The sequence below is a fragment of the Myotis yumanensis genome, unplaced genomic scaffold (genome assembly GCF_028538775.1).
Source record: "Myotis yumanensis isolate MYYU_CA2020_CCGP unplaced genomic scaffold, mMyoYum1.0.hap1 SCAF_1, whole genome shotgun sequence".
In the NCBI taxonomy this organism is placed as follows: domain Eukaryota; kingdom Metazoa; phylum Chordata; class Mammalia; order Chiroptera; family Vespertilionidae; genus Myotis; species Myotis yumanensis.
The window spans coordinates 186,820,171-186,892,259 of record NW_027223752.1 but is presented as its reverse complement, the minus strand read 5'-3'; the positions used below and the strand labels follow the sequence as shown (position 1 = coordinate 186,892,259).

At 41.5% G+C, this 72,089-nt stretch overlaps 1 protein-coding gene and 1 pseudogene across 1 annotated transcript; one reads left to right on the top strand and one right to left on the bottom strand.

Moving 5' to 3' along the window:
• The first annotated feature begins 17,571 nt into the window (after positions 1–17,571).
• Positions 17,572–62,894, top strand: LOC139006742 (uncharacterized). The gene is made up of 6 exons (XM_070409343.1): positions 17,572–17,649; positions 23,862–23,932; positions 27,773–27,869; positions 30,264–30,365; positions 35,595–35,753; positions 62,750–62,894. Exons 1-6 carry the CDS (start codon positions 17,572–17,574, stop codon positions 62,885–62,887), a joined length of 645 nt encoding a protein of 214 aa, XP_070265444.1. The 3' UTR covers positions 62,888–62,894.
• On the bottom strand, positions 50,202–51,381 carry LOC138994277 (poly(rC)-binding protein 2 pseudogene; annotated as a pseudogene).
• Positions 62,895–72,089: the final 9,195 nt, after the last annotated feature.

Sequence of the window (72,089 nt, the reverse complement as noted above, 5' to 3'; positions counted from 1 at the left end):
ACTAAAACAATGTTATATGGCAATTGTATCTAAATAAAACTAAAGAATACAGTAGAGATCAGAGAAGGGAGGAGAGTTTTATTTTAATTTTTCCTCTTTATATTATTGGAATTTTCCTATAGATAGATGTTATTCTTTTTGGTGAAATTACAGATTGCCCTTTTTTCTTATTTTTTCAGTATTTTTTAAATCTAATTTAAAAAAAGAACAAGTATTTATTATCTCATTCAGTTTCTGAGGGTCAGAAATCCAAGAGCAGCTTATTAATGTGGTTCTAGCTCAGGGTCTCTCATGGAGATGTAGTAAAAATGTAGGCTGGGCTGTAGTCTCCTTTTAAGGTTTGGTTGGGCCTAGAAGATCTGTTGCAAGGACACTTGGTCAGAGGCCTCAGTTCTTCACTCTGTGGTCCTCTTCATAGGTCTGTGCACAGTATGGCAGCTGGCTTCCCCCAGAGCAAGTGACCCAAGACAGAGAGCAAGAGAACAGGAAGTCGCAGTCCCTTTTATGATATGGCAACTGAAATTACACATCATCACTTCTGCTTTTTTTTTTAATTAATTACAAACAAACCAGCCCACATTCATGGCGAGGGACATTCGTCTCCCCTTCTTGAAAGGAGGAGTATTTATGAATATTTAAACACTTTAAAACCACAATGGAAAGGGAAAATTTGGGAGGCAAATTTAGGTGGAGAGGGAAGCAGGAATCAACATGTTGAAGTAAATTATAGAAAGGCCTCATTTCAGGAGAGCTGGGGCTTATTTCCTGACCTACAGCCAGCATGTAATAAATGTTTGGTAAATGAATGAATGAGTAGCAACTCTTCTGAAATTGTTTTAAAGTCCTTGGTCATGGGCATAAGAGCAATCACCACATTGCAGGTCTCTTCGGAGGGCTGGGTGAGTAGAGGGTATCAGAGCTCTTTGCAAATTGAACACTTGTAGCCAATGATTCCTGGAGGTGAATGTAGCCTGGGACAAGAGGAATGGCCCTTGCCCATGATAGGTACTTCATCTACCTGTTTGGATCCTAGGACCTGGGGCAGTGCTCTGATTCCAGCTCTCCATCTTGTTAGCTCTCTATCTCAATCTCAGTCCAGACTCCATACAGTGTCCTACCTTTAGTAGTTGCTAACAACCTAATATATCTTATTTTACGAAACAACACCAAGTTCTTTAGTATTCCCCATGTCAGTAAATATCAACTCCGTTCCTCCTATCATTCAGGCCCAAAATTTGGAGCCATTCTCAACATCTCTGCCTCTCTCACTCCTAATATCCAATTCATCAGCAAATCCTTCTATCTATATCCAGAATCCAGTTGCTTTTTACTATCATCATTTCTATTACTACCACCCCCTGCCAAACAGATCACCTAATATGCCAAGTTGATTTCTTTATATGATTGCAAAAACTTGTTTCAACAAGCCATTTTCCTGGATCTAACATCCAACTCTGGTTCAATTTCTTATCCTGCCACCAGCATTATTTTGCAGTATTTTCCACAGGTTATATAATATGATATTATAGAATGACTAGACATGATGCATGTTTAGTGGCACTACACTGCAACCATGTCATAATGACCATTATGGCCATCATGTCTGTGAGCATGATGTGTCTCCTGCATCACAAGGACCAGGACTGACCAAGGTTTATCATGACATGTGACATCTAGAACTACCAAGCTATCCATGACAAGGCAGGGAAACACTGCGATTTACATAGGAGAAAAATAAAATGCACATGGTACTCTATGATATTAAATGTACAATTGACTTAACCAATCCTTAAACTGCCAGGCTTGTCATGTCAGATAATAAAGCCCTTGTTGCTTAAACCACTATTACTTGGCTTTTCTCTTGCAACCAAAAATAACAACAAAAAAACCTTATCAATACACCAGCTAGAACTAGAAAGGAGGGTAGCAACTTAAAATAAATACAAATACAATAGGTCAGTTAAGAATAAAATCATAAAATGATTTCAGAAACCCAGTAGAGGAATAGGATAGATGATGCTACCAAAAATCTAAGATCAAGTAGGTATTAGCATTAAATTTAGTAGGGAGGGAGGGAGGAAAAGAGAGAGGGAGGGAGGGAGGGACAGAAGGAGGGAGGGAGGCAGGAAGGAGCTCTTTAGAAGAGGAAAGCATTTTCTTGATACTAATTCTAAGAGAAAGTTACCATGAGAAGAAAAAGGACACAGAATAACATAATGGAAGCAATTTGTCTGTGGCAAAGATTACTGATTCTCCCCAAATATTCACGCACTCCTCTCCATTTCCTATCCCCTGTGAATCCTGGCAGAATCATGTCATTAATTCTAAACAATGGAATTCGAGCCAAAGTGATGTGTCACTTCTAATCCAAGAAGGATGTACCTTATCCATACCCTCTCTCTCTAGCTCTTGTCCATGCAGCTGGAAAAGAAGTATTCCAAGACCGCAGAGTTGCAAAATAAAAGCAGCTTGAATCCCTGAGTCACCACTTGGAGGAGAGCCAAGTAGAAGAGCTACCCAATCTACATCACACTGTGATATAAAAGAGAAATAAACCTTTGTTGTGTTAAGCCACGGAAATTTTCAGGTTTATCTGTTTCATAGAACAGTATCCATGAGTGATTTGATACTCAATTAAGATTTTGGAGTCAAGAATGTCATTTAGAATAGATGGGTGAGGTTTAATTGTTCTAAGTCAGCGGTTCTCAACCTGTGGGTCGCGACCCCTTTGGGGATCGAACGACCCTTTCAGAGGGGTCGCCTAAGACCATTCTGCATATCAGATATTTACATTACGATTCATAACAGTAGCAAAATTACAGTTATGAAGTAGCAACAAAAATAATTTTATGGTTGGGGGTCACAACATGAGGAACTGTATTTAAAGGGCCAGAAGGTTGAGAACCACTATTCTAAGTTGATCACATGCTTCCTTTACCATTCTCAGTCCATCTCCCAAACATACACAGAAATACACACTCCTCTCTGGTACCTTTTCTTTAGTTCACTAGGCATCCTATCTCTCTAGCAGATACGCTCCTTTGTCTGGGAAGTCTCGTTGACATCAATTGCACTTCATTCTTTCTCTGTAGCATTTAGGAAGTTGAAAACAAAGATGTTGAGGATAAGTTTAAAACAAACTAAATGCTGGTAAGAAAGAGAATACCACCAAAATGTTTTTATATATATCAGAGAGTCCTCTATTTCTCATCATTAAAACTCCTATCATAGCAAACATATCACTTCAAATGCTCTGTTAAGAATTCAGTAATCCCTTTTGCCTCATTGCTACAGAGCAAGCAAAATGGGTCACCAGCAGCTCTCCTGGAGCCATCCAAGGACATGCTGAGGACTCTCCGATATATATAAAAACATTTTGGTGGTATTCTCTTTCTTACCAGCATTTAGTTTGTTTTAAACTTATCCTCAACATCTTTGTTTTCAACTTCCTAAATTCACACAAGGAATTTTCTAAATTAAAAAAAAAAGATTGGATGATGTTTAAGATTACCCAAATTAAAACAATCTCTGCAATCGTGCCGAGTCTGCTCACACCACCAGGCCTGATCCGGAAGCACGGCCACCACATGTGCCGACAGTGTTTTCGTCAGTAGCGAAGGACACAGGCTTCATTAAGTTGGACTAGGTGAACTTCCATGAATGGATCGTTCAAGACATCTACCTACGACAGAATGCTATATCTTTGTACATAAAGTAATAATAATAATAAAACACTTTCAAATATAAAAAAAGAATTCAGTAATCTATTGTTATAAAAATTATGCCAAACCAAAACTATTTGAGATCTCCAAATGAACACTTTCTTGACAAAAAAAAAATCCTAGGTACATACATTATTTCAACTATATAAACTTTGAAAAAGTAACACTAACGGGGAAAAAGAGTAGACATGCAATGACTTTCATCATGTCAGGTGCCAATCTGTACATTTTTCCTCCTCTGTCTTCCTGGTTACAATACATGCACTGACCTGACTTTACTTGAGCTGCTGCAGCCCTCAACAAGATGTTAAATACTGAGTCATCCTTCCTGTTAGAGAGCTTAGGGAAGGAGTTGCTGGGATCTACGACTGTAACCTGAGCTTCCTTTACCACAGCTCATACTCAGGACACTATCTCCCAAAATGACCACCAGTTTCCAGTGTGACCCTGAATTTCTCCACTTAAAGTTCCTATCATTACGTTCCTGTTTTTGAATTTATACAAATTTTTCTTTGGTCCATACTTCAAACTATTATTCCTAAATTTAATCTTACTAGTCTTGCCCACCCTACCCCCGACAAAAAAAATCTACCCCCTAACATTTGGGCCTATAACTAAGGATGGCTAATAGTATATATTATGGTATGGTATAGGTTAAAAAAAAAAAAAAAGAGCATGTAAAACTAAACTGAAATACTCGGTTCAACATAGCATGACCACACTCACACTCATTAATTTAAGCAATATGTGAAGTTACAATCTAGATTTAACGTCAGGTTTCAAACCACACATTGAATAAGAGCACCCTCATCAGGCCACAACTAATTTATGAGTTATATTAACAGTGCTAAACTGTCACTTAGCTTCCAAGATGAAAAACTTGTAGAAAAATAAGCTAAAATTGCAGTAGCATGTGCTGCCAACCCATAATTGCCCTCAAAGTCATCCTACCCAAATCATCATTTAATAAAGCCAATTTCTAGGCATTGTTTTGTGTGAAGCTAAGGAAAAGAACACTAAAGTCAAAATGTTTTAGTTCAAGCTCTACCACTACCTGTGTAAATGTACTTCTCGATCTTGCCAAAATGAAGTGATTTCTCATGCTATATAACCCCAGTAAAGGTAATAATGATATTTATAATTGCTTTACATTTTACAAAGTACTTTGAGATGATTCTTACTTGATCCTAGTGAGTGGACTTAGTAAGGGTTATACCCGTCTTAGAGATGAGTAAATAGAGGCAAAGAAGTTCATTGGCTTACTCAAGGTCACACAGCCCTGGAGCGTGAGCATTCCGGGATGGTTTTGAATAAGCAATTAAAGGTTCTGAATAAATCTGTGAATATCTGTGAAATGATTCCAGTCCTGATACCTGCCCTACTTCTCTTCCCTTTGTACCTCATCATCCACCGCTTGCATTTTACCAATGGGGAAGAGTGCATCTCACGGTGCATGCAAAAAACCCAGGGACCTTGTTAAATTACAGTCTGATTCAGGTCTGGGGTGAGAGCCAGGATTCTGCATTTTTAACATGCTCCCAGTGATGCTGACCAGCAGACCACACTTTGAGTAGGAAGGATTTAGATAATGCTGTATGAGGAGTGTTAATTCACACAAGGAATTTTCTAAATTTAAAAAAAAAAAAAAAAGATTGGATGATGTTTAAGATTACCCAAATTAAGACAATCTCTGGGATCTTTATTTCTGAGCACTGAACTCTAACCAGTAAGCAAACAGCTTCATCTGATGTGTTGGGAAATGGAATTATCACACCTCCTTAGCAAAAAGACAACTATTATATGAACATATCTACCCTGGATTGCATTATCTTTTATACTTTAATAAAAGTAATGATGCTGCTCAGAGGAAGGTATGCTGCATTTTTTTCCTGGCTACAAATTCATGAGATTCTATTTTCATTTATTTGGCTAATTACTCTTCACATTGCTTTATAAAAACAACTCTGCCACCCAGTGGACAATGCAAAAATTCGTTTATATGATACAATATTCAGGCTTCTTCCAATTCCATTCTCCAACTTCACAGGTTAGTAAAGGGTTATTAATCCCCAGCTAATTAACTGAGCCCAGCAGGACTCACTACTTGAAGATGGACGACCTCAAAAGATAAGCCACATGAAAGAATCATTTTCCAGAACCATTTAAACAATGGCACCAGAATAGAACTGATACTGCAATCAGGAAATATATAACAACAGGTAAATATTTCCTCCATGGACACCAATGATTAGAACACTCAGTTAAAGCAGTTTTCTAACACATGAACTCATGCTAAGGATTAATTCACAACCTCAGATCTTGAACAATGAAAGCAATAAGGTTTTCACTGCTTTTATCCTGGGTTTTTATAATTCAATGCCTACTTCAAAAACAGGGGAACAGAAACAAGCAACTTCTTTTTTAAAAAATCCTTACTGTTGAAAGTATTACATATGTCCCCTTTTTCCCCCATTGACCTCTTCTAGACCCCCGCCCAAACAGGCCTTCACCACCCTATTGTCAGTGACCATGGGTTATGCATATAAGCAAGCATACAAGTTCTTTGGTTGATCTCTTCCCACCCACCCACCCTCCCCTGTCTTCCCTCTGAGCTTCAACAGTATGTTCCGTGCTTCTATGTCTCTGGATCTATTATGATTGAACAGAAATTTCCTTAACCACCCGGAGCCAATCAATCTCCCAGACTTTATTGTGTGGGTGTTGGGGCAAGCCTTTAAAAGTCAGTTTAGCCCTGACCGATTTGACTCAGTGAACAGAGCGTCGGCCTACGGACTGAAGGGTCCCAGGTTCGATTCCAGTCAAGGGCATGTACCTTGGTTGCAGGCACATCCCCAGTAGGGGGTGTGCAGGAGGCAGCTGATCAATGTTACTCTCTCATCGATGTTTCTAACTCTCTATCCCTCTCCCTTCCTCTCTGTAAAAAAATCAATAAAATATATTTTTTTAAAGTTCCACTTAAACACACACACACACACACACACACAACCTCAATTTATAACTCCATGTTAGTCTTCACTTCCTGCTTGCATAGAATCTCAAGATCAACCAGAAGTGAGAGCTTAGGGCCTTCTGAGGTCTTTCCTAAGCATGCTCAAAGCTCTTCCATGTACATGGCCTTCTAAATTACCAGGAACATGTCAGAGCTTTTCAAAGCACCATGGACAGTGCATAATGACAATTCTATGAGAATGAGGTTTTGAAAGAATTCCAAATACATTCTGCCCCCTCTGGCAGCTGCCAAGCTGTCCCAGGACTGTGTGCTATTATTTTTTTAAGACTATTGCATAGCTGGAAAGAGGAGAGGGAGGGGAAGTGCGGCAAATTAAAATGCCACAGAGCTCACTGTTCTTAGTAAGATTCAGCCATTTTTCTTGAATAAATGATTCCTGAGTTGTAAGCCTCTGGTTAACCCTTACCGTTCTGAAAAAGTTAATTCCAAAAAATTTTGCCAGTTTTTTCTTTTAAAAACAAATATTTTTATTGATTTCAGAGAGGAAGGGAGAGAGAGAGAGAGATAGAAACATCAGTGATCAGAGAGAATCATAAATCAGCTGCCTCCTGCCCACCCCACACTGGGGATCGAACCCATAACCCAGGCATGTGCCCTGACCGAGAATCGAACCATGACCTCCAGGTGCATAGGTCAGTGCTCAACCACTGAGACACGCTGGCTGCGCATGTTGCCAGTTTTTTCATTGCCCTTATGGAGGGGAAAATTTTTGGAGGTCTTTTTTTCTGCCAAAGGACATCCTCGCATAACCTTTCTTAAAACAAAAATAATCAAAACCATGGCTAAGTGCAAAAGCAGTAGTAGCCAGACAGCAGCATCACGGAAATGGAGAGTTAGGAGCTGTGGAACAATGAAGACATAACAAAGAGCCCGTGTCTTCTGTGAAATTGCCCCATAAGGCCCATTCAGAACATCCACTAAATTCCAGCACCTCTTCATCCTCCTTTAATTAAAACTGCTCTTCCTTAAACACCAGCACCAAGATAAATGAGAGTCAGCTAATTCAATCTTATCGATTCCCTGTTTTGTTTAATCACTACAGTTACTGTTTTGTTTAATTACTAGAGGTTGTTTTCTACTATTTCTATTTCAAGTATACCTTGACTCGGTTATAACATTTCTGCAGAGAAATGTACTCTACATTACAATCATCTTATAAAATTTTTAAATCCAACAATTTGTTAACAAAGAATTGGCTATAGGCAATCACGGCTAAAACCAATATTGTGAAAAATAAGTGGTGTAAGCTGGTGGACTTTTGGAGACTTAACACTTAAAGTAACACTTAAACTGGATTTTGAAGGATAAAAGAGGAATTAGGAGAATGTGAGAAAGATTATATCGCCAAAAGCTCATAATATGATCTCAGGTCAGTGAGCAGACTAATTGGCTATAGCGGTGATTAATATGAGGAGGATTAAGAGGTTAAAGTTAGGGAGATATCTAGGTTGGAGAAGACAATAGAAAATTTTAAACATAGAATTTTAAACATAGAATGCTTAAGCATAGAATTTTGGACCTGACTTGTAGAACAAAGGTTCACAACCATTTTCTCTCCTCAAATACACTTGAGAGATGCAATCACCCCTGTAATATCAATGTTTCACAATTCAAGAGATCCTCAAAACTGGAGATGAGGTGGTAAGAATGGTATTAGAATCTTGTGGGGGGGCGGGGCGTGCAGTAAGGGACATGAAAGATTTCAAAAAGCACCACTTGAGATTATAATATTCTCTTCAGCCCTCCACACCTCCCTCACTGGGAATGAAAAGCCACGGGAAACCTCTGAGGGAAACACTGCCTTTTTGAAAGTGCTTTAGAAGCTGTATTTCATGGAGCAATTGCCTAATTTCCATTAGAGAAGTGTATTTCTGTGTTTTTCAAAATGTAATTCATAGAATACTCATCTCCACAATACAATATGCAGATGATGCATTATAGAATTGTACATCTGAAACCTATATAATTTTATTAACTAATGTCACCTCAATAAATTCAATTTAAAAAAATTAAAAATAGCCAAAACCGGTTTGGCTCAGTGGATAGAGCGTCGACCTGAGTACTGAAAGGTCCCAGGTTCGATTCCGGTCAAGGGCATGTACCTGGGTTGCGGGCACATCCCCAGTGGGAGATGTGCAGGAGGCAGCTGATCGGTGTTTCTCTCTCATCGATGTTTCTAACTCTCTATCTCTCTCCCTTCCTCTCTGTAAAAAATCAATAAAATATATTTAAAATAATTAAAAATAATACACATTCCACAGATCTATTAAAAAGGTTCCGTCCACATAAGTTTGGGAAATCTCACACAGCAAAACCCTTCTATCAGAGGTTCACAAACTATATTAATTAGCTTCCTAAAGGATATAAGAATTCCCACATGGAGAAACCTGTTTAATTTTTTAAACCCAGAGCTTGCATACATTTATTTCATCACAGATCTTATTCTCACACAATACTTATTAATATCCTAGAATCCCTAGTTGGTAAACACTGGCCTATATTAACTCCTAAGGGGTTGGGGACACATCAGATGTGGTTCAGTACCCGCCATAGATCTTACACAAGACAATAAAGCAGGAAGTGGCATTGCCCCTGCACTCTAGAAAACCCACTCCCTACAGCCCATCCTATCTAGCTCTCATTTGCCTCTTAAGTTCCTCATGCAGAGAAGAACCCAGCCCCAGCCCTCTCTCCCACGATTCAAGCCCCCTCTCAAAAAAATGGCTTTATTCAGTGGGATAATGAATCAAGGCTCCTAGTTCCTCAATGTTTTTCTGAGACCCTCACCAATGTCCATCCCCTGATTGAGCTAAGTAACTGAGCTGGCTAAAAGAGAAACCAGCCTGGAAAAGGTGATGGCACTTGTGTGTCTTCCTGTGGAAAGAGTTGTGAAAAGCTGCTGAGCAAGGGACAAAAGAAAAGATGAGAATAGGCCTGTGTGGGCCTGAATGAATCAGAAAAGAACACAAGGCAGATGAGAATGAAAATGAGGAATGACCTTCCTCCTATCTCCAATTTCCTTCCTCTGTAAAAACTCTGAGTGGCCTTTTTAAATTGTTCCCCAGCACAGCTGTAGTCAGCTCTTTCTTTTCCATTTTTTTTTTTTTAATTGAAGGCTTTCTCTTTCAATGCTGTGCTCTGTGCTCCCTCTGCTGGCCCTGACATAGCAATTAGATCTAAAACCAACTAGAGCAGCGGTTCTCAACCTGTGGGTCGAGACCCTTTCACAGGGGTAGCCTAAGACCATTGGAAAACACATATATAATTACATATTGTTTTTGTGATTAATCACTGTGCTTTAATTATGTTCAATTTGTAACAATGAAAATACATCCTGCATATCAGATATTTACATTACGATTCATAACAGTAGCAAAATTACAGTTATGAAGTAGCAATGAAAATAATTTTATGGTTGGGGGTCACCACAACATGAGGAACTGTATTAAAGGCTCGCGGCATTAGGAAGGTTGAGAACCAATGAACTGGAGTATGTGTTACTGTGGCCTGCAGTGATGTTTGCCATCGACATATCCTCTCTTAAACTTGCCTATCCTTCCTAACAAAGATGAGAATTCAGCTTCTTTTCTATTAGCAACAACAAAAGAAAAGGAAGATAGGAAGGGAATGGTTAAATAAGTTGTTTACTTCATGCTATCAAACGCAGCCACCGAAGTTGTGTCTACCACGTGTGAGGTGCTGGGGATAAAAATACTGGTAATACTTGGCCTCTGCTCTCAGGAAACTTACAAGTTAGAGAGAGGAGACCAATATAAAACACACTTCTCAGAAAGAAAGGATTTTAGAAAGTTCCTCTAACATGTGACAATATGGATTCCTAATGATCTTAACAGCTATGCATTATGAAATACCTGCTGGGAGCCAGTCATAATAAGCTTTATGTATGCCAGTTCATTTTATGAATTAGGTTCAGATGTGAGCCTAAGGAAGAAACTGAGGTTCAGAGATGCCAAGATTACTCAACTAGAAAGTGGCAACGTGAGCATTCAAGCCAGGTCTGCTTGGCTTCCCATTACACTCCTCTCAATCATCATGGTTTCCACAAATATCATGGCCACCTGAGGCTGCCCTCCGCTTGGTTGCTGAGTATAATGGAAAAGCCTAATATGACAGTCAACAGCAGTATCCTGTGTGATGTTCTCGCTGAGCAAAGGACTATGTGCCCTATGTGAAGCTTCTGGCCTTAAGGAATTTACAATATAATGAGGGAGGAGCTATATACAAAATAAATTAAACATAGCTAATAGAGTTTACACATGCCCAAAACAGCCAGTTTGAAAACAATGAGGAACAAATTCCATATGACCAAGAGCAGCCAAAATAACCCAGGGGAAAAAAAATTTAAGAATTTGTCAAGCCTTTTTGAAGAAACCTAGAGAGCTTTTATGGGAAAACATAATAAAGAATGGCTAGAAAAACAACCTATGACCTGGATGGGAAGACTCAATATTCTAAAAATATTATCTCCAATTTGCTCAATTTAAAGCAATTTGAGGTATAGTTAGTGAATTATTGTGATATCAGCACAGAAACAGGCATATAAATCAACTCAAAAGTCTAATTTACAAAGTATAGGGGGTAATTAAATCTATGGTAAAAGTAATATTTCAAATTAGTGGGGGAAAAATAGTCAATAAATTGTATGAAACAACTCGCTGTCCACTTGGGGAAACACAAATTCCTACCTTACAAAAGACACAAAAACAAATTTCAGGTGGATTAAAGTTTTAAATATTGAAAAAATAAAATAGAGAAACCAAGATGGCAGCATAGGTAAACACCGGAGTTTGCTGCCTCGAACAACCACTTCAAAAATACAACTAAAAGACGGAACGGACATCATCTAGAACCACAGGAAGACTGGCTGAGTGGAAGTTTACAACTAGGAGGAAAAAGAAAAGCATACCGAGCTCAGAGGAGGCGCAATGCTGAAGTAAAATACTAAGGTTCGGAATGCATGCGGAGCGGGCTGGCTGCTGAGGGCGCCGTTGTCGTTTTCAATCGGGAGGGAGTCTCAGGCTCTGAGCTCCAGTTCCGAGCGAGTCTCTAGGGACCCAGACTCATACGGGAGAGGCGGGACTGTCTGGCATCGCTCAGAACCCTAGGGCAGCTGTCTCTCCGTGGGGCTTGCAGCGACTACTGGGACACTGAGAAGCAGTTCTGAGGGCAAAACTGAGGGCAAAACTAAGTTCTGAGGGCAAAACTGAGAGCAGCCATAATTGCTAACCCCGCCCTGTTGATCCCGTGGGACCCGCCCCGCCCAAGCCCTGCAGGGAGACTTTTGCTGGCTAGCCTCCGGCAAAGGCTAGATTAGCACCTCCCTAGAGATCCAGGAGCCAGGAAGCCCAGAGGTCAGAGGGGGACCATCCAGTTTGCAGCTCTGTGGAACCATAAAAGACACACTCAGGAGGCAGACTCAGTGAGCACCAAAGCCCCATTGAAGCAAGTCTAGCCCCAGAGGGGTGTCTCCAGCACAGAAGTTCTCCCACTGCAGACACAGCTCATTCTCACAGCCAATTGGCCTGGAGGTCAATTCCTCACAGTGATAACTACAACAATCAAGGCTTAACTACAACAAGACTGTGCACAAAGTCCACAAGGGGGTGCACCAAGAGTGTCTACCTGAGGTAATTGGGACACTTAGCACAGAAAGCCACTCTATCGACACAGTGAAGCATAAAAAATGCCGAGACAAAGAAACAGGACACAAACGACAGAATTGGAGGAAAGCACACTGTTGGATATAGAGTTCAAAATCACACTTTTAAGGTCTTTAAAGAACTGTCTAGAAGCCGCCGATAAATTTAATAAGGCCCTCGAAAAGACTGGTGAGACTGCCGATAAATGTAGTGAGATCTTCAAGAAATCTAATGAGACCCTCGATGTTGTGATAAAGAACCAACTAGAAATTAAGCATACACTGACTGAAATAAAGAACATTATACAGACTCCCAACAGCAAACCAGAGGATCGCAAGAATCAAGTCAAAGATTTGAAATACGAAGAAGCAAAAAACACCCAACTGGAAAAGCAAAATGAAAAAAGAATCCCAAAATACGAAGATAGTGTAAGGAGCCTCTAGGACAGCTTCAAGCGTACCAACATCAGAATTATAGGAGTGCCAGAAGATGAGAGAGAGCAAGATATTGAAAACCTATTTGAAGAAATAATGACAGAAAACTTCCCCTACCTGGTGAAAGGAATAGACTTCCAAGTCCAGGAAGCACAGAGAACCCCAAACAAAAGGAACCCAAAGAGGACCACACCAAGACACATCATAATTAAATTGCCAAGAGCAAAAGACAAAGAGAGAATCTTAAAAGCAGCAAGAGAAAGAAAACCAGTTACCTACAAGGGAGTACCCATACGACTGTCAGCTGATTTCTCAACAGAAACTTTGCAGGCCAGAAGGGAGTGGCAAGAAATATTCAAAGTGATGAATACCAAGAACCTACAACCAAGATTACTTTATCCAGCAAAGCTATCATTCAGAAGTGAAGGCCAGATAAAGAGCTTCACAGATAAGAACAAGCCAAAGGAGTTCATCACCACCAAACCAGTATTATATGAAATGCTGAAAGGTATTCTTTAAGAAGAGGAAGAAGAAGAAAAAGGTAAAGATACAAATTATGAAAAACAAATACACATCTATCAACAAGTGAATCTAAAAATCAAGTGAATAAATAATCTGATGAACAGTATGAACTGGTGATTGTAATAGAATCAGGGACATAGAATGGGAATGGACTGACTATTCTTGGCGCGGGGGAAAGGGGTATGGGGGTGAGTGAAGAGATTAGACAATAATAGTGCACCTATGGATGAGGACAGTGGGTGGGGAGTGAGGGCGGAGGGTGGGGTGGGAACTGGGTAGAGGGGAGTTATGGTGGGAAAAAAGAGTAACTAATGTAATAATCTGAACAATAAAGATTTAATTAAAAAAAAGAAAAAGAAAAGAAAATAACAGAATATTTACAGAAAATAAGGGAATATTTTTATCTGAGGCTAGGAAAGGAAGCCTTGCCAAAAATGACAATAAAGTCCAACATCATCATAAAAAAATCATGTTTGTCTAGGTAAGAAGCAAAAATGTCTGCAAAAGAATAGATACTAAAAAAAATGAAAGAAAATAAGCTTCAGAGGAAACATTTGAAAAATACACCACAGTCAGAGAAAACAACATTATAAAAGCCAACTTTTACTTATTTATAGGGGAATGTCAATACTTAATAAAGCACATCCTGAATTAGTGAGTACTTGAAAGTTTGCAGCTTGTGGAGTATTGACAAACTCTCTAGTGACCTCAGAAATAGGATGACTCAAAAATTAGTGACTTTTCTTTCTGAAAAGCTAATCTCTAAAAAGCAATGACAGTAAAATCAGTGAAAGTTGTCATGAGGTCTAAAATCTTGTTTTAGCCCTAACCGGTTTGGCTCAGTGGATAGAGCGCCGGCCTGCGGACTGAAGGGTCCCAGGTTCGATTCCGGTCAAGGGCATGTACCTTGGTTGCGGGCACATCCCCAGTAGGGGGTGTGCAGGAGGCAGCTGATCAATGTTTCTCTCTCATCGATGTTTCTAACTCTCTATCCCTCTCTCTTCCTCTCTGTAAAGGATCAATGAAATATATTTTAAAAATAAAATAAAATAAAATCTTGTTTTAAAATGGAAAATGGTGAAATGTCCGATTTCTCCTTCCCAGGGATCCACCTTCTCACCTGCTCCATCTTCCAGGTTTTGTCAAACTATCAAAGGAAAGATGGAAATACCTGTGATGTTTTGTATTACCTGCTGTGCTTTTTATTCTCGGTTATCCCTTTTGCATAAAAATTAAGAACAAAGAAAATGGAGGAAGAAGAGGAAGGACAGAGGAGAACGAAAGGGCAGGGAAAGAAGAAAAAGATTCTCAGCTCTTAATGTTTCAAAATAGATTTTGGAAACTCCCTGAAGAGAGAGTATATGGACAGCAAACGCCAACATAGACGCCATAAATTGGGAAGAACGCCGTGGGTGGTAGGAGGTTCCCAACTAGGCTTACTGGAGTTTCCACAGGCTGAAGGAGGGCAGAGAGTCCGAAGGAAGCAATCCAGTTCGCCAGAGTCCCACTGGAAGGTGAAGTGGATAGACTATAATGATGAGAAGATGCTCAGTAAATTGGGGATTCAAGGGCTGGCTTCCCAGGTGAGGTAAGGTCTAAGAGGCGCTCCCCATGTGACTACAGAGTGACAGGACACCAGGAGGGCTGGAGCATGGTGTGTGGGGCAGAGCCTCTCCAGGCTCCCAACACCTCAGAATGCAGCAGAAAGTTTCCTTGCCCCCACAACAGGGCCACAAAAGTGGCTGAGAGAGAACCAGAGCACCTGAAGAGGCCTTGTGGAGTATGTAACTGGTGATCGGAGACAGAGAGATAACAAACATTAGCAGCAGTTGCCTCCTTGGAGAGATGAAGGTCATGAATCAGAAGATCTCCCCCTCCTCTAGGTTCCCACACACACCCCATGTAGAAGGAAGGGAAGGGGAGGTCCTGAGTTAACTGAGGAAACCCAACACTAACTAGATTCAGCCTCAGAAATCAGGTAAAATGGGGCTCAAAGAGCCCTAACCGGTTTGGCTCAGTGGATAGAGCGTCGGCCTGCGGACTGAAGGGTCCCAGGTTCGATTCCGGTCAAGGGCATGTACCTTGGTTGCGGGCACATCCCTAGTAGGGAGTGTGCAGGAGGCAGCTGATTGATGTTTCTCTCTCATCGATGTTTCTAACTCTCTATCCCTCTCCCTTCCTCTCTGTAAAAAAATCAATAAAATATTTTTTAAAATGGGGCTCAAAGAAAGAAAGAGTTATATTATAAATTACAGCTTACATTGGTGTAGGCCTGAATTTGTGGATTGTGAAACGTGCACCCACCACTCAGGATTGATTTTTTTTGTTGTTTTGTTTTTGTTTATTTTTTTAAGAATTTTTATTTATTTTTATTTTTTTAATATATTTTTTATTGATTTTTTACAGAGAGGAAGGAAGAGGGATAGAGAGTTAGAAACATTGATGAGAGAGAAACGTTGATCAGCTGCCTCCTACACACCTCCTACTGGGGATGTGCCTGCAACCCAGGTACATGCCCTTGACCGGAATCGAACCTGGGACCCTTCAGTCTGCAGGCCGGCGCTCTATCCACTGAGCCAAACCGGTTAGGGCCACACACAGTATTGTTTTAATGATAAGGTGAAACTGAGACAAGGGAGGTGCCATATATATATACCTCTCCAACTATCAGGTGCTTGTTATCATGACCACAGCTCATGATTTCATTGCCCAGCCACTCTCTGCTCCACTATTTAATAAACAGAAGGTGCACTGCAATACGACCAAGTTTGTTCTGCTTATTTTTACTGTAAGCAAGAATATACCAACACATTACCTCCGAATTAACATATTTCATTTTCTCACATATTAGCAATGTAACCAGAGCTTTTAATTCAGCCACCCCACCTGTAGCACAAGGCATTCCCTCTAAGCTGATAAGATACATTGATTCAAGATTTTCTTTATATAGAAGGATAGATGATTCAAGAAGGCATCATTCTCAAGAGCTACAGTTCAGACCAGTTTTGTGGCTTGCTTGTTAAACCCAATTTGATCACCCTGGGTTAGATAAACTCAATTACTACCTGTCTTCACCTCCTGCCAGGCACCCCTGAAGGACATAGATTGCTTTTTTTTTTTTAAGTTATACCATTTGGGAGCAATAAAGTAATTTTCATTCATGTATTTATCACAAAAAGGATTGCAATTGCTTATCTCCTATATACTAAGAAATTGCATATTTGCTTAATTTAAACTTGACAACTCTCCTCATCTTATAGATTAGGATACGGAGTCTCAGAAAGGTTAAGTTACATTCCAGGCACAGAGTAAATAGCAATGTCTATATCTGAATCCAAGTTTTATCTGATTTCTTTCCACTCTTCCGCAATGCCATACTAATGAAAAAATTCTTGCCCAGGAATTCAAGGTCGAGGATAACAAAAGTCATTCCACCACTACTACCACTCTCATCTCCTGCCCACCCACCTATCATACGCCTTTCCTCTGCCACTCACTCACAGCCATTCCCCAGCCTTGCCTTCCTTCAGACCTTTAAGAGCTGTTCCCTCTGCTCAGCCTGCCTTAGCTTTCCTCCCCACTTAGAGAATTCCAACCCATCCTCTAAGTCCCAGAGTGATTTTGAAAGCTTTGTTCCCTCTCCCAAGGAGTAACTGCCTCCACTCCAGCTTCTGCAACTTAGTTTATCTTTCCATCATATATTTATCACTTGAGATTGGCACTTATCTGCATGTACCTCTGTAACCACTTCTAGAATACGACCTCCTCACCGAGGCCTACAGCAATGCATACTTGCTAACCTAAGGCACTTAGCACATCGTGCGAGTTCAACCAATGCTTGTTAATGAATTTTATTTTAAAACAAGGTCTATCTTTTACATGTGTTAGATTGTGAATGAATTCTCTGTATGTGGGCACTGTGAAGTAAACTGGCTCTACAGTGGTTTTAAGGATGGCCACAAAGAAGGGCTTCACTCACCCAAAGCTAGTTTTTCCACAAACCTCGGCCCCTGCCCCCGCCCCCCAGCTCATCACAGACTCAGCCCCGGAAAGAAATGGCCCCGCCTCCCTCGCTGCCAATCAACCGCTCCTCGCGCCTGCGCATACACCGCCCCCTCCAGAGCCCCGCCCCAGTCTCCGCCCCGAGGCTACCGCGGGCGGTTGGGTCTGGCTGGAACCTGCCCTTCACTGGCCCGCCCACAATGACGATCACCTACAGCTGCATTGCTAATGGCCGAGTGATCCTGGCGGATCTGGCCTGGACCGGCGGCTCCTATCAGGTACTCCTATCGTCACCTCCGCCTTGGCGCGTTCTGGTTTTGAAAGGTGATGCCTGCCGGGCCCGCCCCTCGGGAGGCGGCGCTGCCGGGAGGCCCGAATGGGCGGCGAGTGGGGAAGAGAGGCCCCGCCCCCGTGCGCGGCGGCCTGCGCGGCGGGGAGTCCCGGGCCGGAGCCTCTCGAGCTGCAGAACTGCGGAGCCGCACGGGCGCCGCCTAGGGGTTAGGGGTGGTGCTGCACGCGACCCCTTTGGCGGTGATAGCAGCAGCCCTGTCCAATGCCGGAGAACCCTTCCGGGTTTTCTCTCCCCTGAGGACAAATGACCGCAGATCCACACGCACTTATTGGACATGTATTAGCTGTGTAATCCCCGGTTAAAGGGGTGAGGGGCGCAGCAATGAAGAGAAAGATAGCACCTGAAATTGCGCCTTGATGAGCGCAGGTCCCTTTATGTCCCAGGGCGGCATACAGGAGTCCTGCAGTGTGAGAAGTATTCCAGTGGGGGCAGGTCCAGCCTGCTCCTGTGACACTCAGGATGGGTGGCTGCTTGCGACCACTGAAGAGGTGATGGTAGGGTGTTTGGCTTAGAAGCCTTGTAAGAGTTCTCTTAGCGGCACAGGAAAGCGAAATAGGGACTCCGTGCAGAGGAAACGGCCCACCTCAAGAACCTCAGTGGGGCCAGGTAGAGCCCAGGGCCCTAGTATGTAGGAAATAAAGATTCGATCAGAAAGGTGAGCAGAGAATAGTTAATGAAGGGGCCTATCTTCTTCTTCTTTTTTTTTTTTTTTCTTTTTTTTGTCCTAGAGAAACTGGGACATAATAATATATAATAAAATGATAATATGCAAACTGACCCTAACAGCAGAAAGACTGGGAATGACTGGTCACTATGACACACACTGACCACCAGGGGGCAGACGCTCAATGCAGGAGCTGCCCCCTGGTGGTTAGTGCACTCCCACAGGGGTGCTCTGCTCAGCCACAAGCCAGGCTGATGGCTGCCAGTACAGCGGTGGTGGTGGGAGCCTCTCCCACCTCCTCAGCAGCACTAAGGATGTCCAACTGCAGCTAGGCCTGCTCCTTGCTGGCAAGTGGACATCCCTCGAGGGCTCCTGGGCTGCCAGAGGGATGTCTGATTGCCATCTTAGGCCCAATCCCCCGGGGAGTGGTCCTAAGCCAGCAGGTCGTTATCTCCCGAGGGGTCCCAGACTGTGAGAGGGCACAGACCGGGCTGAGGGACCTCCCCCCCCCCCAGTGCACAAATTTTTGTGCACCAGGCCTCTAGTCTATAATAATAAAAGTGTAATATGCTAATTAGAATGGACGTCCTTCCAGATGACCTTCGGGACAAAGCCGGGGCTGCGAGGGAAGCCTGGGTTCCAGATGCCAGAGGGAAGCAGGTGCCAGCAGCTGGGCGAAGGAAGGCCTACTCTTGCATGAATTTCGTGCATCGGGCCTCTAGTTAAATATATAAAGGAATAGCATGATCTGACATATCTTCTGGTACATTTGGTTTGGTTACAATCCAAAGGTGGGTTGGAAGGGAGAGAACCAGTAAGGATGGTACTATTACAGTTTATGTAGACGATCTAAGGGCCAGAGCTAAGGCAATGACAGTGCAGATAGAAAGGAGGTGGCAGATTCTAAGAAACACTTTGTAAAACTAATCCTCAGGAGTTAGTGACGGAGTCATGCCTAGGATGCTTCTTAATTTTTTTCTTTTTTTCCCCCTAGCTCTATTGAAATAGAATTGCCATATAACTGTGAGTTTAAGGTGTACAGTGTGATGATTTGTCTTTTTTTTCCCCCTCAGGTGTCAGTAAACAATATAGAAACTACAGATGGAGGAGGAGGATTATGGAGGAGAGAGTCAGAGGGAACGCAGGGCAGGAGAGTACAATTTGGGACAGGTTGAATTTTGTTGCCTATTGGAAATGGCCAATCGATTTGTGTATTTATTCCTCCACCTAACCCCAAAAGCTTTAAGTGATAAAATGTTCAATGTAGCACTCAGAGGGTCAGGGCTAACAGTTGAAGATAGTAGAAGTGGGTGAGAGCAGTGGTGTCCTGAAAGCCAAGAAAAGAAAGTTACAAGAAACTTTCATGCCCCAAAGAAGTTGAACAAGATCTAAAAGGTGTTCATTAAATTCTATAGTTAGGAGATGATTGCTGACCATACAGTTAGCAGTTTGGTAGAAGTGGTAGAGGTAGAGGCAGACGCCAGATTGCTTTAAGCCAGGTAAATGGGAGATGAGGAAGTAAAGAGAGTGAAGTTAGATTGTTCTTTCAAGAATTTAGAAAGGGAATGAGATACAGTGAAAGCTAGAAAAGCATGGTCCAGGAGGGGGCCTCATTTTTTAGTACAGAGAAAACTTTCACATGTATGTAGGCTAATGGGAAGAGTCTGGAGCTATAAGAGAGCAAGGGGCTGTTGGTGGAGCAAGACTAAAGGAGTGGAATCCAGTGTGGCAGTGGAGATGTGAGCCTTGGATTCGAGGAATGCCCTCTCTCTATATTCCTCAGGGTTCTAACTCCAGTCCTCTTTTAACTTGACACATTCATTCAGACACAGAACACCTTTACTTTGATCACTCTCAGACCCACTTCCAAAGTAATCTCTCTCCACAGTTAGAGTGCCTAATAGAAGAACTAAATTAATTCTCTCCTGATTCCTCCTCATGTATTTCTAATCTTGTTGAGCAGCTCTACTGAGCCATTCAAGCTGGAAACTGGGAGTCGCCTTCAATTTTTCCTCCTTCTTCACCTTCACATTTGTTCTTTGTCACCAAGTTCAATTAGTTCTGTCCCCTGAATATGTCTTGAATCCATTTCCTTGTTTCTGAACCATGTTGTCATCTAGGCCCTCAATTCTTGTCACCGAGGGTTATTGAAAGTGCCTCCTGGCCCTAGCCCTGTAGCTCAGGTGGTTAGAGCATCATCCCAGTACACCAAGGTTGAGGGTTTGATCCGATCAGGGTATATACAAGAATCAACCAATGAATACATAAATAGGTAGAATATCTCTCTCTCCCCCTCTCTCACTCTCTCCATCTCTCTCATAAATAAATAAATAATATTTTTTAAAGTGCCTCCTAACTGATCTCTCAGACTTCAGCCTTGTCCCTCTCAAAATCAGCCTCCACACTGCTGCTCAAGTGGTTGTTGCTAAAAGCAAACATGATCATGTCACTCCCTGCTTAAAATCATTTGGTGGCACCTGATTACATACAGAATAAAGCCCATACCACTTAGCCTGTCATTCAAGGCCCTCCCTGGTAGGACTTTCCATGATTATCTCCTCTTCCCACATATATTTTTGGGCTGCAGCTATCCTGACCTTCATCTGTTCTCCAGTCTCACCAGGGTCTCACTTTATCTCCTCTTCCCTCTCCTGGAACCCACTTGTCTGCACTTTTTAGCAGTATAACCTCTTATGTGCTTTGAGACTTTTCTCAATCCCTCCTTGAAGCCTAATTAAGAGGGGAGAGAGACAGAAAGTTGAAGGGGTTCATAAGCCCAATGACTTCTCTTTATGAAACATGCAGGAAGGTAAGAAATTTGGAAGAGGTGGAGCAATTGGAAGAAAGGATTAAAGGTTTAGAATGATTGCTGTACAAAAAGCTGACCGGGGAGAAGGAAAGGAATGACAACGTGCTTTAAAGAATAGTTCTACCATGTCTTTTCTCAATGCCAAATATTAATGTCACAACTATTTTATAACCATTAGAAAAGTATTAGTACCTGCTACAGCTTAATCATGAGATCAAATCAATTGCTATTTAGGGTCCTAGAGTTGGACAGGATCTTGCCCACTTCATTCTTCACACAAAGAAACAACCCAGACAAGTCTCTTTCTTAAGTCGTGCAGTACTTTTATAACAAAAACATATCTAGAGCTCAGTCATCACTCTTTTACTGCCTCATGTTGCCATTTGCTTTGTTTCAAATTTTTCTGTTATTTCATTGATTATTTACTCTAAATGAGACACATGCGGAAAGCTAGGGGAATATATCCCAGTGATGATAACAGAGTAACTGAAAGTCTATGTACTCCCTTAATTTTTCTTGTTTCTTTGGAAATCTTTTCTTAGAGAATACTGCTTGGATTTTTCAGGCAATCCCACAAATTTCAAGCTTTACTCTCTCCCATTAATAATAAGCTTTAGCCCTGGCCGGTGTGGCTCAGTTGGTTAAATCGTCGTCTTGTACCGTGAATCAAAAGGTTGCTATTCGATTCCCAGTCAGGGCACATATCTAGGTTGTGAGTTCAATCCCTGGTGGAGATATGTATGGGAGGCAACTGATGGATATTTCTCTCATCTCAAACATCAATGTTTTAATATTTCTCTCTTTCTCTAAAATCAGTAAAATATATCCTTGGTGAAGATTAATTTTTAAAAATTAAAAATAATAATAAGCTTTAAGTTTTTATTTCCCAAAAAGTTTTTATTTCAAGTGTCATTTTGTGAAAGTGGAAAAGCTAATTAAGAGTAAATAACTTTCAGGTTTGGTTCCTTTTACACTTCTAAAGAAAAATAATGAGACTTAAGGAATTCTGGATAATTGTAACATCCTACAGATTTTAACCAAAGAATGAGCCCTATAAGAAACCAGTGTAGCTGTGTTTGAGCATCGACCTATGAACCAGGAGGTCATGGTTCGATTCCAATCAGGGCATATGCCTGGATTTCGGGCTCAATCCCCAGAGTGAGGCGTGCAGGAGGCAGCAGATCAATGATTCTCTCTCATCACTGATGTTCCTATCTCTCTCTCTCTCTCTCTCTCTCTCTCGCCCGTCTTCTCTGAAACCAATTAAAAAAATATTTTTTAAAAAAGAGACAGCTATAAGAGATCTCAGCAATTATTTGTTTGATAGAAAGAGATAAGTGAATAAAAATTTTTTTCTTAACCAAAAGACAGGGTATTCAGAGAACAAGAGCTGAATACTTTTAATCCATTAACATTTCATTTATAGTTTTAGTCACTGAAAAGATATTTGATTAGATAGTGCTTCCCAGCCTTTAAGCCATATATATATGTACTAATGGCCCGTTGCACAAAGATTCACACAATAGGCCTTCCTTCCCCTGGCTGCCGGCACCGGTTTTCCTCCGGCACCCGGGACCCAGGCCTTTGGTCCACCCACAGCAGCGAGGCTTGGCTTCTCCGCTCCAGCTGCTCCCAGCCCCTCCTTTTTTTTCCCCAGCTCCTCCAGCGGACTGGAAGCCTGGGTTGCCCCCGACGACCCAGGCCCCCAGCCACTCCTTGAGCAGAGCCCAGGGCAAGCTGGAAGCCTGGGTTGCCCCCGGCGACCCAGGCCCCCTGCGATCCAGGCCCCCAGCCCCTCCTTGAGCAGAGCCCAGTCCCCCAGCCCCTCCTTGAGCAGAGTACAGGGCCCGTGGGAAGCTTGGCTTCCTCCATCGCCGGGAGCAACCCAAGCCTCCTGCTCGCTCCAGCTCTGTGGCTGCTACCATCTTCAGCTGTCTTCAGTCTTCGCTCTGCGCCTGTGTATGCAAATTAACCGCCTTTGTTGGGTTAATTTGCATAGTTGCTCTGATTGGCTGGTGGGTGTAGTGGAGTGACAGAGTGATAGTTAATTTGCATGTTTCTCTTTTATTAGTGTAGATGATGTGACTGTAAAAATAAGACTGATTATCTAGTACAAACCATATTTGCACAGTTATATGTATATACACAGGATATGTATATTAAGTACAGTGGAGCCTTGACTTACGAGTTTAATTTGTTCCGTGATGGAGCTCGTAACTCAAATTACTCATATGTCAAATCAATTTTCACCATTACAATGATACGTGATGCTGGGCTGATGTTGTGGTGTTCACTGTGATGTTCGCTGCGCCAACTAGCGGTGGGGTATCTGAAGCTGGCTCATAACCCGAATTTTAGCTCGCAACTCAAAGCAAAAAATCGGCTGAGAGACGGCTCGTATCTCAAAAAACTCGTTAGTCGGGACACTCGTAAGTCAAGGCCCCACTGTAATTTTAAAAATTTCCTTCAGATTCATATGAGTCTGGATATTCATATTAATATTTATAACTTGCCTCTTACCATGAATTATGAATAACCACCCATTAGTTCTCCTAGTAAACAGTTGTCCTTTAATAAACTAATCAGAAAATAAGTAAATTTAGGAGAAGAATAATGAAAAACACTGCAATCTTCTGCAAAGTAAATGCTGACAACTTATTTTTAGGAAACAGTAGCAACGGTGCTTAGACTAGTGCTTCTTAGAGCTGAACCAAAGACCACAATTCAAATGGGAAGGTAAGGTATATTCTAATGAAACTACTTTTTAACAATTATTAGCTAATAATTCCAATGATAATGGCATGAGGAAAAAATAATTAGTTGTACATACTCTTGATTGAGCCTTCAAAAAGACCTTCTATATGTAAAAACATAAAATTATGAATGGGGCCGAAACCGGTTTGGCTCAGTGGGTAGAGCGTCGGCCTGCGGACTGAAGGGTCCCAGGTTCGATTCCGGTCAAGGGCATGTACCTGGGCTGTGGGCACATCCCCAGTAGGAGATGTGCAGGAGGCGGCTGATCGATGTTTCTCTCATCGATGTTTCTAACTCTCTATCTCTCTCCCTTCCTCTCTGTAAAAAATCAATAAAATATATTAAAAAAAAAAATTATGAATGGGAATGATAAGCACCAAATTCATGAAAGTGCTTACCTTTGCAAAGTGATGGGAGAAGAATTAAATTGAGGAAGGGTATACAGGGGACATCAATTGTATCTGTAACATTTTAAATAGATTGGTGGGTCTACAAGTGTTCTTGTCCTTATTCTCCATACTGTTTTTGGTATACCCAAAATATTTTATTAATAAAAAAGGAAACTTCCACTTTAAAATATCTTCAATAAGACCACTCTAAAAACAAAAACAAAGAACAAGTTGATAGATACAGAGAACAGGTTAGTGTTTGCCAGATGTAGGGGTTGGCGGGTAGTGGGAGAAATGGGTGAAGGGGGTCAAAAGATTTTTTTAAGAAAACAAAAACCACATCAAGCAAATATATAGTTTCATGAAGTTTTATAAGGGAACTCCCCTACCAACTGCAACTGCCACCTATGCCAAAAAAATAGAACACTGCAACTACCCCCAAAACTCCCCACCGTATGTCCTGTTTGTGCACAGTTTCCTCCTTCTCCCCATCATTCCAACTTTTACCTAGTATAGCAGCCACTTATCCTGTTTCTTCATTGTTTCAGCACCTAAATATACACCTCAGATATTAGAGCCCAATACTGCCTACTTTTTAATTTGGCGTTATTTAAATTTCTTTAATCTACATATTCTTCCTCTATTCCTGTCCTATCCTTACAATTTATTGAAGAACCTATAGAGTTTCCCACAGTCTGAGTTTGCTGATTGCATACTCAAAATGCAGTTTACCATGCTCTAACCAGCTGGATCAAGAGTATAAATGTTTTTTGGGAAGACTATAAATGTTTTTTCATCGGATAGTACATACTGTCTGCTTATACTTCCTTTTGACATGCTAGCAGCCATTGATATTCATTGTCTACACCCTAGAGCCATTAATTTATTGGGGTTTGCAAATTAGTGATATTCTAGTTTTATTTTCACTTATTAGCAGGAATGGTTTTATTAAAAAAAGATATGCTTAAATGTAAATTACAATATACATTCTAATTTGAATCTTTTGAGGGCCTCTTCCCTGAACTCCAAATGGATGTATCCAGCTGCCCATTCCACATCTCTATTGGATGTCTGATAAGCATCTCAAACCTATGTCTAAAACCAGCCCTCCTCCTGCAGTGTTCCACTTTCCAGTTCCTCAGACCTAAAACCTTTATGATCCTTGACTTTTGTCTCTTTTACATCCAAATCCAATCCATCAGCAAATTCTGTTGACTTTACCTTCCAAATATATCCAGAATCTGACAACTTCCACCAATATCATAGGAACCACACTACCATCATGTCTTGCTTGGGTTACTCAATATAAATTTGGCTTCACTTTTTTCATTTTGTTTTTTGTTTTTAAAGATTATATTCAAAATTTGACTTAATAACATTTTATAATTATGCAAAATTATATGGTTCCAAAGTCAAATATACAAAATACATTTCCTTTAAGAAGTCTAATTTTCATTCCTTTCCTGTCTACACTGACTCTCTCTCTCTCCCTATGTAGGTAATCATTTTGAGTAAGTTTTTAGTTTATCATTTTTTCTTTTCTTTTTTATATGAGACACAATATATATTTGTACTTTCCTTGGTAGCATATGAGCATGATAGATAATGGTAGTACATCATACATGGTTTTCTCTACTTTGCTTTTGTCAGTTAACAGCATATCCTGGACATCAGATATTCAAGTTTGTTTGTTTTTAACATTTAAAGATGGTTTCTGAATATTACTCAGTAATAACATACTAAGAAAAATTTAAAATAATCTTTTCATAGCAATTATCAATTTACTTCAAATCACATATACAACTTTCAGAGAGATGGTAGAATTAGCAACTTTTTCAGCAAAGACTCCTCCCAACTTAGAAATAAAAATATTTTTCAATTTTAAATAATTTTAATAGTTTCTTATATTGTGCTGGATTATTTTATTAAGTGTATACTTAATTAAATTACATATACATGTTGAATTTCTAGAGCAACCAAGAGTAAAATAGAAATAGAGTGTTTACATTCTAACCCTTACCTAACAAGGGTGAGATAGTAAATATTTTAGGACTTTTTGGGTCAAGAGGCAAAATCAAGTACTAGTAAAATAACAGTCCATCTGGGCAAAGAAAAAGTAAGATCCCTTATATTATTCTATAAAAACTGAATTTCACATAGATTAGATATCTCAATATGAAAAGTATGTCTATGAAAATATTCTACGAAAATTAATGTGTAAGCTCAAGGTGTAATCAATGTGATGGAGCCAATAACAAAAGTCCTGAAACCAAAAAAAAGTGACAGATTTTTAAAAACTTTTCTTGATAAGCTGTAAACATCCATACAAAAAGAGCACAAATCCTAAGTGAATAGCTAGATGAATCATCACCAAGTAAACACTCCTGTTACCACCAGGTCAAGAAACAGACTATCTCCAGCTTCCCAGAAGCCCTCTTCATTCTTCTTCCTAACCACTTCCACTGCTCCAAAGGAAGCCATTATCCTAATTCGTAATACTTTAGTTTAACTTTGCCTGCTTTTAAACTTTACATAAAATCATACATAATGTATTAAAAATAAAACATTTTCCAAGTGGGAATTTTTTGTATCAGTCAATATCATCATTAAAAATATTTGTAGCCCTAGCCGGTTTGGTTCAATGGATAGAGCGTCAGCCTGCGGACTCAAGGGTCCCAGGTTCAATTCCAGTCAAGGGCATGTACCTGGGTTGCGGGCACATCCCCAGTAGGGAGTGTGCAGAAGGCAGCTGATCGATGCTTCTCTCTTATCGATGTTTCTAACTCTCTATCCCTCTTCCTTCCTCTCTGTAAAAAATCAATAAAATATATTAAAAAAAATATTTGTACCATGCCCTCGCCAGTTTGGCTCAGTGGATAGAGCAGCACCTCCGCACACTGAAGGATCCCAGATTCAGTTCCAGTCAAGGGCACATACCTCAGTTGTAGGTTCGATTCCCAACCCTGGTCAGGGCAGGAGGCAACCAATCAATGTTCTCTCTCATATCGATGTTTCTCTCTCTCTGATTTATTTTAAATACATATTCAGCCCAGCTGGTGTGGCTCAGTGGTATTGACCTATGAACCAGGAGGTCATGGTTTGATTCCTTTGGGCTTAATCCCCAGTAGGGGACATGCAGGAGGCAGCCAATCAATGATTCTCATCATCAATTTTTTTATCTCCCTCCTTCTCTCTTTCTGAAATCAATAGAAAATATATTAAATAAATAAATAAACATCTTCAAATTTTTTAGCTTTTATTTAATATAATTTAATTTTTAAATATATGAAAGATATTCTAATTATCCTGATTCTAAAAGTTATATAGATAGTTCTTATACTATTAATGAGAACTTAAAGATGAAATTAAATGTGCTACATAGATACTTAATTTCTTTAATATTATCATGTAAATGAATGTATTCTTTTCACAGCTTTGTCTATCACAGTCTCTTCATTGATGGAATCATCTACCTATGTGCCTCAGACAATGCATTGGATATTGTAACACCATCTGCATTTCTTAAAAATGTAAGTAATTTGTTATACTACCTTAAGGACCTTTACCTTTTCTGAAATTATGAGGTCTCTATTTTATAGTTTATGAGCAATTATGTCACTAAACAAAAGCAGATCATTCCTCTGTCTATAAAGCAGAGCCATTACTGACCTCCAGAGATTTCTTACCCTCATCCCTCTTTGTCTCCTGCTCCCACACTTCCCTGGCTCTGAAGGAAGATCTGCAAAGACAGTCTACTCAGATCTATTAGGATCTGTCACAAAAGAAGCCATCAACAAAATAACAAGAAAGTCCTCACTGCATAGGAGAACACATTTGCCAATGTGACTTCTGATAAGGGTTTAATCTCCAAAATTTGTAGGAACTCATACAACAAAAGGAAGATAAACAATACAATCAAAAAATGGACAAAGGACCTAAATAGACACTTCTCGAAAGAGGACATAACAGAAAGCCAAGAGACATGAAAACATGCTCAAAGTCACTAATCATCCGAGAGATGCAAATCAAAACAACAGTGAGGTACCATCTCACACTTGTCAGAATGGCTATCATCAACAGATCAACAAATGACAAATGCTGGAGAGGATGCGGAGAAAAAGGAACCATCTCGCACTGCTGGTGGGAATGCAGACTGGTGCAGCCACTGTGGAAAACAGTATGAAGTTTCCTCAAAAAATTAAAAATGGAACTCCCATTTGACCCAGTAATCCCACTTCTAGGATTAAATCCCAAGAAATCAGAAACACCAATCAGAAAGGATATATGCACCCCTATGTTCATAGCAGCACAATTTACATTAGCTAAGATTTGGAAACAGCCTAAGTGTCCATCAGCAGATGAATGGATTAAAAAACTGTGGTACATCTACATAATGGAATACTACGCTGTGGTAAAAAAGAAGGAACTCTTACCATCTGCAACAGCATGGATGGAACTGGAGACCATTATGCAAAGCAAAATAAGGCAGTCAGAGAAGGATGAGTATCACATGATCTCACTCATTTGTGGAATATAATGAACAACATAAACTGATGAACAAAAATAGATCCAGAGACATAGAAGCATTGAACAGACCATCAAACCTCAGAGGGAAGGGAGGGGAGAGTGAGAGGCCGGTGGGTAAGAGGTCAACCAAAGGACTTGTATAACTAATGGACACAGACAGTAGGGGGGTGAGAGCATGTGCTGGGGGGTGGGAGCAGCCAGGGAGAAGTCAATGGGGTAAAAAAGGAGACATACGTAATATTTTCAACAATAAAGAATTTAAATTTAAAAAATCTGTCTTTATTTTGTTCTTTAAAAATAAGAAAGAGCCCAAACTGGTTTTGCTCAGTGGATGGACCATCGGCCTGCGGACTCAAGGGTCCCAGGTTCGATTCTGGTCGAGGGCATGTACCTTGGTTGTGGGCACATCCCCAGTGGGGAGTGTGCAGGAGGCAGCTGATCGATGTTTCTCTCTCATCGATGTTTCTAGCTCTCTGTCCCTCTCCCTTCTTCTCTGTGAAAAATCAATAAAATATATTTTTTTAAAAATAAGAAAGAAATGAAGTTTTACTAATATTTAAAATACTTTCTCAATAGCATATTTATTTAATGTATAGATAATTATATATATAAACCATGCATATATTTTATTTGTATAGTGTACCAACTTGCTTTAACACAGCTCAAACTATACTCAAAAATAGAATCAAATGATATAAGACCTAATATTGTCACTCTACAGTGACAGTTACACCTAGACAATTGTTAGAGTCTTGATGCTAAACACTGTTAGCCATTTAATTTACTATACTCTAATTTTTTTCTCTCTGCCATTATGACAAAACATCCCAACTTTACTACCTTTCCAAAACCAGATGACACAAAATTGCTAACCATATTATTTTTACCACTACCTCTGGGGAATACAGCTTTTAGTACAAACAATTATCAGAATTTCTTCTTGAAACTTAGAAGTGTCCTGTAACAACTCTATAAGTTTTGAAAGGTAGAATCATGACTTTTAGTTGGGATTGTTTTTTAATCATTGAGTGGATTTTGAAGATAGGAGGAGGAGGGGAAAATAAGTGCGTATTTAGAAAATATAATGGACTCCCTATTTCCCTGTTTGCCAGAGGTAAACATCTGTTCTTCCCCTCAAGTCCTCAAATATACCAAAAAATCAAGGATCTCTCAGTATGAGGTTGTAATCTATACTCAGCAGTAGAGAAGCCTGGGCAAGCAGTTTTCATGAATACTGTATCTTTAAATAGAAAAGACACCCTGCCACCAAATCTTGAAATGTCCTAGTTTCTTTTATTTCAGGTTTCTGCCAGACTTGGCTTCATATAAACATTAACTCTGCAATTATCCAGTTGAAATTACCTATATAGTTTAAATATTTCCATTCATTTCCCCAGGTTAGTGATATTTTTCTGAAAAATCCTTTGATGTCACAAGAACATTTTTCTCCTTCAAATGTCATTGCTGCCGATTTTCAGCAAGTATTAGGAAAGTATATGGTATGTAACCTCTAACTGTATTCCTAAACATTGTTAGTATTGCAGCTTTCAAATCAGTTAGGAATTATGAGTTAAGAGCTGTAAAGATGAATTCGACTGAGAACTTCTATCTCTATATAATGATAAGTAATGATATCCATAATGTATTAATAAATGAAAAAAATAAGATAAAGTCTGTATGGTATACTGTTACTTATTTACATATGCAACCATTTAAGGAAGAGGGAATAAATACAAATATATTTATTTGTTTGCTTATAGTATAAAAAAAAAAAAAAAACAAGTGCTGGAGGTGTGCAAGGAAAGGATAAATCAAAAACATTCCAATGGTTGCCTGTGGTAAAGATGGGGACAGGAATAAAAACTGGACCTCTCTGAATAAAACTTGTTTTACAAATTTGACTTTGGAACCATGTATATATTTTACCTAATTTTAAAATACTATTAAGTTAAATATTTAACTAATAGTTCCAACTAAGTGAAATAAGGCAGTCACAAGAGGACAAATATTATGTGATTCCACTTAGATGAGATACCTAGAATAGTAAGATTTATGCAAACATCAAGCAGAATGGTGGTTGCCAGAGCCTGGAAGGAGGGGAGGAAGAGGAGTTATTATTTAATGCATACAGACTTCCAATTTGAGAAGTTGAAAAATTTCTGGAGATACGTGGTGGTGATAGTTGCAAAACAGTGTAGATATACTTAATAATACTGAACTATAAGAGTTAAAAATTGTCAAAATTGCAAATTTTATGTTATATATATTTTATCATTATAAAAATGTTTATTTAGAAAAGTAATCCCTAAAACTCAAATTTAAAAAGAACCCAACTGTGTATGGAATGTCCTCAACATGGCTGCTCACTTCTTCAAGGCCAGCAAAGGAATCCCTCTCACTCCAATCTGCTAAATATTATATAATCCTATATAATAAAGAGGTAATATGCAAATTAACCATCATGCCCTCACAAGATGGCTGCCTGTGGCAAGGGGGTTAGTGAGGGACGACCAAACAACTGAACAAGCAGTCTGTGTGGGGCAACCAGGACTGCAGCAGGGTTAGTGAGGGACGACCAAATGACTGAACAGCAGGCTGCGTGGGGCAACCAGGCCGGCGGAGGGGGGCAGTTGGGGGTGACCAGGCCAGCAGAGGGGGGCAGTTGGGGGCAACCTGGCTGGCAGCAGGGGGCAGTTAGGGGCTATCAGGCCAGCAACAGAGGCAGTGAGGGGTGATCAGGCCAACAAGGGGGGGCAGTTAGGCATGACCAGGCAGGCAGGCAGGAGAGTGATTAGGAGCCAGCAGTCCAGGATGTGAGAGGGATGACCTGGATTGGAGAGGGTTCAGGCTGGGCTTAGGGGACCCACCCCCTGCACGATTTTGTGCACCGGCCCTCTAGTGTAACATAATCATGGTACTAACATTCTATCACCTTTGCATCTGTTGGTTAGAAGCAAATCACAATCAAGGTGAAGGGGTTTTACAAGGATATAACTCACTGGGGATCACCATAGGGTGTGTCGACCACAATGTCTGACAAAATAACTAAAAGCTTTTATATTAAATGCATCTTATGAAGAATTCTGCATATTCAAGACAGCCAAAATACATTAACATAGCTCCCTGAAAACTAGTTACTATGTGAAAATATGCACATTATAAGCAAATACATCTGACATCAAAGAATTTTCTGTTTAACATTTATAAGCTAACCTGGTAAGCTTTAAGTCTGTAGAAAATTGTAAAAGTTGTTGAATTTCCTTTTTTTTATATTTTTATTGATTTCAGAGAGGAAGGGAGAGAGAGATAGAAACATCAATGATGAGAGAGAAGCATTGATTGGCTGCCTCCTGCATACCTCACACTGGGGATTGAGCCCGCAACCCAGGCATATGTCCTTGACCGGGATCAAACTTGCAACCCTTCAGTCTGCAGGCCAATGCTCTATCTACTGAGCCAAGCTGGCTAGGGCTGTTGAATTTCTTATACTATAATTAACAAAATGCACACAGTGAAAAAAAGAGTTTTGGTATATCCTATATAATAAAAGGGTAATATGCAAATTGACCCTAACAGCAGAAGGACTGGGAATGACTGGTCACTATGACACACACTGACCACCAGGAGGCAGATGCTCAATGCAGGAGCTGCCCCCTGGTGGTCAGTGCACTCCCACAGGGGGAGCTCTGCTCAGCCACAAGCCAGGCTGACGGCTGCCAGCACAGCAGTGGTGGTGGGAGCCTCTCCCACCTCCTCAGCAGCACTAAGGATGTCTGACTGCAGCTTAGTCCTGCTCCCTTCTGGCAAGTGGACATCCCCCGAGGGCTCCCAGGCTGCCAGAGGGATGTCTGACTGCCAGCTTAGGCCCAATCCCCCAGGGAGCAGGCCTAAGCCAGCAGGTGGACATCCCCCAAGGGGTCCCAGACTGCGAGAGGGCACAATGACATATATACCAAATGTCATTGAATGGACTATGAATATGTTATCTTGAGTCTGAATCCTTATTTTGCCTTTAGCTGTATAATATTGAACAACTTATTAAACACTCTCAATCTCAGTTTTCTTATTTAGAAAATAAAAGATGATCAGCCTGGCCAGCGTGGCTCAGTGGTTGAGCTTTGCCCTATGAAGTAGGAGATCATGGTTCAATTCCTGGTCAGGGAACATGCCTGGGTTGTGGGCTAGATTTCAGGAGGCAGCCGATCGATGATTCTGTCTCATCATTGATGTTTCTCTCCCCCCCCCCTCTCTCTCTCTCTCTCTCTCTCTCTCTCTCTTCCTTCCTCTCTGAAATCAATTTAAAAAAACATGATTAGAGTATTACTTTATATGGTGGTTTGAGAATTAAATGAGCTAATACATATGAAGTGCTTAAAACAGTGCCTGGCACATATTAAATGTTCAGTGAGTTATTACTTAATATTGTTTTGCAGGTGCAGCTCACTTTTTTAATATAACACTATATCTTAGAGATTATTTTTGTTAATATGGATAGAGTGGAAGACAAAAATAGGAACAAAGAACTAAAACAATAGAAAACAGTAACAAATATGGTAGATATTAATCCAACTATATCATTAATCACTTTAAAAGTTAATGGTCTAAATACACCAATGAAATGACAGATTGCCCTGGCCATGTGGCTCAGTTGGAGTGTTGTCCCGTACACCAAAAGGTTGTGGGTTCGATTCTCAGTCTGAGCACATACCTAAGTTGCAGGTTCAATCCCTGATCGGGGTGTGTGCAGGAGGCAATCGATTGATGTTTCTCTCTCAACATATCCTCGGTTGGGGATTTAAAAAAAAAAAGAGAGATTGTCACATTGGATTAAAAAAATCAAGAGAATGAGAAGACAAGCCACATACTAGGAAAAAAATATTTGCAAAAAACAAATCTGATAAAAGGCTGTCATTCACAATATAGAAAGAACTTTTAAAACTCAACAATATGAAAATAAACAGCCTAACTAAAAATTGGGTCAAAGACCTGAATAGTTGTCTCATAAAAGAAGATATAGAGATGGCAAATAAGCATATGAAAAGATGCTCTACATCATATGTCACTAGGGAATTGCAAATTTAAGCAACACTGAAATATCACTACACACCTTTTAGAACGACCAGAATTCAAAATACACCAAAGGCTGACAAGGATGTGGAGCAATAATAACTCTTATTCATTGCTGGTAGGAATGTAAAATGGTACAGCCACTTTGGAAGACAGTTTGGCAGTTCTTTACAAAACTAAACATACTCTCATCATACAATCCAGCAATCATACTCCTTGGTATTTACCCAAAGGAATTGATAACTTTTGTTCACACAAAAATTTGCATATGGATGTTATAGCATCTTTATTCATAATTGGCAAAACATGGAAGCAACCAAGATATGTTTTCACAGGTGAATGGATAAATAAACTGTGGTACATCCAAACAATGGACTGTTGTTATTCAGCATTAAAGGAAATGAACTATCAAGCAATGAGAAAACATGGAGGAACCTTAAATTCATATTATTAAGTAAAAGAAGTCAATCTGAAAACGCTATATACTGTGTGATTCCAACTATATGACATTCCAAAAAGGTAAAACTACAGAAACAGTAAAAAGGCCAGTTGTAGCCAGAGCTTAGGGAGAAGGGAAGCATGAATAAGTGCAGCACAGAGGATTTTAAGGACAATAAAATTGTTCTGCAGGATACTGTAATGGTGAATATGTGTCTTTTTACATTTGTCCAAACCTATTGAGTGTACAACAGTGAACCCTCATGTAAACTATGGAGTTTGGGTGATAATGATGTGTCAATGTAAGGTCATCAATTATAACAAATGTACCACTCTAGTGCGGGATGTTGATAGTGAGGCTGTGTGTGTCAGGCTTATCAGGCATATGGGAACTCTGTACTTTCTGCTCAGTTTTACTAAGAACCTAACACTGCTCTTTAAAAAAACAGAAGTCTAGCCTGGCCAGCGTGGCTCAGTGGTTGAGTGTCGACCTATGAACCAGGAGGTTGAGGTTCGACTCCTGGTCGGGGCACATGCCCGGTTTATGGGCTCAATCTTCAGTAGGGGGTGTGCAGGGGGCAGCCGATCAATGATTCTCTCTCATCACTGGTGTTTCTCTCTCTCTCCCCCTCTCTCTCCCCCCTCTCTCTCTCCCCCTCTCTCTCTCCCTCTCTCTCTCTCCCTCTCTGAAATCAATAAAAATATATTTTAAAAAAACAGAAGTCTAGATAAACAAACAATTTAAGTTTAAAAAAACAATTCCACTGCTGATTCAATACATTTATATATTCCTCTCCCACCCACCCACCCACCCACCCCCTTTTTTTTTTGCAAGATTAGGTGGGACAGTTTGAGGCTTTGTTGATTCCTTATGCTGAAATACAAGTGAGATATTGCCTTTTTTCCCCCAGATATTTTATTTATTTTTAATTAAACTTACTGGGGTTACATTGGTTAATAAGATATATAGGTTTCCAGTATACAATTCTATGATATATCATCTGTATATTGCATTGTGTGCCCACCACCCAAAGTCAAATCTTCTGTCACCATATATTTGACTCCCTTTACCCTTTAAATCCGCCCCCCTCCCCCTTCCCTCTGGTAACCACCATACTGAGATATGCCTTTGACACTTATATTCTAATATGTACAATATATTATACCATATTAGATTTTATTTATAGAAAATAAAATTTGCATTATATTTCACTTCTATATAGATGAAATACAATAAAAATCAAAGTGACAGCTCGATATCCACACTGAGGAGTCAAATAACTGATGTAAAAATTATTATGACCCAAAATATTGATAAAATATTGAAAAGCGAAGAAAGATTGAATAGCTTCACTGACAGAACAGATGATCTCCACACAACTGTAAGTGATGCACACCTGTCCTGGTATCCAAACAGTAATCTAAACAATAGGGATAACCCCCTTGAGGCAAATTGCCTAAAGCAAAACTATACCATGGGTACTGTGAAATAATCCTATGTTACCATATTATGACTTTATCAAGAAATTATTGGAATACAACTAAAATATTAAAAGAATAATTATAGCCTGACCGGTTTGGCTCAGTGGATGGCGCGTCGGCCTGCGGACTGAAAGGTCCCAGGTTCGATTCCGGTCAGGGGCATGTGCCTTGGTTTCGGGCACATCCCCAGTGGGAGGTGTGCAGGAGGCGGCTGGTCGATGTTTCTCTCTCATCGATGTTTCTGGCTCTCTATCTCTTTCCCTTCCTCTCTGTAAAAAATCAATAAAATATATATTTTTTAAAAAAGAATAATTATAAAACAATCCAAATTTTTCCAAATTAATCACACTTTTATTTTTTATAATTATTGAATTTTTTAGGGTGACACTGGTTAATAAAATTATATAGATTTCAGGGGTACAATTCTATAATACATCGTCTGTATAATGTATTATGTGTTTACCACCCCAAGTCAAGTCTCTTTCCATCACCATTTATCCCCCCTTTATCCTCTCCTACTTCCCCCACCCCTCTTTTTATCTGGTAATCAACATACTGTTGTCTATGAGGGGTTTTCTTTTCACTTAATTTCTTCAACTCTTTACTAGACCCCCAACTCTCTTCCCTCTGACAGTTGTTAGTCTGTTTTCTGCATCTGAGTCTGTTTCTATTTTGTATCTTTTGTTTATTAGATTCCACATATAAGTGAAAATCATATGGAAATTATCTTTCTCTGGCTTATTTCACTTAGCATAATACTCTCTAGAGTCCCATTCATGCTGTTGCCAAGAGTAAGATTTCCTTCTTTTTTACAGCTAAGTAGTATTCCATTGTGTAAATGTACCACAGGTTGTTTTATCCACTCATCTACTGATGGGCACTTGGGCTGCTAGCAAATCTTGGCTATTGTAAATAACACTAAAGCAATCCAAAATTTAAAAAACAGAGTAGAAAGTGATTATTTTCACAACAGAAGAAATTCTTATATTAAGAAACACACAGGTTAGTCAACAAATAAACTGAAAGGGGAAAAAAAAGAGGGAGAACTTACCAAAAAAAATGGATTCAGAGGGTATAACCATTGCAATATGTGCTCCTTATTTGGATTTGGATTCAAACAAACTGTAAAAATGAAAATTTAGCCCTAACCGGTTTGGTTCAGTGGATAGAGCATCGGCCTACGGACTCAAGGGTCCCAGGTTCGATTCCGGTCAAGGGCATGTACCTTGGTTGCAGGCATCTCCCCAGTGGGAGGTGTGCAGGAGGCAGCTGATTGATGTTTCTCTCTCATCGGTGTTTCTAACTCTCTATCCCTCTCCCTTCTTCTCTGTAAAAAATCAATAAAATGTGTATTTTTAAAATGAAAATTTACAGATACACACTAAAATATTTATGAATAAAATTATATAACATCTGAGATTTGCTTCAGAATAGTTCAGGAGTGGGGGAGTATGGGGTATAAATTAAACAAAATTGATAATTGTTAAAACTGGATATTGAATATTATACTGTTCTGTAACCTTTTTTTTAAATTTATTTTAATTGTTTCCATCACCTTTTATTTCCTCTTTGCCCTCTACTACTTCCAACTCCCAATCACCATCCTGTTGTCCATGTCCATGAGTTGGTTTTTGTTTGTTTGTTTGTTTGTTTGTTTGTTTTGCTCAATCCCTCCACACCCCAACCCCACTTTGTTCTGTCACCTTTTGCATGTGTTCAAAATTCTCTGCTAGAAAATAGTTTTAATTCTTTTGATTTTTATACATTCTACTATACTGGTATATTTCTATATCTTTAGGCCAGTACTTCACCATTTTAGTTACTGTGGTTTTATGTCTTGATATCTTATAAGAAGTCTTAATATCTTGAGGAACCAAGATGGCGGCGTAGGGAGCGGACCTGTGTGTGCTGCTCTCTCACAGCATCATTGAAACTATCAACTATGAAGTAAACAACCGCCACTCAGAACCATGGGGAAGTTGGCCCAGTGGGAGATCTACAACTGGAGGAAAAGAAAGAAGCGCAGTGAGACTGAGTGGGAGCTACGGAGGCACCAAAACCAGAGGTACGCAGTCACACGCCACGCGGGCTGCAAATGGATTCTCGGTTTTTTACGAACCCTCGAATCCTCTGGGCTTGCTCGGGGCGGGTCTCTGAGGCCCCAGATCCCACAGGGAGAGGCGGCCACGGCCTTGCAGTGGTCGGAGAGCGAGGGAAGCTCTGATACGCGGCTGCTCGCCGGCACCGGCACCGAGGGACAAGAAGTCCTGGTGTCCCGGGGAGGCAAGGGGCGCGGAGACGCCGCCATCGCTATTTCCTCCACGCTGGCGACTCCCTGTGACCCCGCCCTACCCTCAGGGCTGTGCCAGAGGCACAAGAGGGAATGACTGTGCTTTTACAAACTCTCAAATCCACTGAGCTGGTTCGGGCGGGTCTCTGAGGCCCCAGGCCCCAAGGCGAGAGACGGCACGGCCTTCCAGCGGTCAGGAAGCGAGGGAGGCTCTGGCGCTCGGCTGCTCGCCGGCACTGGGGGACACAAAGTCCTGGAGTCCTGGATAGGCAAGGGGCCGCTGAGTCTCCGCCCCGGCGACTCCCTGTGACCCCGCCCTACGCAATTTACATTCCCATCTGGGCTGTGCCAGACCCACAAGTAGAAGCGCCTTTTCTTCTGCAAACTTTCAAATCCACTGAGCTGGTTCAGGCGGGATCATGAAGCACCAGACCCTACGGGGAGAGGCAGCACGGCCTTGCAGCCATCAGAAAGCGAGGGAGACTCTGTTGCACAGCTGCTCGCCGGCACTGGGGGACACAAAGCCCTGGCAGAGAGTCAAGGGGCCGCGGAGACTCAGCCAGTGCTATTTGCTCCGCCATGGCGACTCCCTGAGTCTCAGCCTTAATCAATTTACATCCCCATCCAAGCTGTGCCAGGTGCACAAAAAGACCCACCTGCGCTTTTGCAGCCTATCCCAACAAATTGCAGACTTCAACTGCTCGCAGCCATGAGAGACACACTCAAGAAGCAGACCCAGGAGAACCAGGATGGCGGCATAAGGAAGAGACCTGTGCGTGCTACCTCACACAACAACATCGAAACTACCAAATATCAGACAAACACCTATCATACAGAACCATGGGAAAGTTGGCCCAGTGGAAGCTCTACAACTGGAAGGAGAGAAAGAACATTGAGACTGAGTAGGATGTGACACCAAGTACAGAGCCCAACCCAACAAACTGCAGATTTCAACTCCTCGCATAGAAAGAAGCGCATAGAGACTGAGTAGGATGTGCTGAAGCACCAAGTACAGAGCCCATCCCAGCAGGCTGCAGATTTCAGCTCCTTGCATCTGGGAGGGACGCAATCGGGGGGCAGAGTCGGGTCCGGGGCCGGCCAGGGCTGGGCCTGACTCGGCCGGCACTGTGGAACTGCTGTACCAGCAAGCGCACAGACATGCCCACTGGTCCCAGTCTCTGGTGGGGCACTGCGGGACAGCAGACAGGCAGTCTGTGCACTTGGTGGAGGGCAGGAGCGCTGGATGTGCAACCACCAGGAATGCCTGGAGATTTTGTCTAGTGGGGAGCCGCCGGCAGGGGACAGAGGGCCAAACATCCTGTTTCCCCGGTAAGGCTGGGATGGCCCCGGTGAGGTTGAAACGGTCCCGGTGTGGTAGGGACGACCCCGGTCAGGTCGAAACGGCCCCGGTGTGGTAGGGACAACCCCGGCGAGGTTGAAACAGCCCCCGTGAGGTAGGGACGACCCCAGTCAGGTCGAAACAGCCCTGGTGTGGTAGGGACAACCCCGGTGAGGTTGAAACGGCCCCCGTGAGGTAGGGACGACCCCAGTCAGGTCGAAACGGCCCCGGTGTGGTAGGGACGACCCCGGTGAGGTTGAAACAGCCCCCGTGAGGTAGGGACGACCCCAGTCAGGTCGAAACGGCCCCGGTGTGGTAGGGACGACCCCGGTGAGGTTGAAACAGCCCCCGTGAGGTTGGGACGACCCCAGTCAGGTCAAAACGGCCCCGGCGTGGTAGGGACAACCCCGGTCAGGTTGAAACGGCCCCGGTGTGGTAGGGACAACCCCGGTGAGGTTGAAACGGCCCCCGTGAGGTAGGGACGACCCCAGTCAGGTCGAAACGGCCCCGGTGTGGTAGGGACGACCCCAGTGAGGTTGAAACAGCCCCCGTGAGGTAGGGACGACCCCAGTCAGGTCGAAACGGCCCCGGTGTGGTAGGGACGACCCCGGTGAGGTTGAAACAGCCCCCGTGAGGTAGGGACGACCCCAGTCAGGTCGAAACGGCCCCGGCGTGGTAGGGACAACCCCGGTCAGGTTGAAACGGCCCCCGTGAGGTAGGGACGACCCCAGTCAGGTCGAAACGGCCCCGGCGTGGTAGGGACAACCCCGGTCAGGTTGAAACGGCCCCCGTGAGGTAGGGACGACCCCGGTGAGGTTGAAACAGCCCCCGTGAGGTAGGGACGACCCCAGTCAGGTCGAAACGGCCCCGGTGTGGTAGGGACGACCCCGGTGAGGTTGAAACAGCCCCCGTGAGGTAGGGACGACCCCAGTCAGGTCGAAACGGCCCCGGTGTGGTAGGGACGACCCCGGTGAGGTTGAAACAGCCCCCGTGAGGTAGGGACGACCCCAGTCAGGTCGAAACGGCCCCGGCGTGGTAGGGACAACCCCGGTCAGGTTGAAACGGCCCCCGTGAGGTAGGGACGACCCCAGTCAGGTCGAAACGGCCCCGGCGTGGTAGGGACAACCCCGGTCAGGTTGAAACGGCCCCCATGAGGTAGGGACGACCCCGGTGAGGTTGAAACAGCCCCCGTGAGGTAGGGACGACCCCAGTCAGGTCGAAACGGCCCCGGCGTGGTAGGGACAACCCCGGTCAGGTTGAAACGGCCCCCGTGAGGTAGGGACGACCCCGGTGAGGTCGAAACGGCCCCGGCGTGGTAGGGACAACCCCGGTCAGGTTGAAACGGCCCCCGTGAGGTAGGGACGACCCCAGTCAGGTCGAAACGGCCCCGGCGTGGTAGGGACAACCCCGGTCAGGTTGAAACGGCCCCCGTGAGGTAGGGACGACCCCGGTGAGGTTGAAACAGCCCCCGTGAGGTAGGGACGACCCCAGTCAGGTCGAATCGGCCCCGGCGTGGTAGGGACAACCCCGGTCAGGTTGAAACGGCCCCCGTGAGGTAGGGACGACCCCGGTGAGGTCGAAACGGCCCCGGCGTGGTAGGGACAACCCCGGTCAGGTCGAAACGGCCCTGGTGAGGCTCAGACGGCCCTGGTGAGGTTGAGACTACTCCAGTGAGGTTGGGACAAATAAAGGGGACCAGTATGGACTGATGAACAGGTGTAGATACAGAAGCAGAGCAACATTGAACAGAATGTTAAACTACAATGGGGAGCCTGGGGAGGGTTGGGGGGGGGGGATTAAGAGACCAACTGAAGGACTTATATGCATGCATATAATATTAACCAATGGACACAAGACACGGGGCGGGGGGGGGGGGCGGGGGGTAGGGGCTGGGGGAATGTCATGGGGGGGAAAAAGGAGACATATGTAATACTCTTTGTAATACTTTAAGAAATAAAAATTATTAAAAAAAAAAAAAAAAAAAAAAAAAAAAAAAGAAGTCTTAATATCTTATAGTGCAAGTTTGTCTACTTTTTACTTTTGAAATGTGTTGGCAAGGCTTGCTTCTTTCTCTTCCAATGAATTTTAGAATGTATATTTCAAGTTACACACATACACTCACAAAACGTTGAGGTCTCGGTTGTAATTACATTAATGTGATTAATGAAAATCAACATCTTTAACATATTGTTTTCCCATCTCTGAACATGCTGTCTCCTCATTTTTCTAGGTCTCTTTCAAAACATTTTTAAATATATTTTTATTGATTTCAGAGATGCAGGGAGAGGGAGAGAGAGATAGAAACATCAATGATGAGAGAGAATCATTGATCAGCTGCCTCCTGCATGCCCCACATTGGGGATTGAGCCCACAACCCGTGCATGTGCTCTGACCAGGAATTAAACCATAACCTCCTGGATCATAGTTGACACTCAACCACTGAGCCATGCCAGCTAGGATCTTTCAAAATCTTTTAATAGAGTTTTATAATTTTTCCATAAAGGTTTTGTATATCTTTGGTGAGATTTATTCTTTGATATCTTACCATTTTTGTTACAATTATAAAGACTAGAGGCCTGATGCACGGATTTGTGCACCAGTGGGGTCCCTTGGTCTGGCCTGCAGGGATCAGTGGACCCCCATGCCACTGCAGCCCAGCCTTACCCGCCAGCTAATAAGGCTCCAGCCCACTGTCCATGTCAATCCTGCACAGCACGAAGTAGTGCACGATATGGCAGGTGGTCAGGGAGGAGCCCGAGCCTGGGCTGGGTGCCACACTGCTCCCACTGATTATTGGCCCACTGCACCTGCCACAGGGGGAGTGTCTGCGGGAGAGGCTGGAGCCACATCAGCTGCTCTCGCCAGCCATAAGCCCAACATCTGGCGCCTGTCAGCTGAATGGCGCTCCTGCTGTGGGAGCACACTGACCATCAAGGGGCAGCTCCTGCATTGAGCATCTGCCCCCTGGTGGTCAGTATACATCACAGCTACCAGCCGGTCTTCCAGTTTTCCGGTCCCTTAGGCTTTTATATATATCCTATCTAATAATAGACAAACATGGTAATTAACCATACCGCCGACATGCTTCCCATTGGCAAATCAGGGCGATATGCAAATTAACTGCCAACCAAGATGGCGGCCGGCAGCCAGGCAGCTGAAGCGAACAGGAGGCTTGCTTGCTCCAGTGATGGAGGAAGCCAACTTTCCCCGCCTGCCGCTACCGGCCTCTGAGCTGCATTCTAAGAAGCAATGTTGCAATTATAGAAGCTAAACAAACCCCAGAAACCTGCTTTCAGCCAGCCGAGCCTCAGAGCTGGAGTTGCAACAGTGTTTCAATTATAGAAGCCAAACAAACCCAGATACCTGCTTTCAGCAGCCGAGGTCTCAGAGCTGGAGCCGAGCCTCAGAGCTAAAGCCGGCTCTCAATTCCAGTGACAGCCATAGAAGGTAAATAAATCCCAGAATAAAAAAAAAAGAGCCTGGGAGCTTTAGTTGCCCGCCAGCCTGAAAACGGCCCTCAGCCCCTCACCCAGGCTGGTCAGGCACCCCAGTGGGGACCCCCACCCTGAAGGGGGTGTGACCAGCTGCAAACAGCCATCATCCCCTCATCCAGGCTGGCCAGGCACCCAAGCGGGACCCCTACTCTGATCCAGATCACCCTTCAGGGCAAACCAGCCGGCCCCCACCCATGCACCAGGCCTCTATCCTATATAGTAAAAGGGTAATATGCAAACTGACCCTAACAGCAGAAGGACTGGGAATGACTGGTCACTATGACACACACTGACCCCAGAGGGCAGACGCTCAATGCAGGAGCTGCTCTCACTTGGGAGGAGCTCTGCTCAGCCACAAGCCAGGCTGATGGCTGCCAGTACAGCGGTGGTGGTGGGAGCCTCTCCCGCCTCCTCTGCAGCACTAAGGATGTCCGACTGCAGTTTAGGCCTGCTCCCTTCTGGCAAGTGGACATCCCCCGAGGGCTGCCGGGCTGCCAGAGGGATGTCTGATTGCCATCTTAGGCCCAATCCCCCGGGGAGCGAGCCTAAGCCAGCAGGTAGTCATCCCCTGAGGGGTCCCAGACTGCGAGAGGGCACAGGCCAAGCTGAGGGATCCCCCTCCCCCCCGAGTGCACAAATTTTTTGTGCACCGGGCCTCTAGTATATATATATTAGACTAGCATTTTCCAAAAACTTTTTGGTTAATAGGAATACAATAAAATGTTGCATACTGATTTTGTATCCCACACCTTGCTGAACTCTTTTCTTTTTTTTTTTTTTATAAATCTTTATTGTTCAGATTATTACATTTGTTCCTCTTTTTTCCCCCCATAACTCCCCTCCTTCCAGCTCCCACCCCACCCTCCACCCTCACTCCCCACCCACTGAGTTCATCCATAGGTGCATGATTTTTGTCCAGTCACTTCCCGCATCTCCCACACCCCTTTTCCCCCAAGAATAGTCAGTCCATTCCCTTTCTATGTCCCTGATTCATTATAGTCACCAGTTCATTCTGTTCATCAGGTTATTTATTCACTTGATTCTTAGATTCATTTGTTGATAGATGCATATTTGTTGTTCATAATTTGTATCTTTACCTTTTTCTTCTTCTTCCTCTTCTTAAAGGATACCTTTCAGCATTTCATATAATACTGGTTTGGTGGTGATGAACTCCTTTAGTTTTTCCTTATCTGTGAAGCTCTTTATCTGACCTTCAATTCTGAATGATAGCTTTGCTGGATAAAGTACTCTTGGTTGTAGGTTCTTGGTATTCAGCACTTTGAATATTTCTTGCCATTCCCTTCTGGCCTGCAAAGTTTCTGTTGAGAAATCAGCTGACAGTCGTATGGGTATTCCCTTGTAGGTAATTGAGCCTCTTTCTCTTGCTGCTTTTAAGATTTTCTCTTTGTCTTTTGCTCTTGGCATTTTAATGATGATGTGTCTTGGTGTGGTCCTCTTTGGATTCCTTTTGTTTGGGGTTCTCTGCGCTTCTTGGACCTGTAAGTCCATTTCTTTCTCCAGGTGGGGGAAGTTTTCTGCCATTATTTCTTGAAATAGGTTTTCAATATCTTGCTGTCTCTCATCTTCTGGCACTCCAATGACTCTGATATTAGTCCGCTTAAAGCTGTCCCAGAGGCTCCTTACACTATCTTCACACTTTCGGATTCTTTTTTCATTTTGCTTTTCCAATTGGGTGTTTTTTGTCAAATCTTTGGTTTGATTCTTGTGCTCCTCTGGTCTGCTATTGGGTATAATATTCTTTATTTCAGTCCGTGTATGCTTACTTTCTAATTTCTTTATCGTAGCATCGAGGGTCTCATTAGTTTTCGTGAGGCTCTGCACAAATTTATGGCAAGCCCTCCAAATTGCGATTCTTAGCTCCATATCCTCCATTTCTGTCATGTTTTTTTGTCTCCGCATCTTTTATGCTTTCTTGGTGCACCCCCTTGTGGTCTCTGTGCGCAGTCTTGTTCTAGCCAAGCCTTAATTGTTGTAGTTAACACTAGAGGGATTTGACCACCAGGCCGACTGGCTGTGGAAATCAGCTGTGGGAAAACTTCAGTCCTCAGGGGAGGCGCTAGTCCAGCCCTTGCCTGAGGCGATCGGCAAATGGCTGTGCGCAGGGTTTGGGCGGGGCGGGCTCAACAGGGCGGGGGGAGGGAGCAGCTATGGCCACTCTCAGTCCGTCCCCAGGGGCTCTGCCTCTCTGTCCCAGCAATCGCTGCAAACCTCGGAGGGGCCGTAGCCAGACAGTCCCGCTTCTCCCGTTTGAGTCTGGGTCCCTAGAGACTCGCCCGGATCTGTAGCCCAGAGTCTGAGACTCGCTCCTGATTGAAAACGACAATCGCGCCCTCAGCCGCCAGCCCGCTTTGCGCGCGAACCCTCACCACTGCACCGCCGTACCTTTAAATTTTCCACACTGCGCCTCCGCTGAGCGTCGGAATGCTGTTGTTTTTGCTTCTAGTTGAAGAGACTCTCCTCAGCCAGCCTTCCCGTGGTTCTGGTTGATGTCCGCTCCGACTTTTAGTTGTATTTTTGAAGTGGTTGTCCACGGCGGCAGTCTCCGGTGTTTACCTATGCCGCCATCTTCGATTCCTCTGAACTCTTTTCTGGTAATATTGTTTGTCTATGGGTTTCTTTGCATTTTTCACATAGAAATTCTGTCATTATATAAATGACTGGATTTTTAAAAATCCTTTCTTATACATCTACTAGAGGCTCAATGTACGAATTCGTGCACGGGTGGGGTCCAGCCAGTCTGCCCTGATCGGGCCAGGCCCGCAGTGGGGAGGGGATGCGAGAGGTTGGCCGACCAGCTTTGCCCCCGATCGGGGGGGGGGGCAATTAGGGGCGGGGCCAGCTGGGAGGAGGGGCCGCAGGCAGTTGGTGGGCCAGCCCCGCCCCCTGGTCAAACTCCCAGTTGAGGAGACAATTTGCATATTAGCCTTTTGTTATATAGGATAATTTTGTTATACTTGCCTCACTACATTAGGTAGGACCTCCTGTAAAATATTGAATAGAAATATTGATATCTGAAATATTTGTTTTGTTCCTAATTGAAAATGAATATTTCTAGTGCTTCCCAATTAAATATTAAACTTATATTCAGATCTTGATATATACCACTTAACATGTTATAAAGTCACTTTCTGTTCCTCATTTGCTAAGAAACTTTATCATGAACGGGGTTGAATTGTATCAAATGCTTTTTTTCTAGATTAATTGAGGTAATGATTTTTTATTCTTTATCTTATTAATATGATTAATTGTACATTAAATGTTTGTATATATTATTGCATTAATATGTTATAGTTTTATCACTGTTGCCTCAAAAAACTGAGTTCAACAATGTGTAAAAACTATAGACTACATATCATGTGCAGTTGACCAGGAATTGAACCCCAACCCTTTGGTCCAGGGGCTGATGCTCTAATCACTAAGCAAGACCCTATAGGGCCTATATCATACTTTTAGTCTGTACTGTGCCCATTGTTAGTTTTATTTTCTCATTCCTAGCCTCTCTTTATTTTTTAATCAAGATTTTTTTTGTCTTTTCAATTACCAGACTTTGGTTTACTTATAGTCCCTTTAAAACTTAGTTGATTTCTAATCTCTTTGCTTCTAATCATTTCCAAGCACTTATTGCTACATGTAAAATTATTTTCTAGGCATATTTCTTTGCTTCCTTGCCCTCATGCCTCCCTTTCGATTTAACAGCATTACCTTCCCTCCAGCCCTGTACTAGGATTCCCTTTTCTCCAGATCCCCACCAGCAACTCATCTGTTGATTTGTTGATAGTAGCCATTTTGACAGGTGTGAGCTGATACCTAATTGCCATTTTAATTTGCACCTCTCTGATGATTAGTGACCCAGAGTATTTTTTCATGTCTCTTGGCCATGTGTATGTCCTTTTTGGAGAAGTCTATTTAGGTCAATTTTTTAATCAGATTGTTTGTCTTCCTTTTAAGTTGTATAAGTTCTTTACATATTTTGGAAATTAACCCCTTATCAGATATATCATTGGCAAATATGTTCTTCCATACAGTGAGCTCCCGTTTCATTTTGTTGATTTCTTTTGCTGTGCAGAAGCTTTTTATTTTGATGTAGTCCCATTTGTTTATTTTCTCCTTTGTTTCCCTTGCCTTAGGAGATGTATCAGCAAATATATCAAGAGATGTCTGAGACTTTGGTACCTATAGTCTCTTCTAGGATTTTAATGGTTTTTTGACTTACATTTAAGACTTTTATTCATTTTGAGTTTATTCTTCTGTATGGTGTAAGTTGGTGGTCTAGTTTCATTTTTTTTAATCTTTATTGTTCAGATTATTACAGTTGTTCCTCTTTTTCCCCCACGATAGCTCCCCTCCACCCAGTTCCCACCCCACCCTCTGCCCTTACCCCCCCCAACAATGTCCTCATCCATAGGTGTACCATTTTTGTTCAGTCTCTTCCTGCACCCCCCACATCCCTTTCCCCCCGAGAATTGCCAGTCCACTCCCTTTCTATGCCCCTGATTCTATTATATTCACCAGTTTACTCTGTTCATCAGATTTTTTATTCAATTGATTTTTAGATTCACTTGTTGATAGATATGTATTTGTTGTTCATAATTTTTATCTTTACCTTTTTCTTCTTCTTCCTCTTCTTAAAGAATACCTTTCAGCATTTCATATAATACTGGTTTGGTGGTGATGAACTCCTTTGGCTTTTTCTTATCTGTGAAGCTCTTTATCTGACCTTCAATTCTGAATGATAGCTTTGCTGGGTAAAGTAATCTTGGTTGTAGGTTCTTGCTATTCATCACTTTGAATATTTCTTGCCACTCCCTTCTGGCCTGCATAGTTTCTGTTGAGAAATCAGCTGACAATCCTATGGGTACTCCCTTGTAAGTAACTGACTGTTTTTCTCTTGCTGCTTTTAAGATTCTCTCTTTGTCTTTTGCTCTTGGCATTTTAATTATGATGTGTCTTGGTGTAGTCCTCTTTGGATTCCTTTTGTTTGTGGTTCTCTGTGCTTCCTGGACTTGTAAGTCTATTTCTTTCACCAGGTAGGGGAAGTTTTCTGTCATTATTTCTTCAAATAGGTTTTCAATATCTTGCTCTCTCTCTTCTTCTGGCACCCCCATAATTCGGATATTGGTTTGCTTGAAGTTGTCCCAGAGGCTCCTTACACTATCTTCATACCTTTGGATTCTTTTTTTTTTTTTTTTTTTTTTTGCTTTTCCGGTTCGGTGTTTTTTACTTCTTCGTATTTCAAATCTTTGACTTGATTCTTGCGATCCTCTAGTCTGCTGTTGGATCTCTGCATAATATTCTTTTTAAAAAAAATAAATCTTTATTGTTCAGATTATTACAATTGTTCCTCTTTTTTCCCCCATAGCTCCCCTCCACCCAGTTCCCACCCCACCCTCTGCCCTTACCACCCCCCACTATCCTCATCCATAGGTGTACGATTTTTGTCCAGTCTCTTCCCACACCCCCACACCTCTTCCCCCCTCCAGAATTGTCAGTCCACTCCCTTTCTATGCCCCTGATTCTATTATATTCACCAGTTTACTCTGTTCATCAGATTTTTTATTCACTTGATTTTTAGATTCACTTGATAGATATGTATTTGTTGTTCATAATTTTTATCTTTACCTTTTTCTTCTTCTTCCTCTTCTTAAAGAATACCTTTCAGCATTTCATATAATACTGGTTTGGTGGTGATGAACTCCTTTGGCTTTTTCTTATCTGTGAAGCTCTTTATCTGACCTTCAATTCTGAATGATAGCTTTGCTGGATAAAGTAATCTTGGTTGTAGGTTCTTGCTATTCATCACTTTGAATATTTCTTGCCACTCCCTTCTGGCCTGCATAGTTTCTGTTGAGAAATCAGCTGACAGTCGTATGGGTGCTCCCTTGTAGGTAACTGTCTTTTTTTCTCTTGATGCTTCTAAGATTTTCTCTTTGTCTTTTGCTCTTGGCATTTTAATTATGATGTGTCTTGGTGTGGTCCTCTTTGGATTCCTTTTGTTTGGGGTTCTCTGTGCTTCCTGGACTTGTAAGTCTATTTCTTTCACCAGGTAGGGGAAGTTTTCTGTCATTATTTCTTCAAATAGGTTTTCAATATCTTACTCTCTCTCTTCTTCTGGCACCCCCATAATTCAGATGTTGGTACGCTTGAAGTTGTCCCAGAGGCTCCTTATACTATCTTGATATTTTTGGATTCTTTTTCTCTTTGCTATTCCGGTTGGGTGTTTTTTACTTCTTCGTATTTCAAATATTTGACTTGATTCTTGGGTTCCTCTTGTCTGCTGTTGGATCTCTCTATATTATTCTTTATTTCAGTCAGTGTATGCTTAATTTCTAGTTGGTCCTTTTTCATATCCTCGAGGGTCTCACTAGACTTATTGAGGGTCTCACTAAATTTATCGGCAGTTTCTAGAAAATTCTTGAAAAACCTTATAACCATGGTTTTGGACTCTATATCCAGTTGTTTGCTTTCCTCCATTTCTGTCATTTGTGACCTGTTTCTTTGTCTCCACATTTTGGCTGCTTCCCTGTGTTGATAGAGTGGCTTTCTGTGCTAGGTGTCCTACAGGGCCCAGTGGATCAGCCTCCCCAATTACCTGAGGTGAACACTCTTGGTGCACCCCTTTGTGGGCTGTGTGCACAATCTTATTATAGTTAAGCCTTGATTGTTGTTGGTATCACTGGGAGGAATTGACCTCCAGGCCAATTGGCTGTTAGAATCAGCTGTGTCTACAGTGGGAGAACTTCTGTGCTGGAGACACCCTTATGGGGCAAGACTTGCTTCAGTGGGGCTTTGGTGCTCACTGAGTGTGCCCCCTGAGTGTGTCCTTTATGGATCTGAGGAGTTGTAATCTAGATGGCCCCACTCTGACCACTGGGTACACTGGCACTTGGATCTCTAAGGAGATGCTAATTTAGCCTCTGCCTGAGTCTACCCAGCAGGAGGTATGGAGAGATCTGTAGATTCCTCTTCTCTTTTTTTTTTTTTTTTTTCCTATTCACAAAGAAAAAGCTCCAGTCCATCTTTTAATTTTTTTGAAAAATTTCTGACATTACAGAACTAAACTGAAATGTATTAATATTCCACTCTTACATTTCCATGACAAACAAAAAAAAAATTCATGAGCCAAAAAAAAAACCACCAAAAAAAACACACACACACACACACACAAAAAAAAGGGAGAAGCTTATAAAACTAAATATGGATCTCAGCATTAACAGCTGAACAGAGAAAGGAATTAAAACGCTTTAATTAAAAAATTACGAGTGGATGATAAAGTGTGTAGAAACTGAAAATTTACAAACTATTTAAAACCTGGAATCGCTGACTGTTCAGAAACTACACAGATGGATCATGAGTGGTGGTGAACAGCAGAAAGGGATTATGGATGAATCTGCATTGTTCTAGCTGCTCCCCATGCCACCCGTCTCTGAAGAAAGCCTGACATTGATTAGATATTGAGCCAGGCTAATGCTGGCAGCAGATCCAGTGATGGTAACCTGCCTATCAGTAGATCCTTCCACTGGGTTCGCAATTTTGATCTGCGCCCCAGACATCTGACGGATCTCATTGATTTTGGCGCCTTGACGCCCGATTATGCAGCCAATCAAATCATTTGGAATGGTGAGTTCATGAGAAGTAGTCTGAGCAGATGCATCCAAACCTGCACTGAATCCGGTGTTGCCATGCGTCATGGGAAAATGAGACTGTTGCATTGCCAACTGGTGCAGCTTGGTCAAATCTGGCTGTGGAATGGCATACTGTCCTTGAATGGTATAGGCCTGACCACCTGCAAAGATGACTGGTGAACTGGACGGCTTGGGCCGGTACGGGATGGTCACGCCCTTCGGGGGGGACTCCAACATGACCACGCAGATCTGTTTCACACACTCAATGATGGATTGCGGAATGCCAGCAATAGTGATGGCCCGCTCAGTTGAGTTGGGGAGCATATCCCCTGCCACCTGGACTTGAGCTCCTGTACTCTCTCTTATTTCCTTGATCTTGCAACCACCTTTCCCAATGAGAGAGCCACACTGACTAGCAGGCACCACCAGCCGCAGGGTGACTGGGGGTCTACTGGCAGCTGTGCTATTGGTCATAGAGCTGCTGATGTCCTCTTCCAGTTTGTCAATGATCATAGCGAAGGCTTTGAAGATGGCATTAGTGGGTCCAGCCAAAGTGATAATTCTCTCAGGACAATTCCCTTCTGAGATGTTGATACGTGCACCACTCTCCTCACGCATCTTCTTAACTGATTCTCCTTTCTTTCCGATGATACTGCCAACTTCCTTTCCATGCATAAGTAGCCGGATGGTGAGAGTGACGTTTAATCCACCTTCAGTCACACCGGTGTCCATGTCGAGCAGTATTCTGGGGAGCTGGACTTTGAGTGGTCAAGTCTTTGGTCACTGGTGGGGGGGAGGGAGGGTGAAAGCCAAGAACTGCAGGCGCGAGGTGACTGAGGGGCTAGATTCCTCTTCTTTGCTTGAGGTTTGGAGGTGCCCAGATGAGGCCCAGCTGTGAAGCAATGCAAGCTGCTGTGGGGCCTTGGGCCTTCTTTTGGATGTTCTGGGTCTTTCTGACCCAGCTGCAGTTTGTTAGGTAATTTTATATCTCAAAGGGCCTGGGCATTCATATGCAAAAGCCTCTGCTCACAGCTTGGGTGGGGCGGGGTCTCAGGGAATCAACAGGGCGGAGCAAACAGCTATTGCTGCTCCTCAGTCCTACCCTAAGAGGCCCTGCGTCTCAGTGTCCCATGGTAATCACTGCAAGCACCTTTGAGAGAAAGCCGCCCTCGAGTTCCGCCCACTGCCAGACAGTCCAGTTTCTCCCAGTATGAGTCTGGGTCCTCAGAGACTTGCCCAGAACTGGAGTCCAGGGCAGTCGGGAGCTTGTGTCTCCCTCCCGATTGAAAAAGACAACCGCGTCCTCAGTTGCCAGCCCTTTCTGTGTGCGCCTCCGTACCTCTGCACTTTACTTCTGAACCTCCTCTGAGTTTCAGTGTGCTTTTCTCTTTCCTTCTAGTTGTAGACTTTACACTCAGCCAGCCTTCCTGTGGTTCTGGATGATGTCCGTTCCGTCTTTTAGTTGTATTTTTGAAGTGGTTGTTCGAGGCAGCAATTTCAGGTGTTTACCTATGCCGCCATCTTGGTTTCTCCTAGTTTCATTTTTTTGCATGTACCTGGAATGCAGACAGCTGCAGCCACCATGGAAAACAATAAGGAGTTTCCTCAAAAAATTAAAAATGGAACTACCATTTGACCCAGTGATCCTACTTCTAGGAATATATACTAAGAATCCTGAAACACCAGTCAGAAAGAATATATGCTCCCCTTATGTTTACAATTTACAATACCTAAGATCTGGAAACAGCCCAAGTGCCCATCAGTAGATGAGTGGATAAAAAAGACATTTACACCATGGAATACTATGCAGCTGTAAAAAAGAAGGATCTCTTACCCTTTGAGATAGCATAGAGCAGTGGTTCTCAGCCTTGGCTGCACATTAGAATCACCTGGGAATCTTTTTTAAATCCTGATTTCTGGGCCTCATCCTCCGGAAATTCTGTTTCTTTGTTACTAATGTTGTGGCCCCAACCCATAACAAAGAAACAGAATTTCTGGAGGATGGGGCCCAGAAATCAGGATTTTAAAAAGATTCCCAGCCCTGACCAGTTTGGCTCAGTGGCTAGAGCGTCGGCCTGTGGACTGAAGAGTCCCAGGTTCGATTCTGGTCAAGGGCATGTACCTTGGTTTTGGGCACGTCCCCAGTAGGGGTTGTGCAGAAGGCAGCTGATGTTTCTCTCTCATGGATGTTTCTAAGTCTCTATCCCTCTCCCTTCCTCTCTGTAAAAAATCAATAAAATATATTTAAAAAAAAAAAGATTCCCAGGTGATTCTAATGTGTAGCCAAGGTTGAGAACCACTGGCATAGAGGAACCTGGAGAGTATTATGCTCAGCAAAGTAAGCCAGTCAGAGAAAGACTAGTATCCCATCAGTAATGTAGGAGGGTTTTAATTTCTCCATATCATCTCCAAAACTTTTTTTTCCATTTTTTAAAGTTACAGCCATCTTACTGGGTATGAAGTGATATCTCATTTTGAATTTGCACTTCCTTAATGACTAATGATGCTGAGCATTTTTTCATGTGCTTATTGGCTATTTATATATCTTCTTTGCAGAAAGTCTATTCAAGTCCTTGTCTGATTTTTTAACAGGTTTGGGGGTTTTTTTGTTATTGAGGAAGGGCTGAATCTTAACAGGCACTTGTCATTAAAAGGCCTTTCCAATCTTATTTCCTATTGCTTGGGCCAAAAAAACCATCAACTTATTCAGTCTTTCAGTGTTCCAAATTTCTGCATCCTCTCTATCCCTTTTCATTTCTTCTTGCAAACCAACCAATTGTTGCCTTGCTAAATGCAGCCAGTAACAAGAACTCACACTACTTCCCTTCTGTTTTCTAACCTTTTCTTCTAAAGTGGCAGACTCAATAAGTACTTTGTCTGCCTTCCAAGTTATCACAGGTGATAGTTGTAGCAAATATTTTACCCTCCATAACATAGGTCTTTGTCTTTCCAGCCTCTAATATCAGTTTCTTCACTGTCTACCATGTGTTGGTTAAGCCACGTTTTGGAGTTTTGTAATAACATAGCCTACTCCCAGTTTCAATATTAGTTAGAGAAACACCAGCTGTGATAACATACCTCAGGTTTTCATTGTTTTAACTCAATAGAGTGTTATTTCTTGGTTGTATACCAGTGTGAGGTAGGTTTTCATTGGGCAGACTTCCACATGGTAATCCAGTAACCCAAGCCTTTTCCATTTTGTGACTGTGCCATTGTCTTGGGCCTCAGAATTTAAATTTCAAGTGGCAGTTGGTTAAACAGGGAATGAAGGAAGCACATTTGTTTTTAGCCCAAAAGTGACACCCATCACTTCAACTCACAATCTGTTGGTAAGAATTAATCTTATAGCTTAGTGTAGGTGCAAAGGTTCGAGAGAGGCACAGCATGGAGTGGGGTGAGGGGCCTGAGAAATGTAGAAATGTAGAGAGTCTCTCTCTAGCAATAATCAACTCTACATTATGGAAGGGAACTCAAGTCTTCATTAGATAGCTGGCTGTCTTTATTATACTGCACTAAAGGGAACTCTAAAAACTGTATGTCAGGTAGATGAAAAATGATCTCAGATAAAAATTCTGAGTCTCTGCAAGAAATAAAGATCCAGGCTGGGTAGCTCAGTTGATTAAAGCATCGTCCCAATACACCAGGGTTGTGGGTTTGATCCCTAGTCAGGACACATATAAGAATCAACCAATGAATGCATAAATAAGTAGAACAACAAATCAATGTTTCTCTCTCTCTCTCCCTTCCTCTCTCTGTAAAATCAATAACTAAAAAAATAAAATAAAATAGCCTGGCTGGTGTGGCTCAGTTGGTTGGAGTGTTGTCCTGTACACCAAAAGGTGATGAGTTTGATTCCTGGTCAGGGCACATACCTAGGTTTCAGGCTTGATACCCGGTTGGAGCATGTACGGAAGGCAACCGATTGATGTTCTCTCCCACATCAATGTCTCTTTTTCTTTCCCTCCCTCTAAAAAATTAATTTAAATTTAAAAAATAAAGATCCAAGAAAGTGGTAATGGTGTCAGTCACACTAAATGAATATTGACTGCAATAGAGGTGGTGAGAAGTAGTTGGATTGTGGATATACTTTGAATTTGAAGTTGCTGACAGATTGGAGGTTTGGCCAGAGACTCTAAACTCCAAAGTTTTGAGCCATAGAGTTCATCACTCAACTCATGTGAGTCCCAGGCTTAGCCTGCTGTCCCTGTGAGCACTAAAATCCTGTGCCCTGGGTGACAGAGGCCAACATCATCACTCTCCCAAATGCAGAGGAGCTGCACCATCAGTGCAATTTCTTACTGCTCTCCTAGGTTCCTGCACATGGCCTCACTCTTACTTTTTTCCAAGTTCAGTTATGCATTGAAAGATTTGCTTCTCTTTTTTATCTAGTATTTATGAGTAAAAATAGAGGCAGGATTATTGGATTACATAATCCACCATATCGTTAGGCCTATTACTTTTTAAAAAAATATGTTTGTTGATTTCAGAGAAGGGAGAGGGAAAGATAGAAACATCAATGATGAGAGAATCATTGATCAGCTGCCTCCTGCATGCCCCCTACTAGGGATGGAGCCCACAACCCAGGCATGTGCCTTTGACCAGAATCGAACCCAGGACCCTTCAGTCCGTAGGCTGACACTCTAGCCACTAAGCCAAACCAGCTAGGGCTATTACTTATTAAATTATATATATGCCTTTATTATGGGAAAAGAGACCAACACCTAAATCCCAGAATATTATACTGCTTTACCTTCCTAACAAATCCCATTTTTATGTATACATTGTATTTTCATGATTACATAGAGAAAAAAATGGCTTCCTCTTTGAAGCCAGTTGAGTAGAAACAGCTCAATAAAAGATAAAATTTTACTGAAGTATTTTACAGTTTTCTCCCTCTTTTTTCTTGGTCTTTTAAAAAATTTTTTAAAATATATTGTTATTGATTTCAGAGAAGAAGGGAGAGATAGAAACATCAATGATGAGAATCATTGATCAGCTGCTTTCTGCACGCCCCACACTGGGGATCAAGCCCACAACCCAGGCTTGTGCCTTGACCAGGAATTGAACTGTGACCTTCTGGTTCATAGGTCGACACTCAACCACTGAGCCATGCTGGTAGGGCTCTCTTGATCTTTTTGTAAAAGACTCTACTGAATATTATTTTTTGTGGTTGTTATTAATCCTCACCAAGGCTATTTTTCCATTTATTTTTAGAGTGTGGAAGGGAGTGACAGAGAGAGAAAGAGAAACATCAACATGAGAGTGCCCTGACTAGGGCCAGGGATCCAACCTACAACCAGGTACATGCCCTTGACTGGGAATCGAAACTGTAACCCTTCAGTGCACAGGCCTATGCTCTGTCTACTGAGCAACACCAGCCAGGGCTCTATTGAATGTTCTTAAAAAACAGTTTTAGTGAGCCTCTCCTAATGTATCCATGCCAGAGTAAGTTGCAGTCTCAAATTGCCCAGCCTCCTTGCCTACAGGCCATGAGCACTGAATGGGGTTATACAGTGTAAAAACAAGCAAACAAACAACAAAAAAATACAAAAGCAGATTTGGTTTTTAACACAAAGTAGGCCAATAAGCTTTCTGTCAGTTTGCCTACTGCTAAAGATGGGTCATAGATTTTAACCTGGCAGATTAAACTTACACATTTATCTTGATATCCTCTCAAAAATCCAATAAAAGAATGGGAAAAACAATAGAGAGGCCTTAATGTGTAAACCACTAGGATATTAAAAGAAAGAAAGAATAAACAAGAGAAAAGACAACAGGTAAGAAATGTCAACAATTTTAGAAGCAAGGAAATGGATTACCAATAATTATTAGTCCCAGTAGAGCAGAAAAAGCTTGAAACATAAGCTAGTAAGCAGGAGAAGACATTAAGATGCAAGCTGATCTGGGCGAAAGAACCTTGGAAAGAATCAGAAATTGGAGACATGCAGTATGGGTCTAGAAAGAAGAAACTGGGTAAAAAAGTCTTTAAAAGAAATATGTTACCTGTAGAGCCGCTTTCCTACTTTGTATAGCCATATTGCTTCCTCTGCTTATCACTGACAAAGGATAATAAATTTTATTATGTAAAGACAATAGACCAGAGATGTTCTAAACTTAGACACCAAATGAAGTTGAGGCCATAGTGATCATCATTAAAATTAGGACTAAGGGGTAATCTGCATCCTGAAAATGGTGAACACTCCCCAACCTCGCTCCCAGTCAGTTTCTTCAAGGCAGGAAATTAGAGGAACTCTAAGAAAGCTGACTAGACGAAAGGGGAAAAATACAGATACTAACCTACAGATATTGAGGTATTCCCACAATGAAATGGTCAGGTCCAGGCCACATTATCCTACCGGGAAGCCCACCAAATAACAGCCCTAACTCACTCATACTGGGTTTCCAGTCATTTTAGAAAATCAGCAATACAGATCCTGAGATGTTTGAGGAAGTCTCTATAATTTAACAAATACATTTAAGTAAGAAAAAAGGAACTCAGACAAAAGAGATAATGCAAAAGCAAAAGAAAGTGCCCTTTTATAATTGATAAATGCTTAATTTAATGAAAACCATAAAGCCTGAGTGCTTTTATAGTGTTGCTTCTCTCAAAAATTCAGTATATATTGATGGACTGAACTGTCCCAAAGACTTTTCCTCAAATAGTAGTTCTATTAGGTAGGAAAGAGTCAAGGTCTTTTGGAAATTAAAATAGAAAAAATTTTAAATTCAGTGGATTTATTGTAATATAACGTTGAGATATTCTCTCAGAAAGTAGAGAAAAGAGAAAGATAAAAGAATCACTCTAAGACATCCACATATAAATAACAGGAATTTCAGAAAAAGAAAATGAATCAGAGAGGAGAAACTCAAAGAAATACAAGAAAAATTCCTAGAACTAAATGAGTTTCCAGATTCAATGAATAAAACAAAGACCACAGTGTGGCATGTAATCTTGAAATTATAGAACATTTGAAAGGAAGAGAAGACTCTAAAGAATTTTTTTCAGAGTGAGAAAAAGCAAAGACTTGCAAATTAGAATAGCACCAGATTTCACAATAGCAATATATGGGTGTTTAAAAAATGGAGGGCCGAAACCGGTTTGGCTCAGTGGATAGAGCGTCGGCCTGCGGACTGAGGGGTCCCGGGTTCGATTCCGGTCAAGGGCATGTGCCTGGGTTGTGGGCACATCCCCGGTGGGAGATATGCGGGAGGCAACTGATCGATGTTTCTCTCTCATCGATGTTTCTAGCTCTCTATCTCTCTCTCCCTTCCTCCCTGTAAAAAATCAATAAAATATATTTTTTTTTAAAAATGGAGGAATGTTTTCAAAATTCTGAGGGAAAATGATTTCCGCACTAGATTTCTATACCCAAATTACCAACTCAGTGGAAGGAGAGTATAATGACATTTCTAGGCATGTAGGTTCTCAGAAATGTATCTCACACTTACCCTTTCTAAGGAAGTTTTTAGCAAATATTCTTCACCAGTAGGAGAAAGGGAAAGATGAGATTGATAAAAAACAGAAGGCCCAACACTAGAGATGGGCATTCCAGGATATTAGTAAAGAAAGACCCAAGATTAAAGCTATATGGTAAACCTAGAGTCCAACCAAGCTGGACTGGATCAGGTCTTCAAGATAAAACAGGTGGATCCAAAACCAGGAACAATCAAAGGAAGAATGTTTTTCAGCTCCTTTGGAGAGTTTGGGAATAAATTACTAATTGATAGATTAAAAACTAACAATTGAGTCTGGCCGGCATGGCTCAGTGGTTGAGTGTTGACCTATGAACCAGGAGGTCATAGTTCAATTCCTGGTCAGGGCACATGCCTAGGTTGTAGGCTCAATCCCCCAGTGTGGGGCGTTCAGGAGACAGATAATCAATAATTCTCTTTCATCATTGATGTTTCTGTCTCTCTCTCCCTTCCTCTCTGAAATCAATAAAAATATATTTTAAAAAAACAAAACTAACAATTGAAAAGATGTTTTTTAACTGTATACCTATTATTAGCTCTAGAGAAAACAGAACATTTGTACATTAAAGTCAATGTAATCAAATACACTCCATGGCTCAGCAAATATTTACAATGTTTTAGTTAAAAAGAGAGGATATGAAAGAACGGAAAGGTGTGTGTTTGGGGAAGGAGGGAGTTAGAGATATGGTTAAGAATTATATCCTCTTTTCCATAATTGTAAAGTAAAAAATCAAGAAATATATATGTATGCTTTCTAGTAACACAGAGGAAAACAAACACCAGGAAAAAAATTAACAGCTAAATAAGTATTTATTGAGCATCTACTGTTATGTGAGACACTGTTCTAGGTTAGGGTTTCTCAACCTTGGCACATTATGGACTGATTAATTTGTTGGGAGGTGGGTGGGTAGGGCGGACTGTCCTATATGCATTGCAGGACGTCTAACAGCATCTCTGGCTTCTGCCCATTAAATGCCAGGAGCACCCCCTACAGTCATGACAATCAAAATGTCTCCAGACATTGCCAAATGTCCCCTGGAGAGCAAATCACCCCCAGTTGAAACTACTGTTCCAGGTAATAGGGATATAGCAACAAATAAAACAAAAAGATCTGAAAGTGATTACCTCTAAAAAATAGGGTTGGGGGGTTCAGGAGAGGCGAATGCTGTTTTTAGAATTCTGACTTTTCAAACTATATATGCATATTACATTAAGAGAAAGCAAATAATCTAAGAGACAAATGTAAAGTCTGCTTATACCTTAATTAAACATTTCTAAACATGGCAGTGTAGAGTCATGCAACTCTAGATCTGAATTCCAGCTACACCACTTATAAGGTATATACCTTTAGGTAAGTAACTTCAAACCTTTGAGCCTCATTCTCTTCAATGCTGTAAAATAGGAATACTCACCCAAGATTATTATGAATATTGCATATTATTATGCAATACCACATATAACGTATGTCATATAGTACCTGAATTTAAAGCACTCAATGAATTATAAGGTCCTGGAAGTACAACTAGTCACTAGTGTCCATATGCTAGATTCTTGGGAATAATGAACAGCATCTTTGGTATATGGTATATAAACATGAGGCTCCCTGATCTTGTCATACATTAGAGTCAAGATGTCATTTTTTCACATGCACTGTAATCATGTACCTTGACTTTGCTCTGGAAAAGTCACCATATACACTGAGAGTAAAGATGATCTGATTATCAATAAAGTCAACTGAAATACTTTCAAGTTTTACTTCTAATCCATGTGGCACACAGCACAAGTCCAAATAAACACCAAGCAATTTATTTGTATCATAGCCATATGAGAAGCAGTTGTCTATATTTTAAAAACAAAAACGAGTTGTGGACCAAATGAAAACAATAAAACAGCGGTTCTCAACCTGTGGATCGCGACCCCTTTGGGGGTCACCTAAGACCATGGGAAAACACATATATAATTACATATTGTTTTTGTGATTAATCACTATGCTTTAATTATGTTCAATTTGTAACAATGAAATTGGGGGTCACCACAACATGAGGAACTGTATTAAAAGGTCACGGCATTAGGAAAGTTGAGAATCACTGCAATAAAACTTTTTGCAGCCCCAAAAAATAAAGTAAAAAGAATTTTATGATTTTGTATGAATTTGTTTTATTTCTTCTCAATGCTCCTTGAATTCTTTCAATATTTTTTTAAAATATATTTTATTGGTTATTTACAGAGAGGAAGGGAGAGGGATAGAGCGTTAGAAACATCGATGAGAGAGCAACATCCATCAGCTGCCTCCTGCACACCCCCTACTGGAGATGTGCCCACAACCAAGGTACATGCCCTTGACCGGAATCGAACCTGGGACCCTTCAGTCCGCAGGCCGATGTTCTATCTACTGAGCCAAACCGGTTAGGGCATTCTTTCAATATTTTGTATGTTAATAAGTGAGCCTTTTTTTAACCCTTTGCACTCCGAACCATTCTGGACATTGGCTACCAGCTACTCGACGCTACTTTGTGGCAGAAATGTGCATTTACAGACCCTCGTATTATTTAGTATAATTTTGGAACCAAGTAACGTATTATAATGATATTGGACTTATATGAATTGGGTGACATCGAGGAATGTATATTTGCAAAAAAAAACAATATTTTATTGTTTATAATTTTGTACAGTATGATAAGTTTTGTAACACTCCCCAATATGCATTGCAGGCTGATTAGTGCATGTTTGACAGTAATAAGTGGTTTGACGCCTGCCACCAGGTGTTTTCCTGTTAGAACACACAATGCAGTCCCGTTTTCTTTGTCCCACATCGGGAATATGTAGTTTATTGTTTAATCCTACACAAAACCCGCTGACATTTCTTGTATATATCTTAGTAATTTGACGATATTTTGATTTAATTTCTTGTGCCATTTCAAGATAAAACTTCAGGGAAACATGCATGTCTCAAAAAGTTGCGTTGAAATAACTCAATTCCCCGTAATCACTAATAAACTGCAATGTCCCCTGAGAGGGGACATCCGAGTGATATGCTAGAATTCCGATGTCCCCTGAGAGGGGACAGCGGAGTGCAAAGGGTTAAAAGAGGATACTTTAAAAAAAAATCCTCACCTGATGTTATTATTGAATCTAGAGAGAGAGGAAGAGAGAAACATCGATTTGAGGAACATCTATCAGTTGCCTCCCATACACGCCCTGACCAGGGATCAAACCCACAGCCTAGGTATGTGCCCTGACCATGAATGGAACCCATAACCTTTTTGGTGTATGGAATAACACTCCAGTCAACTGAACCACCAGCAGGAACATGAGCTATTTTATATAGGTTTAACTACATTAAGATATGAAACTCTGATATCATAAAGTACTTCAATTCCAACTCATTATTCATAAAAAATATCTCTCTATATAAAAGCCTAAGTGACCGGCCAACCAGCCAGTAGCTATGACGTGCACTGACCACCAGGGGGCAGATGCTCAACACACAGGCATGGAAACATGGAACAGACTGATGAATCTCAGAGGGAAGGGGGTAACGGGGAGGGGGGAGGGCTGGAAGACATTAACCAAAGATCTTATATGCATACTAGAGGCCCAGTGCATGGATTCATGCACCAGTGGGGTCCCTCAGCCTGGCCTGCGGGGATCAGGCCAAAACCAGGTCTGACATCTCCTGAGGGGTCCCGAATTACAAGAAGGCGCAGGCCAGGCAGAGGGACCCCACTGGTGCACAAATCCATGCACTGGGCCTCTAGTAATTATAATGACATAATTTATTCTTTTTTTTTTTTTTTTTTTAATATATTTCATTGATTTTCCACAGAGAGGAAGGGAGAGAGATAGAGAGCAAGAAACATCAATCAGCTGCCTCCCGCACATCCCCCACCAGGGATGCGCCCGCAACCCAGGCACACGCCCTTGACCGGAATCGAACCCGGGACCCCCCAGTCCGCAGGCCGACGCTCCATCCACCGAGCCAAACCGGCCTCGGCCATAATTTATTCTTATATGGTGATTTAGATATACCATAATCACTATCTCAGTTAATCCTCACAATCTGTGCTACTATGTGAACGATATTATCCCGATTTAATAGGTTAATTAATCCACTCATCCAACAAATATTCATTGAACCACTGCTCTATATCAGGCAGTAGGAAGATAGCAGTGAATGAAACGGACAAAAATTCCCACATCCATAGTTCACATTCTCTACAAACAATAAATAAGTAAATTTTACATAAATGTTAAATATGGACTTTGGAGGAAAGTAGCATACTGAAGGGGAATAGCACTTCTGGAATGGAGACTTGGGGGGGGGGAGGTACCAATTTTAAATAAGGTAGTAAGAGATAGTGGCATTTAAATAAAATCATGAAGTAAAGATGAGGAACTGAGGCTCAAAGGCTTAGTAACTTGTTCATAGTCACAAAATTAGTAAAGCTAATTAAAGAATGGCTTAACACAATAAGGAAGGCACCTGGAATCTTGGTGCATCATTTTATAAAAGCAGTTTTGTTAAGCTCCATTGAGACTTTATGGGATTAATCAAAACCAAATTAAATCTGTTCTTTTAGATATCTCTAAGTATTTGAGTGTGCCCACTAATTCAGACATGGAAACATTAAATTTGTGTGTGTTTTTTTTATTTCAGGCCAAAGACTCCCAAGAAACAAGAAAGATTCTTAGGAAGATATGGTGGCAACACCTCAAAAAGATTATAATCATCACTGTGGCAATTCTCCTTTCAATCATCATCATTCTTTTAAGTACAAATATAATACCAACCTGACCCTTTTACCCTCCATCCCCAATAGGTACCAATAAAGTGTTACATGTAATTACTGAGTTCTGCAATCAACAATTATGAAAGCACTAGAGGCCGGGTAAATGAAATTCATGCACTCAGGGGGGAGGATGTCCCTCAGCCTGGCCTGCACCCTCTCGCAGTCAGGGAGCCCTTGGGGGATGTCTGACAGTGGGACATCCTAGTGCTGCCACGGAGGCAGGAGAGGCTCCTGCCACCGCCACTGCTCTCACCAGCCATGAGCCCAGCTTCTGGCTGAGCGGTGCTCCCCCTGTGGGAGTGCACTGACCAGCAGGGGTCAGCTCCTGCATTGAGCATCTGGCCCCTAGTGGTCAGTGCGCGTCATAGCGACTGGTCGTTCGACCGTTTGGTTGACTTGCATATTAGCCTTTTCCAGGTGTACCAGTTAATAATGGGGATTTTGTAATCAAAGAAAACACGGTAATTTTAAGAGAAACATCAAAAGTGCTTTATTCAAAGTAATGTCCATTGCTAGCTACACATTTCCCCCGTCTTTCAGTTAATTTGTGGATACCATCCCAAAAGAACTTTTCTTGTTTTGAGGCAAACCATTCAGAGACCCCATTTTCTACTTCTTCATACTTTTTGAAATGCTGCTCAAAAAGTACGTGTGCCATCAATCGGAACAAGTGGTAATCTGAAGAAGCAAGGTCTGGTGAATACAGAGGGTGGTTAATACTTCCCAGGCAAGATCTTTTAATGTGTCTTTAACTGGTTTTGAAGTGTGTGATAGTGCATCATCATTGAAGCAAAATTACTTTGGCGTGTCTTCTGGCACATTCTGGTCATTTTACCATCAAAGTGTGGTTCAAATTAATTATTTGTTGTTGGTAGCGATCAGTATTAACGGTTTCACCTGGTTTTAGAAGCTCATAACCACACCTTTCTGAAGCAATTTGGCCTTGCAGTCAATGTTGATGGTTGACCTGGATCAACCCATGATTTTGTGCATTTGGGAATCTCAAAATAAATCCACTTTTCATTGCCAGTCACCATTCGATGCAAAAAATACTTTCTTTCGTACTGTTGAAGCAACATTTTACTGATGACTTTCCGGTTTTCCATTTGTCTTTCGTTCAGTTGATGTGACACCCATTTTCCTTCCTTTAAAATCTTTCCCATTGCTTGTAATGATCGGAAATTGTTTGCTGAGCAACGTTTAATCTTTCTGCAACTTGTTTTTGAGTTTAACATGCATCTTCATCCAATAATGCTTGTAATTGTTGGTCTTCAAACTTTTTCGGTTGACCTGGACGTTCTTTGTCTTTCACATCAAAATCATCAGTTTTAAAGTGTTTAAACCAGCGTTCACAAGTATCTTGAGATGGAGCATGTTCACCATAAACTTCTGGAAGAATATAACTTTCAGCTGCACTTTTCTTCAAAATAAATAAATTAAAACTTCCCGCAAATGCTCTTGGCATGAAATTTGACATTTTTAAGTGTAAAAATATCTATGATATTAACACCTCCAGAAAATTTGACATATGAAGTTTTGAAGCTTGCTGTCAATACAACAAAATAGCATACCTATAAAATCGCACATATACATCAACATATGTGTAACTCCATCTATTGAAAAAAATTCGCATTATTAACCGGTACAGCTAGTATTATATAGGATTCTCTAGTGGTAGGACTAGAGGAAGAGGGGGTTGGTAGTACTAGTATTTCCTTGTCCCTTAACTCATCGTTATACCTATTCTGTTTCTATAATCCCATTGGTTTTTTTCCCACTGCTCCACTAATCCCCAGAATCCTTTTCTTTAAAAGTACAAACCCTGGAATCAGACTGCCAAGGTTCAACTCTCCACATCCCATCTGGGTGACTATGATCTTTCCTCCTCTGTAAAACAGGGCTAATAACACTACTGCAGTTTTGTTATGTCTACCACATAGTAAAAGCTATTTAAGTGTCAACTCAGGACAGATGATAGAATTAATGACATTGATTAAATTCCTATGATCCCTTCTCCTTACTCAGAAATGACCTTGTTCTTAAAATTCCCTTATGAGAATCTGAACCGGAGTATAGTACAGAGATACATTTTACCTCTTGTAAATATTATTTCATTTAAAATGAAAATTCAAACCATTATGTTTTATATTAGGCATTTCCTTGGGTAAAGACAAAAAAAGAATTGGGGATCTTATCATTTCTCTAGCAAATCACAGGTCCTGTCTGCCTATCTTACCACCCTAATGACCTTTTTCTATTTTTAGTAATACACTTCATCTAATAACCTCAAATCACTAGGTTTTCTAATAACCAAAGCATCCAACTTCACTTTGCAGTTTGTAACAAAGTTTCATGAGTCCTATTTCCTAAGTGGGAACTTGAGGTCTAAAGTTTTAAAAATCATTTAGTGATCCATGGAGAATAAAATTAGATCGGGGCTCCTGACTGCTAGATAACTCATTTTAATTCTGATAATGATCAAATATCAACACCAATTCCTCTAGCATCTTTCCATTCATAAAATATTTTAAAGGATTTTAAATGCTCCAAACTTTAGAGCTTCTGTAATTTATAACCAGTGTGTATGTATGTGTGGGCGGGGTGGGGGGGGAGAATAGGTGATGTACTGAATATTTACTCTGATATAATATTCCAAGTGCTTTTGGGGGATGGGTGTCATTTAATTTTACAATGACTTGAAGAAGTCAAATCGGTTAGCATTAATATAAAACTGAAAGATCAGGCTGGCACATAAGTGCTACGAAAATATTACTTCATTATTAAACATTTATTTCAGAGAGAGGAAGAGAAAGGGAGAGAGGGATAGAAGCATCAATGAGAGAATCATTGGCTGCCTCCCCCATGTCACCTGCTAGAGATTGCCGGCAACTCCAGCATGAGCCCTGACTGGGAATTGAATTATGACCTCCTGGTTCATGGATCAATGCTCAGCCACTGAGCCACACCAGCTGGGCATAATTCATATTTTTATTGTACTGAGAAGAAAATAGCAAGGTTAAATGACATGTTCAAGATCGCACAGCTAGAAAGCTGAGATTTTCACTGATTGAAGTATATGGCCATGAACCCCATTTTTAGTTCAGAGTATATTATCTGACCCCTTAATTATGAGCCAAACAAGTCACATTAGTAGTATCTTACCTTTTGCCAGGTTAGTAGGTTGTTTTTGTGACAGGAATTTAAAGAGTAATGTGGACTTGTCATGTATTTTGCTGCCATTCTTTTTTTCTATTTCTTAAAAAATATGGTTATTGTCTCAATTGATTTGAGAGAGGGAAACATCGATCTGAGAATGCAACATAGATCAGCTGCCTCCTCATGCCCCCCACTGGGGATCAAGCCTGCAACCCAGGCATGTGCCCTGACCAGGAACCGAACCGTGCACTGACAATGGTCAAATGAGCCACACCAGCCAAGGCTGCCATTATTTTTGAAGCTCTAACAAATTTGCCTCCTAACATTTCTGTAATTTATAATTATGTACAAAATGTATTTGTATCCTGGTTGCCATTGAATACTAGCATATTTATTGGTAGAAGACATGGAACTTAAAGATCACCTAATCTAGCTCCACCTCCCAATTTTACATATTAGGATTCCAAGACCCAGAAGCTCAAAAATGAATAATGTGCCTTTGCAGGCAATTCTCCACTTGCAGCATATTGAAATCACAGGCTATCACCCTGCTTCCAGGCAACAAGTCCACGCAATGACTGTTTTCCTCGGTAGTCTTAAGAGTTTAGGAGTTTTTGTTATTTTTTTTTTAAATATATTTTATTGATTTTTTACAGAGAGGAAGGGAGAGAGATAGAGAGTTAGAAACATCGATGAGAGAGAAACATCGATCAGCTGCCTCCTGCACATCTCCTACTGTGGATGTGCCCGCAACCCAGGTACATGCCCTTGACCGGAATCGAACCTGGGACCTTTCAGTCCACAGGCCGACGCTCTATCCACTGAGCCAAACCGGTTCCGGCAAGAGTTTAGGAGTTTTCAAGATGATGTACATCTTTATAAACAGGCGAAAGCTGCCAGAAAGAAAAGCACTTGTTTAAAGAGTTTAGTATTTCTACTACATCTGTCAGAACATAACTGAAAAGGAAGAAACAAATATTAAGGCAATCTTAGATCTTTCATTCATTTATGCACTCAAATTTGGAGCCCCTACTCTGATCCAAAACAGTTCTAAAACATTGAGACTTATTCTAAATTAACACATTAACAGAAATAACCAAGTTTGAGAAATTAATGGCTGTGTATAGACGTGTAAGAAATGGTCCTAATCCTAAAGGGAAGCTTATAATCCAGTTGAGAAGGCAAGACCAATTGTGCCCTGGCTGAGCCAGTTGGTTGGAGTGGTATCCCTACATCCAAAAGGTTGCAGGTTTGATTCCCGGTCAAGGAGCATACCTAGGTTGTAGGTTTGGTCCCCAATCGGGGCACCTATGGGAAGCAAACAGATGTTTCACTCTCTCTCTAAAAATCAGTAAGACCTGGCCAGTGTGGCTCAGTTGATTGTGTCATCCTGCACACTAAAAGGTCACCAGTTCAATTCCCAGTCAGGGCACATGCCCAGGTTGAGGGCTCAATCCCTGGTGTGGGCATGCAGCTGATCGATGTTTTTACTCTTACATCGGTCTCCCTCTCTCTTCCTATCCCTTATTCTCTCTAAAAATCAAAAAAAATTATTTTTAGAATTAAATATCAATAAAAACATATCCTCAGGTGAGGATTAAAACAGCTCGGCCAATGTGGCTCTTGAGCTTTGACCTATGAACCTGGAGGCCACAAATTCCCAGTCAGGAAACATACCTGGGTTTCCAGGCTTCATTCCCACTAGGGGGCATGCAGGAGGCAGCAATCAATGATTGTCCCTCTGAAATCAGTAAAAGAATATTTTTAAAAATCAAACATGTTTACACATCTAGTTTAGTGAATTGAGTGACAGAATTTCAGTGAAGATAATGATCAGCACAGCTCCAATCAATAGATTTTCATGGGTTTTAACTGGGATGGATATTGGATCTTATTAGAATCTAGAGGTCTGGTGCACGGAATTCATGTACTGGAGGGGAGTGGGGACCTGACTGGCCTGCATTGTCCTCTCAGTCTGGGAGCCCTCAGGGGATGTCCTTAGTGCTGCTGCAGAGGCGGGAGAGGCTCCCACCACCACCGCTGCGCTCAGGGCTTCTGGTTGAGCAGCACTCCCCCTGTGGGATCACACTGACCACCAAGGGGCAGCTCCTACATTGAGCATCTGCCCCCTGGTGGCCAGTGTGCATCATAGCAACCAGTAGTTCTGCTGTTTGGTCTATCTGCATATTAGCCTTTTATTATATAGGATGTAATTTGTCTCAACAGGTAAAGGTACTCCAGGTTAACAGTAAAAATTGCTATTGAGCACTTTATGTGCCAGTGTAGCTGTTTATGGCCTTTAGACTTTCATTTAATCCTCACAACCCTGAGGTAGATACTATAACTCTCCATTTTACAGATGAGAAAAACTGAAGCACATGTCACTTGCCCAATTCCACTGGGCTAAGAGGATCACCGTGAATGGTGTGGCTCAACTGGTTGAGCATCATTCTAGTGTAGTGACAGGTTTCAGGTTCAATTCCAGCTCAGAGCACATGCCCAGGTTGCAGGCTCCATCCCCAGTAGAGGTGGCATGCAGGAGGCAGCTGATGTTTCTGTCTCCCTCTCCCTTACTTTTTCTTTAAAAAAAAAAATCAATAAAAACATTTATTTTTATTATTTTTAAAATATATTTTTATTGATTTCAGAGAGGGAGAGGGATAGAAACATCAATGATGAGAATCATGGATTGGCTGCCTCCTGTACACCCAACACTGGGGATCGAGCCCACAACCTGGGCATGTGTCCTGACTGGGAATTGAACTGTGACATCCTGGTTCATAGGTTGGTGCTCAACCACTAAGCCACAATGGCCAGGCAAAAATAATTTTTGGAGAGAAAAGAGGATCAACAAATGCAGGAATTGCTTGCTGCAGTGAACTTAGGCTTTGGGAGTTTAATCACGCAATCATTCTTTCAAATGGCCTTCAGCAGAGCTCAGCCTTGGCTCTCATTTTCCCACCCTCTCCAGGTGCCTTTCTTCACTACCATGACGTAGACTTCTCCAGCAACAACCTCTTTTCTGAATCCCAAACATTTTTCAACTCTCTACTGGAACTCAAAACACCTCAAATTTTTAATCCCAAAACTATATATTCCTGCTTTCCCCACAAAACTTATTTGACCTATATCCTCTAAAGGGAATCACAGCTATTCTATAATCTAGTCTTGTCTTAGCTCATCTTGACTCCTCCCCCTTGCCCATCTCATCTAACCAAATTTACACACCAAAATCACATAACTTCTAAGTCAAATCTTCAGAAGGTTCAGCGCCAGAGAAGCCCTGAGGAGTTACAGAAGCAAAAGTAGTAAGTCCATGAAGGTGCCCAAGCTTCAGACAGGGCACTCATTCCATCATGGTGGATGGCTGTGTCTACTCTCCACAGCCCGACCATAGCATACTCTTCAGACTGCCCAGCACACATAGGCATTAACATTTGATACTTTTTCATATGCATGATTTCCATGATTTCTTAAACATGATCATAGCAGTAAGTATGAAGCTTGGGTTTTCAACCCTCAGCATCAGAACCCTCTAGGGATCTTAATAGATATCTGAGCTCTACCCCTGAAGATTCTGCATAAGGTTGGGCGGGGGGGCCACAGAGTATGTGCGTTTAACCCCAGGATGAAGTTGAAAACTACTACCCTCAAAGCACTTTTCACATGTCCATACCTGAGGAAGATAGAATCTTACAGTTGGAAAAACTAATGCCTTGAGTTAAATTCTATTTGTCCAATATCACAGGGCAAATGACAAAGCTGAACCTAAGGACCATTCATTAGAAATTATCTATTCCACTGAATATATAAAAACTAGAAAAATTTTAATCTAAGTAGAATGTCCCAACATTTCAATAAATTTGAGGATTAATTTGTTTCAGAAGTTCATGTTATCTCATTATAGAATCTTGGCAGAACATAGAAAAACAAGACCCATTTAATTCCATCCTCTGATTTTCAAAACAAAGACAAATCACAAGCTGGTTACAAAGTTCATTGTGGAGAAGCAGAAGACCTGCTCAGCATCACACCATAGCAACCTCCCAATGTCAGGCCAGTAGTATGAATGACCCACATTCCTTAAAAAGTTCTCAAGGGTCACAAACATAGGAAGTGGAATAGTGAAACAATACTGTTAGGATTCATCTGTATTCAGATTGAGTATAAGTACCTTGGTTAACACTATTACTATCATAAACGCCTAATTTAATTTGCCATTTTCTAAAAAACTTTTAAGTCTAAGCAAATAGTAAATATTCAGCAGCGCTTTTAGTTGTCCTACATTTTACAGTAAACCCAGTAGAGGCCAAACACTGAACATCCCCATATAGAATCTTCCTACTCTTAATATCCTTCCTTGTGAACATTCTGGAGCAAACTGGAAAGTGCTTTTCTTCTATCAAACTCAGTTTCTCTTCAACCTGTAATACTATTTGACCAATTATGTATAAACTATCTTTCAAAAGAACCCATCATTTAAAAATCTTGTCATTTTAAACACAATAGTAGTTGCCTTACCTTTTCAACTAAGAAAATAAGATCTATATTATTTCAAGGTATTCACCTGCAGGGAAAGCTTTAAAAAAAATTTTTAAAAAAAAGACAGTGCAAAAAATGCATGAGTGCTATAAGATTTTAATTGTAAGACAAAAGCACTACATTATAATTTAAACATCTTTCAGAAAAGAAAATTTAGTGCAAATTAAAACCCCATGAAAGCCCACTATAAACTTCAAATGAAGACTTTAGAAGTAGGCCTCTAGGTCTGGAAACACTTGATTCCACCAGAATTTGCTAGGGGAGAATATGCCTTGAAAATGTTTAATGGTACAGAGAACATCATGTTATTTTAAAATCAAGTCAACCAGGTACTTTAAAAAGACATGCTAATAGGTGTTAATACATAAAATTGATTAGTAGTAGCATGCTTTATATGATTGCAGAAGCAATTTACAACAAATTTGAACATCTCAAAGTTCTATTGCCTCAACCAATCCCTTAACTACACTGTGAATAATGAAAGAGCCATATTCCAATTTTAAAAGGGTCCCACTTCATCAATCTGAAGCTGTCAAGTATTTTCTTAAAAAATCTGATTAAGCCCTGTGTAATCCAAAGCTATTCATACTACAAAAAAAAAGGGCAATTATAGATTCCTTTCCTCAAGTATTTATTCAAAGCATAGCTCCCAAGACATGTTAAATGTCACATTTAGGTACTGGCATTAACCTACCTCTCAAGTTTCTCCAAGTATTTTCAAAAGAAATTAGGAGCCAGGAAAGTAACCTTACCTTCAAATGCAAAAGTATGAACAGAATATAGCCGATCCGATTACAAAATAAAATGTATACCAACTAGTCTTTAAGTAAACTATCTTCCCAACATCAAGTGACTTAGATGTTTCTCTAAATAGAAATCAATAACCTCTATTATCACTGTTTAATCAACTAGCACGTCTCCTAATGCTTACCTGTACTTTCTTTGAAAACTTTAAAGAATTTCTATAACAATTAAAATAACTAATTTGGACTATTGTAACAAGGAACACTTTGCTTACTTAGCATCCAATTCCTGATTCGGAATTGGATTCGGAATTGAAGCAGCGGTTCTCAACCTGTGGGTCGCGACCCCTTCGGGGGTCAAATGACCCTTTCACAGGGGTCACCTAAGACCATGGGAAAACACATATATAATTACATATTGTTTTTGTGATTAATCACTATGCTTTAATTATGTTCAATTTGTAACAATGAAATTGGGGGTCGCCACAACATGAGGAACTGTATTAAAGGGTCGCAGCATTAGGAAGGCTGAGAACCACTGCTGTAAAGCATTTCACCCTTTTTAAGTTGTGCTTTTGTAAGGTTCTATTTTCATGCCCTTAGAAAATGCTTCCGTCCCCCAAAGCTATCTACCTTTACAGGACTTGCGAATATTAACAGTTAGTAATCACCCCACTGCTCTGTCTTCCTAAATTACAGTCCCTTTACCAGAGACTGATGCATTATGTATCCTTCTTGAGAATCTAGGTAATAAGGACAACAGGGC

What these genes read in the sequence shown, in the direction of transcription:
- LOC139006742 (XM_070409343.1), top strand. Translation starts at nt 17,572, where the DNA reads ATGACGATCACCTACAGCTGCATTGCTAATGGCCGAGTGATCCTGGCG. An exon ending in ACCACAATTCAAATGGGAAG is followed by an intron (nt 23,933 to 27,772) that starts GTAAGGTATATT and finishes TTCTTTTCACAG; the next exon opens with CTTTGTCTATCACAGTCTCT. An exon ending in CAGATGATCTCCACACAACT is followed by an intron (nt 35,754 to 62,749) that starts GTAAGTGATGCA and finishes TTTTTATTTCAG; the next exon opens with GCCAAAGACTCCCAAGAAAC.